This window comes from Urocitellus parryii, chromosome 9, assembly GCF_045843805.1.
Source record: "Urocitellus parryii isolate mUroPar1 chromosome 9, mUroPar1.hap1, whole genome shotgun sequence".
NCBI lineage: Eukaryota > Metazoa > Chordata > Mammalia > Rodentia > Sciuridae > Urocitellus > Urocitellus parryii.
Window position 1 is genome coordinate 139,676,625 of NC_135539.1, and position 72,089 is coordinate 139,748,713.

The 72,089-nt window shown below is 43.8% G+C and overlaps 1 protein-coding gene across 1 annotated transcript; it reads left to right on the top strand.

Moving 5' to 3' along the window:
* Positions 1–39,130: 39,130 nt before the first annotated feature.
* Tnfsf4 (TNF superfamily member 4) lies at positions 39,131–54,962 on the top strand. The gene is made up of 3 exons (XM_077802957.1): positions 39,131–39,283; positions 53,836–53,968; positions 54,459–54,962. The coding sequence occupies exons 1-3, from the start codon at positions 39,131–39,133 to the stop codon at positions 54,809–54,811; spliced, it is 639 nt and encodes a 212-aa protein (XP_077659083.1). The 3' UTR covers positions 54,812–54,962.
* The last annotated feature ends 17,127 nt before the right edge of the window (positions 54,963–72,089 follow it).

Consider the following 72,089-nt stretch of genomic DNA (forward strand, 5'->3'; position numbering starts at 1 on the left):
CATGCCTTTGACAACACAAGTTCTCCCCCATGTGGGACACAACTCTCCACCCCGTCCTGCCAAGAGGCACACCACCTGTGAGGAGGCATGGTGGCCATGTGTACCTGTGCCAAAGAACTCTGGCCCTCTCCTTCTCACCGCCCCATCAACAAGCAACTTCTCCTTCTCCTTTTCTATAAATTCCCTGCTGCCACCAGCTGATCAGGGTGGCACAATTGAGCTCCCTTTAAGCTCTTGGACCAAGGACCATGCAATAAAGCTTCTCCTTTTTGCAAAAATATTGGATTCTATGCAGGTAGAAGAGCAAGCTCTTGCTTGAGCTCAGCCTTGTCCAAAGAAACATTGTGTCCATATTCAATGACAATGGGGTGGCCTTTATCACTGACTGCCAAGTGGCACTGTTAGTAATGTGCCAGTATCTTTTGGGTCTTATTGTACAGGTATCTATCATACTACAATGTGAAGTAACACAGTTTGGGTAAGATTTTAATGCTATATTGATAGTCAAATATATTAGAACATTGAGTCAAAAGCCTCCTATCCCTAGCCCAAGTATTAGGTATATGAAAAGAACCATGGAAAAGACCGGGGGGTGTACTGTGTAGTAAAGGATTTGTCTGATCTTTACTGGGAAGTAGTCTCTAAGCCCTTGGAATTTCCCAAGGAGTGTAATTTTGTTATTCTTGGTGGGCCCTGATAGATAACAGGCTGACTCACGATGGGGCATTTGATAATTTCTACTAGTGAAATGACTTGGATATGGGGCTGATCACATCAGAAAGATACACCATGTGATTAGAGGATTGGGCTTTGAGCCACGGTGATAGCAGCCAGACCTCTGGAGGGTGGTGCTAGAAATGGAGTCCATCCATGGGGGTAGTGACTTCATCATGATGCCTGTTTACTGAAATCCCAGCACAACTCAGACACCAGGCATGAGTAGGCTAATTGGGCTAATGGGTAACTTTCAGCAAACTGTCACGCACGACGTGGCAGGAGGTGTCCTGACTCCATGGGGACAGAGTAACAGAATCGTCAAGTCTGGAACTCTCCCAGACCTTGCCCTCTGCATCTCTCCCTTTGGCTGGTTCTGATTTCTATTTTTTTTTTTTTTGCTGAAATAAACTGTAATAACTAATAGAGTACTTTTCTGAGTTCTGTGAATTAGTCCAGTAAATGATCAAATCTGAAAGGATAATAGGAACCTCCAAAGTTTTGGTGAGGGCCAGCAGTGGGGAGAGCCAACTCCTGCCCTTGCAGCTGTTGCCTGAGGTGAAGGATTGTGCCTCTGGCTCACGAAGTTTGGCCCAAGTCTGGGTGGCTGGGGTCAGAGATCATTGCTATGCTCACTCTCCTCCGATTAAATCTGTTTAAGCATGTGAATAAAGTGCTATCTAATTTTTTTTTTAACTCCTTTCTGTGCCAATGTTGTATCTCTAAAGCCACAAAGAAGGAGTAGTTAACATCAGAATCCTCACCGTGCGGCATTTGGAGTTTTGTGAAATTGATTTGGCTGAAGGTAAAGCGCATGATTTGAAGGAGTCAGACTGGATGAACCCTTGAGAGATGGAAAGTTTCTTCCTGAGGTTTTTAAAAGTGGGGTGTTGGATGGCATCTCCTCCCAGGTAAGAGGAAGATTTGAGTTCCTCTGCTTACATCAGCCACATAGACAATGAGTTTAACAGTGGAGAGTGACTTAAAGAGTATCAGACATTCAAGAATAGTTTAATTTCTGTGCTCATCCACTGAGAACCTCAGTGTGACCCATATTTTTATTTGGATTCCGTTTATATATAAACCACACTGAAATGCTTCTTTGGAGGGTGATAAACTAAAGACTGAGTGGTTCATTCAAATATCTGAGTGACCTTTAAGAGTAAGTGTGGGACTAAAGACAGAGCAGGAGGAGTGGCCTGGCCACCCCAAAAGGCCCTCCAGAACAGTCAGTTAAGGAAGTCTCTGCGCGTTTTGGTTGTTGCAAGTCATGCTTACAAAGTAGAGAAATGGGGTCATACAGCAAGAGATGGTGGAGTCCGATTCTGTCTTCCGTTAGCCAAGATCACTCTTGTTTCCAGTGTTAAAATTTGGATCAAGCTATGAGAGTTTCTCAAATTTGACTCTCTGTGGATGGCGTGGATAGAATTGGGTCTCCCTACTCCTCTGCTAAATCGATACGTCGACCCCTAACCCCAGTGTGATGGGGACTTCAGGTATTTTGAGATGGGGCTTTAGGAGGTGATTTGACTTATAAGTCATGAGGATGTGGTCCGAGTGATGGGATTAGTGTCCTTGTAAGAGACATCAGAACTTTTCTCGGCCGTATTAGGACACAGCAAGAAGGCCCAGGAACCAAACTGATTGGCCCCTTAATCTTGCTCTTTCCAGTCTCCTGAGCTACGAGAAAAATTTCTGTTGTTTACGCTACCTAGTTCATGATATTTCATTATAGAAACTCAAGCCAATTAAGGCAATTATCAGGTCATTTTGTTCAGGATCCGATGACTATATATTAATGTTTTGCTATTTTGGTTTGTGATGTTGGGGTCCAGAAAATGATACCCCAAAGCGAAGACCTCAAAAACAGCCTCAGAAGCAAAGTTTCTCTTATCTTCTTCTGCCCTTCTGTCTTTTTCCTCTCATTCTCCTGCTAGGAAAGCCATAGAAACTAGGATTATTGTTCTCCAAGGCAGGATGTAGAACCTAGAACCCCTTTTCCTCAAAGTCAGCACAAAACCTAACAATAGTACTCTGATTTCTCCCCCCTTTCTGCCTAGGAGCTGTCATAGAGACATTCTCTGACCTCTCTTATTGGACGTAGGTTGTAAGACACCCATTCCACAGAGGGTCTCCCCACAGCTGACTGCTGCAGAGAGGACAAGAGTCTGGCAGCCGGGTGGGGCCGGGCTCCCCGCTTCATCTGTGACTGTTAGGTCCTATTTCTCCACGGCCGCCCAGGCTTCACTGAACCTAAGCACAAAAATGGGTAGTTTTTTGGGTCTTCAAACTGAAGGACGCTGTGTCAAATAAAACTATGGTAAACATTGGTTATGCTTTCCTTATTAACTTGATGGGATGTCAGTCATGACTTCTCAAGACTGGCGGGAAATGGGTCACCCTCTTCCTGTCCCCAGTGAGTCACCACTTTGGTCTTCACAGGTGTGTTGAGGGACCCCTGGGGCAAAATCACGCCCTGTTATCTTTCTACTGTTCAAACTAAGTTTGGCTGTGGTACTTGTTGTTCAACTTCTTTTATCTTTTTGAGGCTGAATTATAAAAAGTACCCTCCTTTCCCACTCCACCTTTCTCTCTCTTTTTTGTGACCACAAGTGAAAATAATGATGTTATTACAACCACATTTTGTTGACACGACCTATATCAATCCCACAGATCGATGGGCCCTCTTTTCTTCTCACTTTCTTTTTTATGATACCGGGAATAGTACCCAGGGGGCATTTTATCCCTAATCTGCATCCTCAACCCTTTTTAGTTTGAGACCGGGTCTTGCTAAATGCTGAGGGTCTTACTAAATCTCCAAGGGTGTTCTTGAACTTGGGATCCTCTTGCCTCAGCCTCCTGAGTTGCAGGGATTACACATATGCACTATTGAGCCTGGCCCATTCTTCTTCTTATGAAGAAGGGAATCCCAAAGAGGCCACATCCACATGATTACGACTGTTAAATCGGCAATGTGGTGCCGTCTAGTGTGAAGTAACCAATAAAACCCTAAACTTAAACATGAACTCTGCTTCTCCAAGGTGTACTGGAAAGAGGGGAGGCAGAGAGAAGCCTTGAGCTCCCCTTAGAGGTCAGCCATCACATTTCCCTAAATAGTTTTATAAATTGACTTTTTTGTTTACTTACATAAAATTTCCTGCACTAATTATTCTGCTGAAGTTTATTCACAACTTTGGGGACCATTAAAGTAATAATACAAAAGAAACTATAAGTAAATAGAATGTAAATAAAGCACAGGGCTTAAAGCACAGTGCATAAAAGCACACTCATTATCTGGACTCTTACTGAGAGCGTCCTGGTATGGACCCAAGTGTCCAGGTCCTGCTGATCTCGGTCAGCAACTTCATTCGGGCATGACCACACGGGTTGCATAAAAAGGGAAAAACTATTCTCATGCACTTTTTCCTGACTGGTATGAGATAAAATCTCCATGTAGTTTTGATTTGTATTTCCCTAATTGCTAATGATATTGAATATCTTTTTCATGTATTTTGTTGGCCATTTGTATCTATTCTCTTGAGAAGTGTCAGTTTAATTTATTTGCCCATTTATTAATTGGGTTATTTGGGTTTTTGGTGTAAAGTTTTCTGAGCTCTTTGTATATTCTAGACATTAATCCTCACTCTCCCCTTCTGTGGGTCCTCTCTTCACATTCCTAATTGTTTCCTTTGCTGTGCAGAAGCTTTTTGTTTGATTATGTCCAACTATTAACTCTTGGCATTATTTCCTGAACTTTAAGGGACCTATTGAGAAAGTTGTTGCCTGTGCTTAAAGGCTGCAGTGTTGACCCTACATTTTCTTCTAGAAATTGCATAGTTTCTGATCTAACTCTGAGGTCTTTGATCATTTTGAGTTGATTTTTGTGCAGGGTGAGGGATAAGGGTCTAGTTTCCTTTTTCCATGTACAGATAACCCGTTGTCCCAGCACCGTTTGTTAAGAAGGCTATCTTTTCTCCAATGTAAATTTTTGGCACATACAAGATCAGGTGACTCTAGATGCATGGGTCTGTCTCTGTGTCTTCCATTCTGTACCTTTGGTCTGTTTTTATGCCAGTACCATGTAGTTCTTGCTACTGTAGCTCTGTAGTATTGTTTGAACTAAGGTATTGTGCAGCCATGAGTATTATTGAAAACGTCTCAGTAACTTAAATCTGTAGCAAACTTCAAAATCAGTGCAGTAGGGCAAAAATGTGTTTTTCAAACCTAGTGGTTTTTTGTATGTTTTTTTAAAAAAATTCTGAGTTCCATGATTTTCCATTAATATTTTATGATTTTCTATTGTTCTGTCTTATTTTACAGGCAGTTCCTCTTTGCTCTTTGTTCTCTTTTGCATTTTAATTTATTTTATTTCAGTCTTCACTACTTCCTTTCAACCTCTGTTCAAAGGATGCTCTAGGCTGCATTTAGTAAATCTGAATATTCTGGGCCTGCCCATCACTCTTGGTCTGGTAACTCCTCGTCCTCTAGTAGTCTGGCTTTGTTTATTAGAAATAAGAAATGAGACAAAATTCTGGAGAGACCACTGTGTGAGCTCCTACCCTGTCCAACAGACCAAGCAAATGGAGTGACCTGGGCCAAATGTCCTAGAAGCAAACAGGGGCCTCCGAGGGAGCAGGTAGATCCCCAAACAGACTCATCTTTCCTGAAAGCGGAAGATTCTATTTTACCTGAGTCAGTTTAATAAGGAAGTCACCGCTACTTAAACCTTACTGAATTTTAAAAAAAGCCAATAAACACCCCCAGAGCCTGAAGCAAACTGATCCTAACTAATCAGCTTACTTTTTATTTTAGTTTCCTCATTTCCACCTCATGAAGCTCTGCCATCGCTTAGGGAAGCTCTCATTCTACTCTGTAGACTGGAGTCTGTCCCGCTGGTTCACGGATTACACGTAAGAGCCATTCCATCTCCACCTCCACTTGCTGTACTCTGGTCTTTTGACAAGGAGAAGCTCTCTATCCAGCCTCCAGACACAGCCTCCTGGGAAGAGTTGAGTCTCACTGACTTTCCTGCATTCGCCGCTTTGTCCCAGGGCTGCATTCGTTTGTTAAAACGGGTTCTTTTAGAATCCACTCTTCAATACGCATCAGAACATCTAAGATCCTAAGCAGACAGTCAAACAACCATGGCCCTGATCCCCGTGCAGGCCTGCCGCCCCACTGTGTGGCAGGGATGCCTCTCAGGAGAGCTGGGGCCGCACCCACCTTCTCCTACGAGGTTCTCTGGCTCTGGAGAGTCACAGAGTAGCTCAGTCTTTTGGTGGGAAAAACGCGGCTGGCTTTCATTTGTATCTTGGTTCAGTTTCAGCAGAAATTCTCCCTGCTGCCAGAGGAGCTCTCCCACCGCCTTCCCATCATTACACGGTGTCCCCAGGCAGAGCAGCTGCGCGTCTTGGCTGGAGCCCTCTTACCCCAGCTCAGTTCTTCTTTCTTACCAGGCAGCCCTCAGCGGGCACAGCACCGGCAAAGTCCTTGTGTTTTTGCCACATTTGTGCTGTCAAGGCCCAACTGCAAGGGCCTCTCTGTCCTTCTTCCTCTTCTTCTACCCTCCTTCTTGGAATACTCAGTAAGTTCCAACAAGAACCCTGCCGGGGGACAAAGTGCAGAGTCATGGTTCTGCCCTGGACCCTGTTCTCCTGGCTTCCGCTGCTCTCTTCTTTGACACAGGCCTTGCCAACTCCATTCTTTCTGAGTGAACTCACTTGCTTGTATTTCAGAGTCTTTGCTCTTGACCTCCCTCTTAACAACAGGGGATTCCAGCGCTGAGTGCTGGGTTTGGAATGGATGTGACTGGCACGGTCAGGACTATGGGTAGGGCCTGGGGGGAAGCCGCCAGCTGATCCAGCTGTGAGGGAAGATCTCATGATCTCATCAAGTCCACATGAACAGGGAAGAATAAGACACGCACCAAAGTGGAGGGGTCATTAAAAATGACAAGTAGCCAAGAGACAAAACCCCCATACCTGGCAAGACAGGGTAAATGGGTTCAAGAAAAAAAAATTGGAAATATTCCTAAATGCAAGGAAGCATGGGGAATGGGGGTCTCTTGTAGTTGCCCATGGAAAGAAGGAATAAAGATTTTGAGGAGGTTCTGGAACGGATCCTGCTGGACATTTGTAGTCATTTCATTCACAACTTCTGAAACACATGGTAAGAAGAAACTTGGTCAGCAATTTCCCTGGGGGTTTGCTACCTGCAGGAGGCTCTGTGAAATGCCCCCACCCCCCCTGCAGTGCTGGGATCAAGCCCCAGGCCGGAGCATTGCTTTCCCGAGAGTGGCACTCCCAGCCACAACCTGCTGTGGTTCTGTGTTAAAGCTGTGAAATCTTTCTTGGTCTCACTACTGGTCAGCTCTCCCCTGGGTGACGGAGCTGCCCCCTCTGTGGTGTTGGGGTGGCTGGCCTGCAGTGACACAGTGTGCCTTCTCCCTGGTCAGAAGAACCACTTCCTAATGGAGTCCAAGCCATCTCTCAGCAGATAGAAAGAGAAGCAAAGCCAGCAACCATTCCTCCCACCTCGACTCAGGACAGAGGGCAGTGAACCTCTGACCACTTAATGCCACTATCGCATGGATAACTGTCCCGAGGAAGAGAAAAAGGGGAAGCTCCCCAGTGGAAGGGCTCCTTCAGAAATCACCTACATTTATTTTTAATGAATAATTAGGTATTTAAATATTACAAACAATCACAACTTTAAATTTCTGATTAGATTTTCCTAAAGATCATATGAAGATTTACCAGGAGATCAAAGTTAAGCTGTTAAAATCTTCGTTTAACATAATCATTAAAAATTAGACTTGAATCTTTTAAGATAGAATTTCAGGAAGGTTTTACTTTTTCCCTTCTTCCTTCCTGTTCTCCTTTCTATGAGGAGAGTTAAGGACTGGCATTTCGACAAGGCGTAGAAGAACCTGTGTCTTGGCAGAGCCATCTCTAGAAATGTAAGAAGTCTGACCTCGTGGGCCAACTAGATTCTGCCTAATCCAGAGATTCAGCGACAGGAGGGCTTACGTCGTTCTCTGATCACGATCCTCTGCCTCCAGAAAGAACTTCAGAAAAGGGCAGCTCCTCTCTTTCTTTTTAGGGTGGGTTTAAGTCCTTATGCTCTAAGTGGAACAACACAGGGTCCTCATTCCTGATCTCCAAAGGACTGACAACAAGATGCCCTGCCGCAGGCTCTCTGCTACGTCGTATACGAAGATTCTCTCTCCTGATTCTCAGAGTGATTCTGTGGGATAGTAACTGTTATCATCTCCCCTGTATATTTAAGGAAAATAAAAGGGGCTGGGGATGTGGCTCAAGCTGTAGCGCGCTCGCCTGGCATGCGTGCGGCCCGGGTTCGATCCTCAGCACCACATACAAACAAAGATGTTGTGTCCGCCGAGAACTAGAAAATAAATATTAAAAAATTCTCTCTCTGTCTCTTTCTCCCTCTCTCACTCTCTCTTAAAAAAAAAAAGAAAAAAGAAAATAAAATACGGAGAGATTAATTAGTGCAGGGTCACATCCTGCAGGGCTGGAAGTGGGACTCCAACCAGGTCTTTCATCAGCCCCACTCAGACCATCCTGAAGGACCAGCTGGGAGAGCCCTTCCCATGAGTGGAATGTGTCAGCCTTTTATCCTTGAGACAAAATGTCTGAGGAAAACCACTTAAAGAAGGAAAGACTTATTTTGGCTCCTGGTTTCAGAGGGTTCAGCCCATGGCTGCTTGGCCCCATCCCTGTGGGTCTCTGGTGACCGGAGCATCAGAGCAGGGAGGGTGTGGTGGAGCAGAGCTGTTCTCCTCCCTGTGGCCAGAAAGGAGAGAGGAGAGGAAAGGACCAGGACAAAATAAGCCTTTCGGAAGCACACCCCAGTGACCTGCCTCCTCCATCCAGTCCTTCCCTCCAGAGCCCACCCCTCTCTGTAGACCCTCAGGCTGATGACCAAGCCTTTAGCATATGGCCTCAGGGGAACAGTTTAGATCCAAACCCTGGAATATCCCCAATCATTCAATAAGCAGGTATTGAGTGCCATCTGTATGCCAGGCACTAATGGAAAATGGGGGTTCAACAGGAATAGGGTCAGTCTCTGCCCTCAAGGAATTCATAGATTAATTCCATTTCTTCCTACTTTGTTCCATAACAAAACTCCTCTTCAGATCTCTTTGTTGGGCAGTTACTGAGACCCACTAGGGAAGCTGCAGTTAACTTAAATGACAGGGAAGCTGGGGCCGGTGAGTGTGGAGTTCTAGGAGCAAAGCTGCTTGTATGTTGGCCATTTCCGCATGCCTGCCCACTTTTCGCCATTTGAAACGCCCAATGGTGCTATGAAAGCTGTGGATCCATATGGGGAGATGGCCAGCCCCCTATTGGGGGGTTCTTCCTGCTGAGGAGGGTGAAAGCCACTTGAGAAATTAAAGTCTAGAATAATTAGTGAAGAACAAAAGACAGAGTCAGAAATATGTTTTCAAAAGTGGAGCCCCTGATAGATCCAGTCTACATGAGTGCTGGAGCTGGACAAAAGAAAATGGGTCCTGGTGGTTTATTTAAGGGCTGCATCCAAGGCAGGGGTAAGATCTCCAGGGTGGAGTCTTGCTTCATGATGTCTTGCAGTCAGCAGGTTGATTGCATCTTGGCAGGTCACACCTATCAGGTGCTGTGTGGGACATGGTGGAGCGGAATAGGAATTCCCAATGTCTCTGGGCAGTCTGACCCAGAGGAAATGTCCACTGGAAGTTCCCAGACACCAGATGTTCCTATTCACTAGGCTGCACCAAAGTCCACACACAGCCCACGGGTGGCTCTCAGCCCACTTACTTTGTGCTTTCCTCTTAAAAGGCTTTCAGACTCTAGGGAGCATCGGAGTCATCTGTGGAACTTCAGGCTAGCCCAGCCCCAGCCCCAGAATTCCCAGTTCAGTGTCTTAGGTGGAGCCTCAGAATTCACAAATCTAACAAGTTCCCCATGATCTGGACGGTGCTGGTGCAGGGACCACACTTCCAGAACCCTGTCAGACCATCTGTGAGTCTTATTTGTCTTCTCAGGATACTCAAGTGACCAAGACTCGGTGCCCAAGAGTTTTGTGTACATAAAATACATAGTAATCTCTATTTAATCTCTATGTCATATTAACTATCAGTATAATCTGTTATTTTTTTTACTGATTCTTTTTAGTTAAATATGACTTTAGGATACATTTTGACATAATCACAAAAGCATGGAATATAATTTGCTCTAATTCAGTCCCCAGCACTTCCTTCCCCACTCTCTACTCCTACCCCGCTCCCTCTACTCTACTGATCTTTCTGCAATTTATTTATAGTTTTGTTTAAATTAATGTCTTGTGGATGTACTTGATGATGGGATTCTTAAATGGGCATATTCTGTCGAATGCTGTAAATTTGTCTCAAGATGATGAGCTCGGTTATAATTTAAATTGAAAATTCATCTAATTTTACTAATATGCCCAAATGATCAAACTTAGTTAAATCCTTTGAAAGTTTTCATAAGAGCAAAGAAATGAAAAAAAAAATCCAGCAAACTGAAGTAAAATCTCAGTTCAGCCCCTAGATGCCATATATGTAACATGTTGAGTGGCTTACCAGCCATGCTAATGAATCAGGAGTTGCCATGTATGGATAAATGGATAATCAAATTTTAAGTGTTCAGAAAATGATGCAGTATGCTCAGTATTAAAGTTTATTTATTTATTTATTTTTGTGAAAAATACAGGAGCATTCGATGATTCAAAGGTTTCAGGCTCTTGGATCATGAGCTATCAGGGTGACCTTAGCTATCCCCATCACCCACTATTTGTTGAGCGCCTGCTATGTGCAGGCCCTGAGACCAGTGCTAAGCATCATCTTAGACCTTACAAAGTCTCATCGACATTTTACTAAGGCTTTAGAAGGGGTGAACCCTGTGTGTTGGCAGTCAGTAGTGGGTTGTTGCTCAGGGCGGGAAGCTTCCCTGTCCAGGTGCGTGAACTTCTGCTTTGGGGGAAGTGGTGCACCCTAAAAGGAGTGGGTAGACTCAGGCTGCTGCATCCTAGCAGTTACTGCTCTGCCCAAGTCCTCCCACTGACTTTAAAGCCCAGATGAACTTTGCCCCTTCCTTGTATCCTCCTACTGGTAGTGTGCTGGATGTGGCAGACCACAGGAGTGTCATCAAAGACACCAGAGTACAGACCCCTTCGCTAGGATATTTCCAAAATATTCAATGAACAATTTTAGCTTTGGCTATTTCCCTCAACCTTGCCTGGGTCACGTGAGGGATGTTCTCGGAGATTAACAAAGACCTTTTTCTTGATATCTAGATCAACTTGGCAGCATTCACAAATTCAAGTTCTCATGCTTCTTTAAAGTGCATCTCAGTTTTAAAACGCCCCCAACTGAACCTACCATTTTCCTGCCCCTGCAGACACCATCATCCTCCAGCTCTCTCCTCCCTATCCTTCAGCCATCTATTTAACCATTTTGTTAACTCTCCTTCCTAAGAGATCCACTCTTTCCCTGTTGGCTGTCTCTTCCTCTCTGCCTCTTTCCTCCTTGTTTTTTACTCTCTCATCTTTTATTTATCATGTGAAGGTGATCCTTCTAATACTTAAGTTATCTTGACAGCTCTTACTTAAAAACCTTCCAACAGCTTTCCATTGCCAACAGCACGAGCTCCAATTTTGTAACGCAGCTCACGAGACACTCCAAGACTGGCCCACACCTTCCTCTCTTGTCTCATCCCTGACCTCTCCCACTCTCACCACTATGAATTTGGTTTTGATTCTTAAAATGGCCTCGTTCTCTTTTTTTTTGTCTGAACATTTTTATATGCTGTTCTGTTTACTGGAACACCCTTTCCTCAATTCCTCCTCCTCAGCTTAAATATTCCTTTCTCCAGGAAACTTTCAATTTTTCTGAATTAACTAAGTTATTGACCTTCTGTAATGTAATGCCTATCCACTTTATTATAATTTTTTAAAAAAATTTTTTGGGTGTTGATGGACTTTTATTTTATTCATTTATTTATATGCAGTGCTGAGAATCGAATCCCGCGCCTTACACATGCTAGGCAAGTGCTCTACCACTGAGCCACCATCCCCAGCCCCCACTTTATTATAAATTCTTAATAGTCTATCTTGTTTGATGACCTGTAAGCTGAGATGTCAGAGGCCCTATGTAGGTGCTTTGAATACCATATGGAAGGAGCAAAATAAATAGCTATTTATTAGTCATTTTAGTGAATAACGTGACCAGTGTTGCATTTTGGAATGGTTTGGTTCAGTGCTGAATTGACAGAAATTTTGTTTTGCAAGATACATTGTTGTCATAGTCTGTGTGAGCTTTATAATTCAAATATTTAGTCTTTATTCCCTAGTATGTAGACATTTACAAGATCAGGGGAAAGAGAAGAGGCTTTTGCAGGCCTGGGAAAGACAAACCATGCTCTCCAGCACCCCACCCCACGTTATGTGAGTGCACTAAGGTCATTTGGAAATTGCAAGTGGAGACTCCCTGTTTGGGACAACTCCTCAAGACTCCCTTTGCTGAGCCTATTCTGGGGACCCAGCGACATGGTTAGAAGGATTGTGGAGCAGAAGGGGACAAAACCAAGAGTAGAGACACAACGGAGAGACCGCACAATGACCTCCGCACGAGCTAGTGGAGCCGTGAGGAAGGCCTGTGGGAAGAACAGGCAGGTGGGCTGGGGAGGTGGCTCAAGCAGCAATGCGCTCGCCTGGCATGCGCAGGGCGCTGGGTTCCATCCTCAGCACCACATACAAGTAAAATAAAGATGTTGTGTCCACCGAAAACTAAAAATAAATATTAAAAATATTCTCTCTCTCTCTCTAAAAAAAAAAAAAAAAAAAAAAAAAAAAAGAACAGGCAGGTCCTGGAACCGGAGGTCAGGGAGGGAAGAGACTGGCACCACCTCCAGGTGGAGGGTGAGGAGTGAGAGACGGTGGGGAGGGCGGCTGGCAGGGTGGTGGGAAAGGGGGAGTCCTGGGGGCGGAAAGATATTTGTCAGGAGGAGGCTGTGACGGCTTTTCCGTGTTTTGCTTTGGGGATGGTTTTTAGATACCCGTTTATTTTCAGAACTGCCCAAATTAGGGATGTGTGTTCGTTTTCTGTGTGACCACAAACCCAGGGGCTTAAAACAATCCAAATTTATTAAAGTCCTTTTGGACGGGACTTTGACATAAGTCTCCTCACTGAGCTAAAACCAAGGTGTCATGGAATGGTTTGGTTCAGTGCTGAATTGACAGAAATTTTGTTTTGCAAGATACATTGTTGTCATAGTCTATGTGAGCTTTATAATTCAAATATTTAGTCTTTATTCCCTAGTATGTAGACATTTACAAGATCAGGGGAAAGAGAAGAGGCTTTTGCAGGCCTGGGAAAGACAAACCATGCTCCCCAGCACCCCACCCCACGTTATGTGAGTGCACTAAGGTCATTTGGAAATTGTAAGTGGAGACTCCCTGTTTGGGACAACTCCTCAAGACTCCCTTTGCTGAGCCTATTCTGGGGACCCAGCGACATGGTTAGAATGATTGTGTCATGGGGTGTGCACCTCCAGAGACCCTGGAGGAGCAGGCTCCCTTGCCCTTTCCTGAGGCTGCCAGGCTCAGGCTCCTGGGCCTTCCCCCCCTGGTCACCTCTCCCTCTGCAGGTGCTCTCTGCTTCCAGGGACTCACGTGGCCAGGACCTCAAGTTTCTTTCCTTCATCATGTCTCCAAGATCCCTTTACAATGTAAGGTGCTCCTACAAGCCATTATTCTGCCCCCACAGGGTGATGCCTTGTCTGGCTTCAGTGCTACTCTAATTCTTTTTTTAAAAAATTAATTAATTATTTTTAATTGATTTTTAAAAATTAATCAATTAATTAATCAATTTTTAATTGATTTTTAAATTAATTTTTTATTTGTTTTAGTTAGTTATAAATGACAGTAGAATGCATTCCTATACTTTGATATACATAGATGGAATATAATTTCTCATTTTTCTGAATATACATATTATAGGATCACATTGTTCATACAGTCACATACATACATAAAGTAAAAATGTCTGTTTCATTCTACTATCTTTCTAATCCCCACATCCCCTACCTTCCCCTCATTTCACTTCCCTCTACCTAATCTAAGGTAACGCTATTTTTTTTGCCTTTATACATGTACTTTGTTTTTTTTTTTTGCATTACAATTCTTAATACATATAAATACCACAATTTTTGTATCTCCGTTTGTATATACAGTATGTTGACACCCAATTCAAGTCTTCATACATGTACTTTGTATAATGATATCCATCCCATTTCACCACCCTTGCCAATCCTCTGCCCCCTCCCTTTCCCTCCCACCCCTCTGCCCTATCTAGAATTCATCTATTCCTCCCATGCTCCCCCTCCCTACCCCACTATGAGTCAGCCTCCTTATATCAGAGAAAACATTCGCCATTTGTTTTTTTTGGATTGGCTAACTTCACTTAGCATTATCTTCTCCAACTCCATCCATTTACCTGTGAATGCCATGATTTTATTCTCTTTTATTGCTGAGTAAAATTCCATTGTGTATATATGCAACATTTTTTTTTATCCCTCCATGTGTCCCTGTAGTATACTGTTTTTAAGTCCTTTGGGTATAGTCCAAGGAGAGGGATAGTTGGGTCAAATGGTGGTTCCATTCCCAGATTTCCAAGGAATCTCCATACTGCTTTCTATATTGGCTGCACCAATTTGCAGTCCCACTAGCAATGTGTGAGTGTGCCTTTTTCTCTCCATCCTCACCAACACTTATTATTGTTTGTCTTCATAATAGCTCCCATTCTGACTGGAGTGAGATGGTATCTTAGAGTAGTTTTGATTTGTATTTCTCTAATTGCTAGAGATGATGAGCATTTTTTCATATATTTGTGATTGATTGTATATCCTCTTCTAAGAAGTGTCTGTTCAGGTCCTTGGCCCATTTATTGATTGGGTTATTTGTTTTTTTTTTTTTTTTTTTTGGTGTTTAGCTTTTTGAGTTCTTTATATACCCTAGAGATTAGTGCTGTATCTGGTGTGTGAGGGGTAAAAATTTTCTCCCAGGATGTAGGCTCTCTGTTCACCTCACAGATTGTTTCTTTTGCTGAGAAGAGTGAAGTAGGTGGCATCTTTATATCAGACCTTAAACTATACTACAGAGCAATGTATTGTCACCAAAACAGACTGGTAGAACAATGGTACAGAATAGAGGACACAGAGACTAACCCACAAAATTACGATTATATTAGACAAAATTGCCAAAAACATGCGCTGGGAAACATGGTGCTGGGAAAACTGGAAATCCATATGCAACACAATGAAATTAAGCCCCTATCTCTCACCATGCACAAAACTTAACTCAAAATGGTTCAAGGACCTAGGAATTAAACCAGAGACTCTGTGTCTAATAGGAGAAAAAATAGGCCCAATCCTAATCTTCATCATGTGAGATTAGGTCCCAACTTCCTTAATAAGACTCCTATAGTGCAAGAATTAAAATCAAAGATCAATAAATGGGATGGAATCTAATTCTTTTAATCTCAACAAAATTGAGGTCACTGTTACTAGCCAGCTCTCTATTGCCTATGGAATTCATTGTCAAAAGAGAGGTCCTGCTATTATCTACACCTCTTCTGCCCTATCTAAAGCACAAAGTCTCTAAATATCTGAGTGGTCCTGGCTCAGTTTCTTGGTGCTTGGAGGGTGGATCACAAAGCAGGCTGCCCATGAGAGGAGATGAGTATCTTGACCACTCTCATTTTTTTTCATCTGGGGAAACCCTGTGCTCTGCAGAGCTATCCAATCCAAACACTCTTAAGTTCATCTCAGACTTTGAGGGGTCCATTTTTCTTTTCTTACATAGTCATGCAAATGCAGAATGATGTTTTGGTCACTGACAGACTGAAAGATGGCGGTCCCAGAGTGTGTTGCTTGGTGACGTTATAGCCAGCTTAGTCTGTGATGGCCACACAATGACGAAATCGCCTCACCACATTTCTCAGGAACGTGAGCAATGCTTGGCTGTATTTAAAGTCAGACAAGTGTGATTCATAGGGAAAGGGACTAATTGTGAGACTCTGAGCATCATATATTGTAAAACCTAGAATTCTGAATACAACTTTGACTCCTTTGAGCTTCATGAGATCCCAAAGGCTTGGCTTTGAGGCCTCTTGTCCTTGCCGGGCATGCTCTCCACCCAAAGAGAAAGGCTCTGTACCTGGTGATTCCTCTGTTGGCCAGACAAGTTGCATCCCACCCGTCTGCAGCCTTGGGAGCCAGCCCATGAATTACTCAAAGAAGCAACACCCCTGCCCCTTGTTACTACTCAGCCTGCCTCCCACAGCCCTGCTGCTTCTCTCTGCTCCTGAGCACCTCCTGTGTGCACAACATACTTTCCTGGGCTTGAGCCTATGTCAGATGTCGTATGTGCAGCATTTGGTGCTATTCATGGGGCTGGGAGTCCCTCCTCTGCCACGTGGGCGAATAGGAGGGGATCAGGGCCCATGTCTGCTGCTCTGGTTGCCAAAGTCTCTAGCACATCCTTTGGAAAAAGAAACATTACACTCCTGGTCCCTTCCTATGAGCCTCAGGCACAGTCTTCCTATGCAAAAGGAAAAAATGAATACACAATTAGATCAGAGGCTCTCAGGATTTTTCTAGAGGGTTCCAGGAACACTGCTGAAATGTGGCAGGGGACAGAACATTAGGATATTGGTTTTACAGGAAATTCGTGAACTTCCTGGGTATAACATGACCTTCTGACACTAAGTGAATAAACTTAGAATGTGTGGGGAGGGAGAGGAACTTGGCTAGACAAAGCCCCATTCCATCTCACTTTGCAATGGTTTCTTGTCTTGAATTAAAAAAAAAAATAGGAAGAGATTGATATCTAGAATGTCAAAGGAATTTGTAAGGATCTGCTAGGAAAAGAGAGGAAATTTGATAACAGAACACAAAGGGTATGACTAGGCAATTGGCAGAAATCCAATGAGAGAATCCTGATGGCTAATAAATGTTTGAAGAGGTGCTAAATCTCACTAGTAGTCAAGAGAACGCAGGTCAAAATAATGATGCTGCCTTACGCTCATTATTTGGCAGTCACAAGAAAATCAGAATATCACATACTGGCAAGATGTGTGGCAACTGGGACTCCACGCACTGTGGGGACAGTGTGGGTGGCTGCAGTTACCCAGGGTGCAGTCCCACCTAAGGAGTGACTGGAGCGTCCTGTGCTTTGTGACTAGCACTGTCGTTCCTGGGGGACAATCCCAGAGAAATCCTCGAGGAGGGGTTCATGAGGGAGTTTAGTCCAGTGGTATTTTTGTTTTTGCTTTTCGTGGTGCAGAGGATTGAACCAGGGGTCTTTCGAATGCTAGGCAAGTGCTCTCTCTACCACTGAGTTACACCCCCAGCTCCAAGTGGCATTTGTGGTAGCAATGAATCGGAAGCAAACTACATGATCATTGATTGCCAAGGCAGTGGATAGAATGGGATGAGATGATTGGATTGTCGGCTTAGTCAGAAAATGTGATTTAGATGTCTATTTATCAACATGGCTAAATCTCACATAATATTGAATAAAAACTAAGAGACAAGGTAACACTTAGAGATGATCCCCTTTATTTAAATGGAAATACAAACACAAAACATGCCACATTTAAAATGCACTTATCTCTAAGGAAATTATGAAAGGTGAAACGGAAAGAGAGTATTTGCCTATGAAAGGGGAAGAGACTTTGAGTGGAGATGGAGATTAAAAAATAATAAAGGAAGTATAACCATGGTCCTCCCTCGACAGGGAGTGAGAGTGTGCCTCCAGATGGGGGTCGTGAGGAACTCAATTCTGTGTACCGATTTCAAAGGGGTGAAGAAGGAAGGGAGGGAGAGAGGGAGGAAGGGAAAGAAGGAGAGAGGGAGGAGTGGAATGTGGGGGCCAGGTTACAGAAATCTGACTTCAGGAGGGTGAACTCCAAACACTGAGCCGAGTCTCTGGCAGCCACTTTGGGCCCCTTTCCCAGTGAGGACAGAGCCTTGACACTGGCGGCCTCTTGACCTAGCAGAAAGGAACGTGGAGTGGAAGAGACACGCACCCTCCTTTGAGTTCGGCTCTAAGCAGGCTGAGTAATCTTGGTTAGCTGGCGGGACGTGTCCTCTCTGAGGGACAACAACAGCTGCTCTGCCTGCCCTGCAGGGTCTTCTGAGAAGAAGAACACGGGATGGAAGAAGTTGAAGGCTTTTGTGAAAGTCAGATGACTGATCTATTGTGACACCGAGGGTGGATGTACCAGACGATTCTGGTGCAGCCGAGGCTGGAGCCAAGTTTCCTGTGCCCTGAACGGATCTGGTCTTGGTTCCCTAAAGGACTGAGAGAACAAAACCCAGGTCCATGGAGTTCCCGTTTCCTGCCCTCCCCCCAGGGCTTATTTGCTTCCTTCTGAAGTTCAAACCAGATGCTGTTAGTGTGGTCCACAGCGAGATCCTTGGGTGAGTACCTTTCTGATCTGGGAGGAGGGCAGACGGCTCCTGGGCAGCTGGGCCTGGTAGGTACTGGGAGTGAACCCTGAAGGACGGAGGAGGGGGAGTTCCCTTCTGGAGTGCCAGGAGTAGATGGGAGGCCTTGAGTAACTAAGCAACCGTCCAGCTCAGTTGCGAGCACTGTCCCCATCTCAGAGACAGGTGAAAGACCCCGGGAGACTTCAGGTGTTCTTGGTGACCATCAGTGTCGCGCACACACAATGGCAGCGTTGAGGTGCGAATCTGATTGAGGCCAGAGCCTGTCATTCTGCCCTGCACCTCCAGGGACCATGGAGGTCACCCCGCCACTGTCTCCTCCTCCAGGGCTCACCCTGCATTTCAGATGAGAAAACTGAGGCCTTCAGAGTTGACGACGGCCCTTTGCTGTCACAGACTTAGGTGAAGGCACAAGTGGGCTTGGAGCTGGAGAGCGGTGACTCCCATCTTCTGTTATTGTTTGATGCTTCCGTAGTTGCAAAATTAGATCATTTATCTTTTTTTTTCTTTTTTCTTTTTTCTTTTTTTTTTTTTTTTACCCTAAGTCATTTCTTAAAATCTTTATCCCCCTTTCATTGTGACAGGCTGCTCCATAGCCTCTTTGGAAACATCTGTGGCTGCTCAGCACCCATGGCGGGGAATTCTGAGGCACTCAGCCCGTGAACATCAGCAGGGCCCTGAGTCTGGATTGGAGGCAGTGTAAGAAGGCTTCTCCAGGGTGATCCACAGGTGGGATTGGTTCTCTAGAAAGACGATGAGCCCTGACCACAGGCCTGTTGAGGCTGAGGCTGGGAGGCCGCCTGCCGAAGGGGCCTGAAATGTAAGAAGGGGCAGGGGGGAAGGCCGGTCGGCCTCTCTATATGACTTATATTGAGTTTCTAATCAAAATAGAAATTACAGGAAAGATGGAGCTCTTCGGCAGAAATATCAATGTGTCAGCCGTGCCTACAGGTCCCTCCAGGCCATCCTGTGTTTCCTGTAGATCTTGTTTCCTTTGAGGTCTGTCAGATGCTTGTTCTGGGTCTCTGTAGCCTGTCGGTCAGCGGTGCTGCTGGGGAGGTCGGAAGCTCCCCGTCTGTCCTCCCTTTCCCTTGATCCAGGCTCTTCAGGATTCCGTGCCATTCCAGTTACTGCGTAGAAGTCTGCTGGCCTCCATCAGGAGAAATAAATGGGATCAGATTCCTGGGGAGAAGAAGTGGCTCTTGACCAGGGGACAATGTGAGAGGAGTCTGGGGAAGAAGAAGTGGGCGTGAGATGATCTGTCCATTCTCGGGAAGGGCAGGTGACCCTGTAGACCAGGAGGGCCAAATGGGGGGTTGCAGAGGGATCAACATGGAACCTTCCATGCCTGGTCCCTGGTGGGGAAGGCCTAGGACGGGAAACTTGGGGTGGAGGTGGTGGTGGGTGTTGTTCACTGTCACGCCCGGGGACTTGCCAGCAGGTCTGCAGACTCTGAGAAGTGCACTGGGTGTCTGCAGATTGCCTTGGAGTCGCTGAACAGGAGTCTGAGTGGCCTTTGTGGAGGACAGTTGGTGGGACCAATGAGTGGTGGGTGGATTCTAGTGAACTATATTACACCAAAGCTCTCTCCAGCCTGCACTGACATGATCCTCTGGAAATAAAAGCAGAAGTTGAAAAGGGAGACTGAGTCATGAGGCCCCTGGAACCCGGTTCCCATGACAGGGATAGGAAACACCTCACCCCCTGCATTCTTTTCAATAAAAAGCTTTCTGAGAATGATGGGTTTGCCTCTAAACCGTGAGTCTCTGAGCCACAAGGGCTAGAGCCTGTTCCCACTCACACCACCGGTGGACCCCGAAATGCCCTCAAGAGAAGGCTCTTCGACCAGCTTTCTCTGCGGCCCATTCTGGAAAGCTTTTCATCCCTTCTGACCAGAAGCCCCCGAAACCTGTTCTCTGGACCACCATCTCCAGTGAAGAGGGAGTAAAAATTTGTCTTTTGTTGAAAATGCTTTGAGATTTTTATCCTTATAACCTGTTCCACAAAAATAAACGCAGTGCACCGCTGTTTTGGGTCTGGCATGACCCGAGCCTGCACGTCCCAGACCTGTCTCTAATCCAGCTCCACGGCTTGCTGGCTGTGTTCTCTCAGGACTGCTGGGCTTGCTCTTTCTTCTCTCAGGTCTTTGCCGGAATCTTCCTTCATGTGGCACAGGTCCATTTACTCCCTGGCTTTCTACCCGTCTCGGTGTTCTTCATAGCACTTAGAATCACCTGTTCCAGGATTTGGTTGTTTTTTGAATACTCTCTTTCTGTCTGTCCCCCCATTAGAATGATACCTGGCAGGGAGCAGGTACCTAATAAATATCTAATAAATTGGTGAGGAAATGAATGAAATAGCAACTTTGGGCATCTTAGTCAATTTTACCAAGGTTGTTTATTTTTTATTTAAAAAGATAATTGAACTTCCCTCAAAGGGTTTCAGTAAAGATTAAATGACTTACTATCTATACACAGCAAGCCCAGTACCCACCACATTAAATGTATCAGGGACTTCTGGATTTCCTTTTCCTGCTGAGAAATGATTCCTTTACACTGCATCTAACGAATACTTCGGGATCTGTACTGCTAAATGATAAATAGGTGCCTCATGATAACCATCTCAACAAAATCAATAAAAAACAACTCAATAAAATCTCAAGGCTTTTATGTGGCAATAGGAAAAAATACTCAATGAAAAATTGATTTGGGGGCCAAAATTATATTGCAGAAAAAAGCTTAAAAAGAAGACATAGAATATAAGAACAACATGCAAAATAAAATAATAGAAGAAACATGCTAGAAACACAGTAGGTTCTTGCCAAACTTGGTATCAAGTTGGAGAATATTTTGTAAGACAGCGCGAATGGAAGAACACTCAGAGGTCTCTGGCTTTCCGATCACCTCCTATCAGGGACAGGGTGAGAGACATGCGGGAAGGTGTCACTTTCCAGGTAACCAGCCGCAGAGCTGGGGCTGGACCCCAGATGTGGGAGCCTCCTCTGCTTGCGCTCTGACCTCCCACACACCACTTGCTCCAAACACAAGTTGGTTCAAACCAGTCTCAGAATTTAGAGGCTGAAGAGGTGGAAAATATTAATCATTCTGGTTTCGGGTTCTTGGCTGCGTTCTGGAGGTTAAGCAGCTTTCTAACACTTGAGTTATAAACATCTCAGCTTCTGTCATAATAGCACTTCATTAAAAGCAAAGACAAATTTGTTTCTAGGCCCAAACTTATATTGTAGAGAATTAAAAAAAAAAAAGAGGGAAAATAACAGAACAAAATGCTGGAAACTCCGTAGGATCCCCATCAAACATAGCATCAAATCAGAGAGTCATGGTCTGAAGGTGTCTGCACCAATCAGTGAATGTGAAAGACGAGGGAAAGTCACGGACGTGACTTGAAAGTGTGGTAGAAAACAAGTTCAGCAATTTAAAAAACATGATTTAAAGTCTCACTTTCAATTGTTAGATATGGGTAATCTAAGAAATTTGGTATTTCTTCTACAATAAAGGCTTTATAAGGTTTAAAATCAGACATGTTTTCTACCGTCAGCTTAATAGAAAAATGGAAAGTGTTCATTGAGCTGTAGTTCCCATCTGGCCCATTCTACGTAGAATCATCGTAACATTTTTAAATATATGCTTTTTAGTTGTAGGTGGACACAATACCTCCATTTTCCATTTTTTTGAAACGTGGTGCTGAGGATGGAACCCAGCGCCCCATGCGTGCCAGGCCAGCGCCCCCGCTCTGAGCCCCAGCCCCAGCCCCTCGTGAACATTTTTAAAAAAACTAGTTTCTAAGAATGAGCTAATTTTTTGTCAAATGGGCTCCTAGTCATTCTGCTGGCTCAGGTTTTCTTAACAAACAAGCTCAACCGTTGATTCTCCCCTCCCTCCCTTTCCTTTCCCCGTGAGGTCCCCTTGCTTCCCGTCCCTTCTCTCAGCATCTCCTTCTGTCTTCCTCGGTGCCTCCTCCCCCCGTGCCACTCTTCCTTCCGATTCCCACATTTTCCCCATTGCCTCTCCCTGCCCCTCTTTCCTTTTGTTGGCTCAAGTGAATTTGAAAAAATCATATGAATAAATAAGGCTACCAATGTCTTAGAAAGCCATAGAGTGATCTTTTTAAATTTAAAATATGCTATTGTTCTGATTAATTAGAAATGGAAGTGATCTTAGGTATAATTTGTCGCACAGATGGCCCTAAACTTAGGACAGGGATACATCCCAACAAACCCATCATAAATAGAAAATATTATAAGTAAAAAATCCACTTAACACACAGAGCCCACGGAACACCATAGCTTGGTGACACAGGACATTGACCTCGGGGATCTGGTGGCTGACTGGGACCTGAGCTCACTGACAGACACTGTCCAGCATCTCCAGAGTATCCTACCACATATCAGAAGTCCAGGAAAAGGTCAGATTTGAAATCGGAAGAACAGTTTCTACTGAATCCGTACAGCCTCTGCACCACCATAAAGCTGAGAATTTTAAACTGAACTATTTTAAGTCCAGGGACTCTTTACATATGGTGTTCACAGACCTGTGTCTTCCCTGCAACCCACGTTTTTTTTTGCCAAGCGACTGTGAAGTTCTCCTCCCTGAAAAGGTACAACTGTTTTGGCCAACAGAATGGGGTGAGTAAATGCCAGTCATAAGCCTGGGGACCTGTGTGTGCTCTGGTCTGAATGTGGACCCGGCACGTTCATGTGCTGTTCCTGATAGCTTGGGGGGGGGGTGCTGTTAAGAGGTGGTTGAATCATGCGGGAGCCTTCTGGGTGGTTAAAGAGGGCGTGAGTGAACTAGCAAGCCCATTCCATCCCTTCTGCCTGTGAAGACAGTGCTCATTCCCTCTGGAAGGAGCGGGGTTCAAGGAAACTTCTGGGAAGCCGAGACTTGGCCTTTGTTGGCCACCACGTCTGGCAGCACCTTGATCTGAGCTCCCCAGTATCCAGAACCACGAGAAATAGATTTTGCTGCTTGTCCACTACCCGCTAAGGTAATGCCAATAGCAGCAGAAACAGGCTGAGGCAGAGGCTTGGCATGTTTCTGCTTTGCCCTCTTGCACCTCTGTCATTACCAAGAGAAGAAGGAAGAGGGAGGAACAGGGAGGAGGAAGGCAAACAAACAAACAAACAAACAAACTTTCTTCCCTTGCCAGGATCATCCCCCACATCTCCTCCAAGAGCAATCATTCACCTTTTCCCAACCACCATGGGTCCGAAGGGAGGAGGCGGATACTGAAATGCGGGGCCCTGGACTTCTACCTTTTCCCATTGCTGATGAGTCCTGGAAGGAGAACAGCAAACACCGAAGGTCTGGGTAACAATGGGGCCCAGAGGACGAAGATAAGCAGTGAACATGAGGTTCTGAGCTTTTCCCAGTGAGAAGGAGCTTTAGGCTCCCCTCACCCTTTTAAAATTTGTTCTAATTAGTTGTACATGACAGCAGAATGCATTTTGATTCATTGTGCACAGCTGCAGCACAACTTTTCATTTCTCTGATTATACACAATGTAGTGTCACACCAGTCATACATGTACCTACAGCCATGGTGTCCACATTCCACCACTTTTCCTACCCTCTGCCCCTCTCCTCCCTCCCCTTTGCCCAATCAATGTTCTCCCATTCTCTCCCGCCAATTATGGATCAACATCCACTTATCAGAGGGAACATTCAGCCTTTGGTTTTTTGGGATTAGCTTACTTTACTTAACAAGGTATTCTCCAACTCCATCCACGTACTTGCAAGTGCCATGATTTTATTTCCTTTTAATGCTGTGTAATATTCCATTGTTATATATACCACAGTTTCTTTATCCATTCATCTATTGAATGGCATCTAAGTGGGTTCCACAGTTTAGCTAATGTGAATTGAGCTGCTATAAACATTGATGTGGCTGCGTCACTATAGTATGCTGATTTTAAATCCTTTGGGTATAGACCAAGGAGAGGGATAGCTGGGTCAAATGGTGGTTCCATTCCAAGTTTTCTAAGAAATCTCTGTACTGCTTTCCACTGTGGTTGCACCAATTTGCAGTCCTACCAGCAATGTATGAGTGTGCCTTTTTCCCATACCCTCACCAACATTTATTGTTGTTTGTATTCTTAATAGCTGCCATTGTAACTGGAGTGAGATGGAATCTTAGAGTTTTAGCCTTTTACAACTTTTCCCCTTATTTCCCAAACTGACACATTCTGCTGCCTCAGTCTCCAATGATGAATTCACCCTCATTGTAAACTATAAAACTCAGACTCCTTCTGTAACTGACAGCCATTTTTCTACCCAGAAAATGAGCCTCCCCAGTGCCTGATTAGATTGACTCTGCGGAGGAATGAAGGAGAACTTGCAGATCTATTTGAGGTCTGCTTCTGTCCCAGTTGTTTGTGTTTTCATAATAAACGTGTGGGTTATTTTTGTTTACAAGCTGATCCAAATTAACATGCAAATTCATGAGCTAATAAATGCCTGTCAGCATGCATGATTGAGATTGGTGGTTGTCACATATTATGTAAGCCATAGGAAATTGATACACTGTTGTAAACCCATGTCTATTGGGAATGTGAGAACAGTCTCAGAGAAGTCTCAGGATGCAAGTTAGTTTTTGCCAGACCTGGACCTGAGATTCAGAACTTCAGGCGGCTGCACCTATGCTTTGAATAAGTCATGCTTTTTTGTGTGTGTGTGAAGTGCATTTGTATACTCCTATAACTCACCATTTAACATCTTTTAACTTCTCATTATTTATTTAACTAATTTCAATTTACCATTTTAGTAGTCAGATTGAATAATATGATAAAAAGCAAGAAAAAGTAGGTGTTGTTGTATTAACAAGATTTATCAGTCTTGCAGTGGTGAATGTATGTGTGTGTGTGTGCGTGCGTGTGTGTTTATGGTAGAGAGCTAAGAAAACTTGTATTAATGGCTACTGTTAGTTGAGCAATTACTCTATGTCAGATACTGTGATAAGTGGGTTTTATTCATTATCTCATCTGGTTTACACCAGGTGTTAGGGTTTTAAATGTTTGTGTTCCCTCCAGTATCCCCAAGACTTAATCCTCATGGCAGTCATATCAGAGGGGTGACCTTCTGAAGATGATGAGGTCATGAGGGCTCTGCCCTTGGGTATGGAGTAGAGCTTGAGGGAACAAGCCCCCTCTTTTGCCTTTGCATCCCCTTTGCCATGTGAGAACACAATGATCATGTCCCTCCCCACCAGGGTGCAGCAATGGGTGCCATCTTGGAAGCAGAAAGCTGCCCTCACCAGACACCAAACCCTGTTGGCACTTTGGACTTCTCAACTTCTACCCCTGGAGACCTAAATTTCCGTTTCTTGTAAATCACCTGGTCTTTGGCATCCAGTTACAGCAGTACAAAATGGACTAAAGTGCCAGGAGTCGCTGTCACTTGGCCTGAGTCAAGGGGTGGTGCCACACTGTAGGCGGCACTGTGTTCTTCAAGCACCACATTCAGTAAACAGAAAAGTTATTTCTACTGAAGGATGTCTTCATGAAGTACCGGAAATCAATTTTATTATATTTTGACTCTTTTGAGTTTGCATCTTTTAAATATACCCCTGTGGGCCATTTCTGTCTTCTTTAGAAGAAATGTTCATTCAGTCCTTTGCCCATTTTAAAATTGGGTTACTGTTTCCTTGCTATTGAGTTGTTTGAGCTCCTTACACCCTCGGGATATTAACTGCTTGTCAGACGTATAGTTTGCAAATATGTCCTCCCGTTCTCCAGGTCACCTCTTCACTGTGGAAACATTGTATGGAAATTTGAGGATAGTTTATGATTTTCTATTTTCGATGAGATTTCCATTCCACCATAAGCTATAAAAACTGAGAGTTGGTGATGTTTGGAAGTCAGATGAGACTTAGAGAAGGAGATGAGTGTGTGTGAGAAAGGCTGGCTTCTGTTTCTCTGGTGAATTCCTTCTCCATGCACTGGCAGGAGGCGGAGGGTCACTGTAGACTTCCAACACAACCAGTGGCCATCCAGCCTCTTACCACAGAGCCTTCCCTTCCAGGTTGCCATGGATACCAAAGGGAGAAAGTCCAGCAGTTCAGAGAGCTGCCTAGAGTTCCCCCGGGAAGCACAACTCTGCTGATCAAACACTGTGGCAGAAAAAAGCCAGGCCACCAAGAGAGCTAAGGTAGGCAGTGGGGAGGGAGGTGGCAGGGCGGGAGAGTATGCTCCATTAGCTGCAGAGGTGTGGCAAGGGACCTGGTGGACAGAAGGTGCAGGGGGCAGGAAGGACAGTGTGGCTGGACCCAAGGGTTGGGTGGGAAGCTGTGCTCTGGCCAGGCTCCTGCTCCTCCACATGGCGGGGGGCTCCCACACGCCTGGTCACGTCACTTTCACTGCAGCCTCGAGGGGGAGAACCCCAGCTTTGTAGCTGGACACCCGAGTTTGAATTTTGGCCCCCAGTGCTTATTAGTGTGTGACCCCAGGAAAGTTACTTAACCTCTCTGAACCTCAGATTCCTTGCCTTGCAGGTTCTTGATGATTTAATAAGCTACCCCCTGCAAGATATACAGCACCATTTTCAACTCAATTAGAATAGCTATTGTCATTATGGCCTACCCTGACGGGCTCAGTGCTGGGACCAGGGTGACGGCCCTGGGCCTATAAGGAAAATGGGATCTATCTAACTCGGGCAGCGTTGAGTTCATGGTCTAGGCACCAGTTCCCCTCTGACTCCCACTCTGCAGGGATTAAACGAGAGGCCGGGGACACAGGACTGATGTCACTGCCTTCCCGCTCCTCCAGGCCCATCTTCTGTTGGCCCCTCAGCCTGTGTCAGTTTTCCAGTCTTGAGTTTGTGCCCACAGAGGGCAAGCGACGGGCGGCCTGCCCATCTCGCAGCACTGAGTGCTCCCAGGCTCCTGTTCCGAGGAAGAAGTCTCACGGGTGCTGTGGGCCGGGGCTGAGCGGACAGGCACCCCCATGCAGCTCTGCCGCCGGCCTTCTTCCCTGGCTGGGCCCAGGACCCACTGGCCGGCCACTCTGTGCTGGCTGCACCTAGTCCCCGCTACTCTTCTTGTCTGGAGCTCTGTTCTCCTCCGCTCCTCCTCTACTTGCTTTCAGCCAATGTACTGTTTTCAGCCAAGTTTTCAGGATACATCTTGGAAAAGGAAGACGGGGGAACTGTGACATGTTAGAAATTATCCTAAACTTCAGAGGCGTTTCAGTAGGATTAGGTTGGTCTTTGGTCTTTTTCACCCTCTTTACTGATCATTTTTTTCCAGTGAATCTCTGTAATCCACTCTGTAATCTTCCTCTCTGTCTCTTTATTCTTGTGTTTTATGCATTGACTTTTTTCATCATTTTCTTTCTTTTCGGTACTGGGGATTGAACCCAGGGGCACTAGACCCCTGAGCCCCATCCCCAGCCCTGTTTTGTATTTTATTTAGAGACAGGGTCTCACTGAGTTGCTTAGTGCCTCACCATTGCTGAGGCTGGCTCTGAACTTGCAATCCTCCTACCTCAGCCTCCCGAGCTGCTGAGATTACTGGCATGTGCCACCGTGGCACCCGGCTTAGTTTTTCTTTTTAAGTCGAGTGCTCAATATTCGGTAACTATTCTTTTCTAGAGTGGTAGCAGAAATGCATTGGGAGAGTTGGGATGGGACAGAGTTCAGCATTCTAAGAGGTTTCTTTCTTTCTTTCTTTCTTTCTTTTTTAAATGTTCATTCTCACTAAGAAAGAAACCCTGGTCCAGCCAGAATGAAACTCTAGATAATAATATAACAAGTGTAATACTTTTCAAGAGTGGTTGCCAGGTACTTTACATGCATTACCTCATTGTCCTCTAGTAGCAACTCTGAGGTTGGGTACGAGGTAGTCATTAGATTCACTCTCTCAGCTTAACCAATGGAAATCCATTATCCCACATTATCTGGGTGGCAGGTCCCAGAGCAAGGTGCTGGCGTGGCCAGTTCCTGGTGGGGCCTCTCTGCCTGCCTTGTGGGTGCCCTCCTGCTGTGTCTTCACGAAGCTTCTCCTCCGTAGGTGCAGAGAGACCGCGAGTGTGAGCGGTGACCCTGGACTTTCTTCCACATTCACTAATGAGGAAACAGGCTAAGAAAAGTTAAGGACTTTGCCTCTTCCTTCATTATCCCTCAATTATGGTTGAGAGACTTAGGATGACCTTCAAGCCCGCCAACCCACACAGTCTGTCTCCAGAGGTCTTGTCTGGGCAGTTTCCCCAGAGTGCAGAAACTGGAGTCTTAACCAGAGGGGACACAGCCGCTCGGGATGGCACTGACTCTGGGTAGGTGGACCCCTAGTTCTGAAAGGAGGCATGGCAATGTGACTCGCCATCTCTAGGTGCCTTACCGTGGTCTTGCCTTTAGGCTGCTTCCCCTAGCCTTTCATACCAGTTTTGATGATTATATTCTCATTTTACCTTTAGAAATCACTCTGCTGACTGGTGAGAAGGCTCGCCCTCCCCACAGTCTCGCTTGGCATTGATTTTTCCCTCTTGTCCATTCTTGCAAAGAACCTGCCATAACAGAGCAGTGATGAGGTCTGCACAGCATTCTCACCAAGGGTGGCCTGGGGCACGATGGAGAAGGCGCTGCATCCCGTGCTCAGGGAGGAGACTGCCAGGCATTTGGCTGAGGCCTCTCAGCCTCCCTGCTTGGACCAGTTCTTCCCCTGAGGCCGGTCAGGGGGACAGGCTCCTGAGCGCTCCTCACCTTGGGCTGTCCCTTATCAAGGTTTCTGCTGCCTGGCTGTGGTGTGTGTGGCTATTTATTTATTTATTTTTACTAATGCAACTAACTTTCCCTGATTGAGGTTGGGGCTTTTCTGCTTTGGTCATTTCAGACCCTGCTGGTGGAATTTTCATATCTTGTCTTTTTTTTTTTCTGCCTTGCATTTCCTTTTCTTAGGCTCATTTCAGGTTTCAATTAGTAGCCTCTGTCCACCCCCCCCCCCATGGAGAGTACCCCAGAGACCATCGGGTTCTCACTTGGTGAAGTAAACCTAAGACCTCATGCCCTTCTAGTCCTGGCTTTGGAGATGACACAATCCCTTTCATTGAACATTTACATACACTGTGTCAGGCACATTGCCCACCTACTTACTTAACCCTCACCAAACTCTAAACCAGAAACTTCAGTTTCAAGAGGAGAGAAATCAGGGCTTAGAGAGATTAAGTACTTTGCCAAAGGGTCCTGCAGCTAGTCACTGGTGGCCCTGGGATTAGAATTAAGCAATCTCAGCCTCTGTTCTGTTGTGTAAAGGAAAACACTTAGAGTGAGCTAGCCAAGTGACCTCAGTTAAGTTACATAAACTCTCGGTGCCTTCAGTAACTCCTCAATTACGGTTGAGAGACTTAAGATGAGCTTAAACTCTCTGAGCCTGGAAAACAATTTGGTGCTCAAACAAGGAGCACGGCATCACAGAGCTCTCGATTTGCAAGCTACTTCTCTGCTCCCAGGAGCTTGGTTAGTGGCACCCCCTCAGCCCAGTGGCCCAGAGCTGCCCTGGATTCCATCACTTACTGTATCTAACCGGGTAAGTCTCATTACTCTATCTCCATGGAACTTCTTGAATCTGATACTTTGTCTCCATCTCTACTGCCACACCGTGCACTCTTCCTGGACTGAAATAGACTCCCAAGTCACCTTCCTGCCTTTACTCCTAGCCCACGGAAGTCATTTTGCCCAACATAAACCAGAATCAGCTGGCTTTTCAAAAAGCAAACCTGTTATCACTTCTCTTTAAAATCTCTCCCTATTTGAAGCCTTCCTATAGCTTCCCATAAAGTCCATGGACCAGCTCCACTCAGTGGAGGGCCTGGCTACCTGCCGATGCTGTGTGGTCCACTCACTTGCCCCTCACTGTGGGCACTGAGTCAGCCCTTCCCATTGTACCAGAGTCACCTTCTTTTCTTCAAGAATCCAAACTTATTTTTACTTTAGGGCTCTTGGACTCACTGGTGCTGTAACCTAGAAGGTAGTTCCTCCAGTTCTATCCATGGCTGACCCCCATGAAGCTTTGCTTAGCAACTCCCACCTCAGCAAGGCCTGGGATGACAGAATCACCAACGGAGGCTCCTTTTCCCTGTCCATAGTGTACACACCCTGTAGGAGTGTGTGTGTGTGTGTGTGTGTGTGTGTGTCAGGGTGGGGGGAGAATATTACCACCTAAAAACTCTTAGCTTGGACTGCTACCGGAGAATCCTATATACTGGTGGCTTAAACAAGTAGCACTTACATGTCACAGTTCTGGAGACTGGGAAGCACAAGATCAAGTGGTCAGCAGATTTGGTGTCTGGCCAGGGCCCTCTTCCTGGTTTACAGATGGACACCTTCTTGCTGTATCCTTCCATGGCTGAGAGATTCTCATCCTTGTTTCTCTTCTTATAAGGACACTAATCTCACGTGTGGGTCTATCCTGGTGATCCAATCACCCACCAAAGGTCCCCTCTCAAAGTACCATCACATTGGAGATTAGGGCTTCAACATATGAAAAATTTGGAGCAACACAAAGATTTAGACCAAACATTCAGCACTAAAATTATTTGTCTGTGTACAAGTTTATTGTATGTTTTCTCCAACAGAAATATGAACTCTAAGAGACCAGAAACCATACCTAGTCTTTAGTAGGGATTAAATAAATAGGTTTTAAGAATGAGTCTTGGCTATTCCCAGCAGTACGCCCTTTGGAACTTCTAGGTCATTAATGAGGCAGGGAGTGTAGATCTGTTTCAGGTTTAACCAGGACACCTGGGGAAATCTGTCAATATAGGAACTGCAGGAAGCAGGTCGCAGCAGAGAGTATGGAGAGAAGGCCCAGAGCAACTCTATGAGCCGAGTTGCATATAGTGGCAGAGAGTTTGCCTGTGTGTGTATGTGTGTGTGTGTGTGTGTGTGTGTGTGAGAGAGAGAGAGAGAGAGAGAGAGAGAGAGAGAGAGAGAGAGAGAGAGAGAGAGAGATTTTTGCAGAAAATACATGCCTCCAAAGACTTCCAAGCATAGCTTAGGATGGTGGGAAGGAGAGACCCACAGTGCCTAGTGGTACTGAATGGGAAGACAGGAAATACTACCTTCAGAGAGAGAGAGAGAGAGAGAGAGAGAGAGAGAAAGAGAGAGAGAGAGAGAGAGAGAGAAGCAGGCAAGGCTCATGGTCTTTTTCTCAGTTTCTGATCATTAGGACAACTTTGTGTAGTTCTTTCTGTGGGGGGACAGTGTTTTGGAAGTGATAATGTGTTTCTCCCCAGCTATTCCCTGTTATTTTTTCCCAGGCCTCATTTAATCCACTTGTCTGTGCTCATTATTTTGGGGGAAGGAAAGGACGAAGGCTAAACAGATAAAAGGATTGTCCTGACTTGAGTTTCCAAAGCTCAGGCCCCAGAGGAAAGCAGGAAACACTGATGAGTAAGTGGAAGGCTTTCTTGCCACCCAAATAAAGCAAAGATCCCCTGGCCTGGGGGAAGGGGACCAAGGGGTGGGCTGGGTGCATAAATACAGGTCATCTGAGCACCAGGAGCCCTGACCCTGCTGGAGCCTGGGGCAGAGGAGGGGTTCGGCCATACCCCAGGTGTGTGTTAAGATGTCAGGTGCTGTTCTGAAAGGAAGCTTCTAGGGTGTCAGGGATCTGCCCTCAGTCTTCATCAACCACTCGGCCCTTCTGTCGATGCTTTTGCTCAGTGCTTTTCAAATGTCATGTGGACACAAATTTTTTAAAAATATGAATTCCAATTTGGTAGGCCTGGAGGGGGGCCTTGGATTTTTTTCTTTTTAAATTTGTTTTAGTTATACATGACAGCAGAATGCATTTATGCACTTTTATGTATCATACATAGATGGGATCTAATTTCTCATTTCTATGTTAGTTTGCTTTTCAAACAGCAAATCTGTTTAGCAGCATCCCCAGCCTCTACCTACCAGAAACTAGTAGCACCCACCTTCAGTCCAGATAGCCAAAAATGTCCCTAGATATTGTCAGATGACCCCTTGGGGGGATCGACTCTTGGATGACAACCATCAATGTAACTGATTCTAGCTTGTACTCAATTTAATATATTTTGGAAATCAAGGAAGATGACTGTGTGCTCAGTGTAGATCTGCTGTTACAATTACTAATATTTAAACTAACTGCCCTTTGAAGATGCATAAAGTTTCATCATATTAGTGTCTCATCAGTTATACAAATGTTAAAACTCATCTTTTGTGCACTTTAAATAGATGCAGTTTATTGGACATAATTATATTTCATTATGATAAAGTTTCCTTTTTAAAAAAGAAAATTCTCTATATTTGATTATGAGTTGAAAATTGTACTTACATATTTTTATTTTTATGTGTGTGGCCTGAAATTCCATGTGGGCTAAAAGTCTCTGCGAATATGCACTCTGTCGGGCAGCTTCTTGCCACTGTGATCTAAAGACCTGATGAGAGCAACTTAGAGGAGGGAACGTTTGTTTTGGCCCCCGGTTTCAGAGGGTCAGTCTGTGGTCAGCTGGCTCCATTGCTGTGGGGCTGCGGTGAGGCAGGGCATCTCGATGAAAGCTGCTCCGTTATGGCAGCCAGGAAGCAGAGAGAAAGCTGGAAGAGCCAGGGACAACGTGTGTGACTTCCCAAGACCCCCCACCCCACCCCGACAGGCACTTCCCCCCCCATGCCCTGCTGGGGCCAGAACTGGACAGGCAGTCAGTGTAGATAGGTAAATCCGGCCAGGGCGGATCAAGGAGGCCAATTTTGAGTGAGTCCCTCAATAGAAACTGCCCCTGAGGGACTGAATGTGAATTCCTTCAGAGCCCTTCCTCCCCCCTTACCAATCCAGAACCACCCCCTGCTCCAACCTGCTGCTGAGGCAACCTGTCCAGGAATGGCCCTCCCTACAGGGAGTCTGAGGTTGTTCCTGTGTCCCGGGCTGCTCCATCCTGCCCTTCCCCCTCAGCCCACCTGGTTCCCACCTCTGGCCATCCCACCAGCACCCCTGGGCCTAGTCACGGACACCTGAAGGAGAGAGACAAGGGGAGAGGACAGGAGGACAAAGGCAGCCTAGGAGATATAAAAGGGCAGAACCCCTCGCTTCTGGGGACACCAGGACACCAGCTATGGCCCCCTTCTCCCTCCCGGGAGAAGTCTATGTTGCCCCTTTTTGAATGAACCCTGCCTTATATGCTTGCCTCGGCGAGCTTCTCTAGTGTTCAAACTTCAGCATGTGGGGAAGCAGAACTCATCACCAATAACCGGTGGTATCACCGCCTGCCTACAGTTACCACCCAGTAATTCACATTAATTCTTCTATCCTGTGGATTAAACCACCGATTAGGTTACAGCTCTCGGAATCTAGTCATTTCCATCCTGCATGAACACAGGAGCACTTGGGGGACACCTCATATCCTAACCACCATGCTTGCTGATGGTAGGGTACTTCATGGGCACAGTTCCATACAGAAAAAAATATGTGTGGCTGTTTTGTCCCACTGAGTTTTAGAATCTATCATCATGCCCTAAAATAACTGCTTGTGGTCAATTCAGCTATTTTAAAAAGTACCAAGCAACATAAAGAGTGAAAGGGAAAACCAGCACTGGAGGAAAAGGAGCTGACAAGTGGGGGCTAATGATTCTGAAACCCAAGTGGAATATTGTTATAGGGTTCACATTTGCATTTGAACTAATAGGATATGCCTGGTTTCAATGAAAAGCACACATTTCAGATTCACTAATCTTTCAAATCTAAGATCAAAGTCCAGCAACCCAGAAACCTCTGTGTTTAATAGTGCCATTCTCAGTATCGTTTAGTGTCTTATTCTTTTCTCATCCTGTAGATTGTGCACTTCAACTTAACATGGCAAATCACGATAAAAAGCTTCTGGTCCTGTGAGAATACAGTATAGCCCTCCTCGCCTCAGAACCATACAGCACCCAGTGGGAGTCTGAAATAGATTCAAAGAGTTATAAAAGATGAAACTTAGTTTAACAAATGTTTTCAACTTGGGTGACAACAGTCCTTCTTCTCTGGCCCTGGGAAGGCTTCCCATCATAGAAGTGTAGCAATGAGGGAGACCTTCAGTGGTCACTTGGGGAGATTCACAAATTTGGTTCTTAATGGAATCTTTTAGAAATACAGCTTCCAAGACCCCACTTCAAACCTAAAGAATTAGATTGTCTAGAGTGGAGGGATTAGGAATGTGAATCTTTCCAAAGCCTTCAGAGTGATCTGAAGATGAACTAGACTTTGGGAACCATGATGCCATCAACCGTGTACCCAAAGGCAGAGTCACCTGATGGTGTTCTTGTGCAAACTCACTAGCTCACAGGCAGCCCTTCATGGAGAAGAGCATGGGTTGAAGGGATCTGGTGGGCAGAGAGAGAGGGTAAGGGTGTCTGTGGCTGCATTAGTAGCAGAAAGAAGCCGGAATGGAAGGAGATGAGTTGGGAGGGGACACCTGGGGCTTCATCATGGAGTGATCAAAGTGTGACGCTCGGGAGTCTCCACGTTGCCCCTTGTGTGATGGAAGCCCTTGACAGGACCATGACCTCATAAGTGGAAGAAGCCTGCCCAAGCAGAATGGATTGGAGACCAGGGAGGACCATGCTGGGGGAATGGTGGGCAGCTTCATTTGAGAGTCAAGTGAGGAGTAATAAGAACTCGGAGGAGAGGCAGTAGGGATGACAAAGAGGAGGAAAGCGTGGCTGCATCCCAGGGCTGGCTCTTCAAAACGCCACTGACTGGGGGCAGAGAAAAGTCAGGTGGATTCTGGGGTTCCGAGGCCCCCGAGTGGCAAAACATTAACCAGAACAGTGACATTAAGATCAAGAGCAGACTGAGGAGGCAGAGGGCAGAGGAGGTTTCTGACATTTGATAATGTGTTTGTTTCTGTGACTTCCCACATCAGCCCCTCACCTGTCCCATGGCAGAGCCAAGACGTAACTCTCTGTTATGCTCAGAGGTGGCACAAAGACCAAAGGAACGTTGGCTGAATGAAAAGCCGCTGTCCATGTCTTCACCCGTCACCCTCCCTGCCGTTTAGAGCCTCATTATTTCTCACTCACTGCCAGCCCAAGGACAGCCCTAGCTCATGCTGGGGTTTTGTGTGAATTGGAGCAAAGTGCCTCCTCCGGGCCTATGAATCAGGAAAGCCGTGGTCACCTGCAAAGATGCAGCCTTTTCTTCAGGGCTTGGGAGGCAGAGCGCACCTGTGGGAAGAGAAAGGTGCTGCTTCCTGTAGGGGACACCTCTCCTGCGGGACCAAGGGCTGGGAGGGCTCAGCGGTGGGATTTTAGGTGCTCATTCCCTCGGCTGGCACGGAGAGCCCTGGGAGTCTCTCCCAGCTGGCTGCCTGGAACCAACCCTGCCATTTCCATGGCACTTAGAGGATTTCCCCTCGGAAATGCAATCCTACTGGACTCCACTTCAAACCTTCTGTGTTTCCCCAGCTCCTCAGATCAAGTCCGAAGTTCTTCACTGAGAACAAAAGTCCCTTCAGGACAGCTTCTCAGGGCCACGGCTCTCCTTGACATCCTGCTCTCTGTCCATCTGCAGTTCCTGACGCCTCCGTACACAGCAAGGTTTGCCCAGACTGCATCTCCTGCCCCTGCCCGCTCCCTCCCAACCCCTCCCTCCCAGACTGGGCCTGGTTTTTCCAAGATTTACCTGGTTCACCTCAAGGGAGCTGCCCTGCCTTAATTCTAGTCTAGACTAGCACCTGCCCCTGTGCCCTGTCCCTCCTGTGGTGACACCTGGAACTCAGCACTTTCCGGGCTGTGGATCCTGCCTTCCTGTCTGTGACCTCAAGGATGGAGGATGTGTTTTCTTTACACCTTTCCCCCCAACATTGGGATGTGGGCACCAGGCTTAGTCTTGTTCAGTGGACAAATGACGCCTGGTGCAGATTTTACCAACCAATCAACAAACAAACAAAAACCCCCCAAATATCAAACAGAACAAAACAAGAAAAAGCAAAATGACAAAATCCCCCAAAGCAAAAAAGCCCCCCAAAAAGTTTTTGCTGTCTTTTGAACATGTGGTATTCTGTCTGTTGTCAAAGTTGTTTTTTAAAAAATAATTTTATTTTCCATACTTTTTTTAGAGGCTTGAAATTATTATTCCCTTAAAAAGTCAATGATTAAATTATCACTTGGCTTATTTGACCTCCTGGGGCTTCATCCCAAGGCTAGTTTGTTCTGGTATATGTATTTGATCTCTTGGAGATGCTTTGAAATATTTGCCCAGAGATTCAGTAACACAGTTGGCCTCTGGGGTTGGAGTTGTGGCTCAGTGGTAGAGCGCTTGCCTCGCATGTGTGAGGAACTGGGTTTGATCCTGAGTACCACATAGCAATAAATAAATAAAATAAAGGTAGTGTGTCCATCTACAACTAAATCATTATTATTATTATTTTAAATTTCAACTTTGTTTAAAAAAATAAAGAAAAGAAAATACCATTTTTAAGGTAGAAGGCTCTGCCCATCTGCCCCAGACTCAAACCCATCAACAATATCTCTGGTGGTGGTTTCATGAGTGTGCTCAAATGCTAGAACAGCTCCACGATGAATTCTGGAGTCTTTCCTGGAATTTCCAGCCCTGTTTCTAGTTTTTAAAATGTTTGTATTTTCTCTCTCCTTTCTCACAAGAATGTAAAAAAGTGGAGAGAATATGATTAAAGAAGAGGAGGAGGAGGAGGAGGAGGAGGAGGAGGAGGAGGAGGAGGAGGAGATAAAGAAGCAGCTAAATGTACAGTATCACATATTCAATAGCACTCACTCCAGGTGAGCCACCAGGAGAGGCCCCGGTGGAGAGGCTCACCTGGCTTCGCTGGTCCAGCTGTTGCTCCAGTTGACTGCTTTCTTGAGAGAAGGAAATTCACTGTGCAACACAGCTGTTATTGTCTCTAAAGAAAAATGGCATTTGTCAGTTCTTCTTTGAGAAGGGACGATTGTGACAGTGAGAAGGGCCGCTCGGGCGGGGCACAGCTTTGGGTCCTGTACTGTTTGTTGGTTCATCATTTTGGCAGTCACTGGAAGACATTTTCTCTGCCCTTCATCTCAAATAGTTTTTACTACTTCTTTTGCATATGGTCTCTAGTTTCTATTGGTATTTCAGGCTTTGTGGGGGGCGGTTGTTTTAATCATTTTTTGAAAAATAAATGAGTCAATAGTTACTGATTCTAATCCTTGTTTGTAACTTAGCTATGATGCAAGAAGTGGGCTTTGCACACTGATTTTCCTTTCGACTTTGGTCTTTGTACCCTGTATTTTGCACATACTTTATTCATGGAATAACTATTACAAAGCAGCTTAGATGGAAGTTGGTTTCTAGTTTGGGCCTGGCGTCTTGATATAGTGACTTAGTTACCTCTCTTTCAGCTAAAACCTTGAATTTCTGAAGACTGAAATGTTCTCCAAATAAATGCAAGGTATGATTATTGTAGTGAAGGTATTTAGTCATTTTAATTGATTCATATTGCAATAAATTACTTTGCATTTCTTTTAAAAATTATTTGTTTTTTAGTTATAGTTGGACCCAATATCTTTGTTTTATGTATTTATTTTTATGTGTTGCTGAGGATAGAACCCAGGGCCTCGCACATACTAGGTGAGTGCTCTACCACTGTGCCACAAGCTCAGCCCCTACTTTAAATTTCTTGCAAACTGTCTCTCTTTTTAATATGCCTCATATCCATTTTTGGTAAAAATCAGTTACATATAACATATTTCCAATATCCAAAAATTACTCTCTCCCTTCTTTCTATAAATATCTGCTGGATACTCCATAGGGAGCTCAGAGGAACATATTTTTCTATGGAAGGAAGTCAGAATTTGGTCTAAAATAGGTCCTGCCCAATATCCCTGAGTTGTCCAGTACAGCATTGGGCCCAAATTACATACTCAGCAAATATTTACCAATATGACATAATTTTACTGCTTATTTCATTTCACTGTTTATTTTAGCGATAAAGGCTAAGAGGAGTCTATTGCTAGGATATTTTTACTTTCCAAGTTCTGAGTCTAGCCATAGCCTAAAAAAATGAAATAAGCTTGAAGAGTAATTTGAATCTATACTTTTGTTCCCTCCTGCAAAAATGACATATGGGAAATACAAAGTGGAGGGAGGGAAAAAACCCAGGATATGCTTCTGCTTCTTTTCTGGTATGCAAAAAATTAACTGTGTCTATTGAATTTGCCTGAAAGGACATAGTAAGAAAAAAATGACACCACATAGATGCTCAATAAATACTGACTTCTTTATTTTAATGTATTGGCCTACTTAACTGAAGGGTTTTACTCCTTTATTTCTATATGATCTACCTTCCTATTTTCTTTGTTGTCTTTTTCATTTCAAGAATGTTCTGTGGGTGCTTTTTCTCTGAATCCCTAAAATGGGCTCCTTGTTCTGTTACATAATAGAGAGAAGTATCTTAGCCTGACATTTTCCTTGAGTCTTTCATATGATTTAAGGCACCTTGAGGAAGGGATCTGTGAGCTCCTGTATCAACGGACGATGATCTTGATCTTTATCAAGTGACCCACACATTGGTAACTAGTGCAATGAGAAATTAAGAAAATAGCACACTTCTGTGACTGTCATCTCACAGTCACTCAAATCAGAACTGGAATGCCACAAAAACAACTCCCTGTTAGCCCTGAGGAAAAAAAAAAAAAAGAAAGAAAGTAAAGGGGAAATTCAGATTAGTCACAAAGAAGTTCCCCCGCCTGCTTGCAAAGTTGCAAAGTTAAAACTGAGTGAGTCCGCTCTGCTCTTTCAATCGCCTTTCCTCTCTGGCCCCGGGACCGGGGTCTCCTTCTGGGTGAGAGCTTTCTGTGGCCTTCTTCTCCTCCCTTGTGGGGAAGGTTCCCGTCTTCCCCCAGTTCCTCTGGGCCACGTCTGCATCCTCCCTGCTTCCAGATTGTGGAGATGGAAGGGGTTCAACCCCTGGATGAGAGTGTAGGAAACACACTCCGGTCAAGATGCCAGAGGAACAAGCTCTTGCTGGTGGCCTTGGTGGCCCAGGGGCTGGGGCTGTTCCTGTGCCTCACCCTCATCTGCCTGTACCGCTCTGCTCCTCAGGTAAGATGCACCACCTGGCGTTTCCCCCTTGGGCTCTGCTGGTGGCGGCTGCAGTGGCAGCGGTTACTGATGCCAAAACTGTTGTGTCCCCTCACCACCAAGTGGTCGTCAGGTGTGGTCAGACACCCCCGTCTCTCCTTTCCTTCCTTCCTTCCTTTTAGCGGTGGCAGGGCTAGGGCACAGTGGAGATGGGGCAGAGGCACCACTTCTAGGTTTTTTCCTTTCTCTGCAGGGCAAGGATCCTAGTCTTCCTGCATGAGCTGTCACTTTGAAGCTGAGTCACTGATCTCCACACTTGGTTTATCCATCCTGATAAAAATGTGTCTGATGAGGGAATTGATGTAAAAAGAAAGAAGAAAGAGACCAGTTCTACTTTTCTATCATAGTCATAGATTCTGCAGGCACTCAAACGGTTTGCTTTTTAAAACAGGCTGAAGGTTTCCAGATTAAGTTCTTTCAAACAGCTGACCTTGCATTTTAAGGGCAGCAATGCATGCATGCATGTGTGTTTGCCTGTATGCCCACACATTCATCCCAAAGATTGGATCCAGTGTTGTTCCTCCCAGTCTGTCTCTGCCCGTCTACCTACGCTATGCAGAGACATGGCTTCTCTTTTCCCACTTGGTGGAGCACATCATGCAGTGGGGGTCCTCAGCATCCTCCTCACTTGACACCTTCTTCCATTTCCCCCGCTCTTTACTCTCCTTCCATGCTCCCCTTGGGTCACATCATTTTTTTTCTTACTTATTTATTCAGATATACAAATATTATTAGGTCTTTAAGAGTGTTCTTCATGGCAGGTGTGAAGCCTAGAGTCTCCCCAGCTTCCTCTCTGGGGCTGGTCTGACAATTCTTATTTCCCTGGATAGTTGCTTTGGGTGGTGAAAGTCTTCCCGGTGAAGGGCAGGCAATAGGAATCTTTTCTTATTTATTTGGCTTATTAGTGCATTATAGTCATATGTGACAGTGAGGGACCTGCATATTGATGGCCATGTCAGAGAATGGCTGCCACATTAAAGCAGGACGAGCAGTCCCAGTAAATGCCCGGGCTTGTCTCTGCCCACAGGAAACGGGGATTTTCAGTGGTCGGTGGGAGCATGTGAGTTGATGACTGCTGAACCTCGGAGAGGGCTCGTGACTTCAAATTCTAGAACTGTGGCTGGTGTGACAGAGCCAGCACACCTGTTCTCCCCCCACCCCCACCCCACATTCACTTCTCCCTCTGTGCACAGCCCTCGGGGTGAAATTAAAGTAGGTGCTTTGGGGAGAGAGTGTGTCCATGGCAGGGCACCCAAGACACAGACCGGAATTGGGCTCTTCAGAGAAGAAAGCAAACAGGGTAGCTAAAAATAGAACCGCTGAGTGCATTCACCAGGTCTGGGAGCCCCGAGTGCTTTTTAAACCACCGCAGAGCTGTGTGTTTCCTTACTCTGTGGCATGGTGAAGACAGAACGTGTGGCCCAGGCAAGGCTGGCCAGTTGTACCAGGGCTCTGGGCAGGGGACATCAAGGTGAAGCACACATGTCTAGCCTGCTGGGTCTGGGGCCACCTGGAACTGTCAGCACCCTGGGAACCCTGAGAAGAAGGGAGGCCCTTTTTACAAGCCACTCAGCAGCTCTGGGTCAGAACTGGGAAGCAGACTGACAGCTGGTTTCCAGGCCACTGGGTCTCAGGTGAGCAGCTCTGTGAGAGAAGTAGCTCCCGTAGTTCTGGGGTAGAAATGGAAGCAACTACGTAGGTGGTATGAGTGGTTTGCTCAAGAAACAGGATCCCATATATATTTTGGATAGAGATTTTTTTTTTACCCTTTTTTTTCGCTCAGATATTTGAAATTCTTCAGGTAACATTGACTTAAATTTCTTTTTCCATTTTTCTAGCTAGACTGTTTTAGTTAATGTGATTTATTTTTATTTTATTTTTTTAAAACTGTTAAAGGACCTGGAACAGCACATGGGTTCTTACATTTAATCTCATATACGTCAGCATGGGGAGGAGAGCGTAGACAGGTTGTGTGGGTTTTGCCTGGAACTTGTTGGAATAGTATTGGTGGCAGCAGCAATGGCTGCTGTGGGGGGGGGGGGGAAGGGGGAGGGGAGAGAGAGAGAGAGAGAGAGAGAGAGAGAGAGAGAGAGAGAGAGAGAGAGAGAGAGTTGTAGAGTAGCCCTAAGAAAAGTGTTACAGACTGATAACCTTTTAAAACCCCACATGGATGTCTGGCCTTCTGGCTGGGAGCCGGGTAGGTGGTGGTGGGATGCAGACCACACCTCTCTTTCCTGAGACACACTGCTCCAGGGGTGTGCCGTGTGTATTGGAGGCCAACTGAGGCTGCAATGCTCCTCATTCACCCAGTTAAACTGAATCTCTTCTTCAATTGCAGGAGAAAAATATTTGGAAAACAATTGTACTTTCCCCCTGATTTCTTATATTTGATTTTTAGCCTTAGAAAATCATTGCCTACATGCATGGCTCTGTAGAAATACAGACACAGCTTCTAACTCCACTTGGCAGTCACCCTCCCCTTCAATCAACTTTATTTATCGATCTGTTTCTCATCTCTGGGTTAAATTTTATTACACACATGAAAAGCAGAACTTGTTGTTTTTGAGATGCCGGAACAAAGATCCCTCTTGCCTTACCCACTCCTCACAGCTCACTTCCCTTTTGGGGCCTTGATCTTCTCACCTGTAGCAGAGGAAGTAGGGCTGGAAGATCAGTAAGACCTCTGTCAGCTCAATATCCTGGGTATGTTGATGACATTCATAGAATGGGCCTGAGAATTTGAGAAATACAAAGCCTGAATTAACAGATTTTTGTGTCTGAGCTTAGAGATTTCCTAGCTCTTAGGAAGGGACTGGGGAAAATAAAATCACACTTTTCTACACTTAATTTATATTCCCTGTACTTATCTAAATAGTCTATTCTGAGTTAGCTAAATACCTGGTTTAGAAAGAAGAAATAAGGGAAGGCCCTAGAGGAAGACCCACAAGTTATAAAACTGAATGCTCTGTCACCAAAACAAGCACACGTCGGCGACCACACTGGGGCTGCCACTTAACGGTCAGGCTTCTGGTCTTACCTGGAACTTCAGCTGGGGTCCGGGCAGACAAAAAGCTGGCCTATGAGAAGCTTTGGAAATTTTGTCTGAGTGTTCCAGGGATGATGTAGCTTGCCTCTTCAAATATTTGCCACTTTTCAAAGTTCATTTCAAGTGCAGGTACATTTAGTTATAATTCCTTAGCAAATTCCACTGTCAAAGGTTGGCAGTCTTATCATTTGTTTCTGCTGGAGAAACAGAAGCAGAGGTTCTTGAACGTAAGTCAGACAGTTCTGAATCAGTCAGAGTCAGAATTAAAATTCACAGTTTCTTAATGAAGTTTCAGGCTATAACTTCCACCTTTCTTTGTATCATTTAAGAAGAGAAAGAAGAATTTCCCTTAAAAACCGTGTCTCAGATTAGCTCAGTTTAAATAGCTGCATGTAATCTAACATTTTTTTTTTTTAGAAATCCTTTTTTTTAGGACAGACATGTAAATGAAATAATTTTGAATGTAAATTTAATTTGCTCTTCATAAGCAGCTCTTTGAGAATTAAAAAAAAAAAACAAAAAACAAAAAACAAAACCAGAAGTGGTAAGCTGATTCATCTTAAAGTATTTTGAGATTCCTAAGGGAGGTATTAATGAAAAGGCACAAAATCATTAGCTATTTGAGCAGGTATTAGACATAGTCTATTTACAGATAAAACAAACAAACAGAAACAAACAAAAAACCCCAGAAACCCAGAGAGGGTAGGTGAATTGCTCATGATCACTAAACTAGTTAATTAACCCAAACTCCTCACTCCTGTGCTAGGTTCCTCCTATTATTATTTAAGGTACCTTTTCTCACACTCATCCCACCAACTGTTCACTTGCACCAGGTGCTGTTTGAGGCTTTGGAGACAAACTCATCGGAGAAGGTTTTTGAACTCTTTGACCGGATAGTTAAGATTCAAGTTGGGGTCAAGAGTGTCAGACATCTGGAGACATACTCAAGGGACAACAGGAAGAATAGAGGAGGGAGGAGGGACCCACCCAGGAACACTGTGGGTGGAGGATGCTTCCGCTGATGTTGGAAGGAGGAGCAGAAGTCCGCAGGTGAGAGGCACAGGGTGGGCAGGCAGGAGGCTGCAGGCTTTCTAGGCAGGAGCAGCAAGTTGCTGAGAATGGCCTACCCATTCGGAATCTCGTGAATCGCCCTAAGTGAATGCACTTTATTCTCTTTTATGCCAAAGAAAATGTAGGAACAATTAGGAAAATCCTTGCTTCTCCAAATTTTGCTTCTTTCATGTGGTCCACTTACTGGCAAATATAGAAAGTGAGTCTGATGTCTTCTGGCACTAGGGGGCACCCCAGTAAAACGAACCATCCTGCGCATTGGGGCCGGCCTGCCTTCTCCTAGAATTGAGACGAAAGCTGTTTTCTCAGGAAGTCAGGTGCTCATCTGTGTCGAGGAGGGTGAACAGCTCCAGGGGGACTAGGAGTGTTCACTGTTTACAAGGTGATGGTATTTTCTAAAATTTAGATGTTCTGACCCAGTACTCAAAACAGGATGGAATCATCTGGATGGGGATTATGCTGGGGAGTGTCACAGGGGGACACACCACAGAGGAGAATTGGGAAGTGAGCAAAGAGGCTCCTGGTTCTGATCTAGGGATGTCATCTTCCTCTTCTCTGCTTTGACCTCACCCCTGGCTACTGGTACCGAGCAGACCCACCCTGCCACGGGGCGGCCCCTGTCCTTCCAGTTCTGTTTCTGTTCACTGCCTTGTGCCCTTCGCTGTCAGAGGGCCTGCAGCTTCCCCCCATTCGGGGACTCTTCATTTATGGAAAATGACCATTCATCCTTTGGAGTGTGTGGTTACAGTGTTGTTATTACTGTTCCATGAGAGACAGAAAAACAAGAGGACCCAAACCTGAGTTGGGAAGGGGCAAGGTTATTTCCCCACAGTCACAGATGAAGCTCAGGGTAGAGCTGGACTGAAACTGAACTCTCCGCCATCCCTTGCCTTCTATTCTGTTTGTAGTTCCCCGTGCTTTTGAGAGCCACATCTTTTCAAATGAAGAGACTAAAACACTGTCTTATGTAAAAATACAAAACACCTCAGATTTTAGGGAGAGTCATGGAGTGTAACAGAGTACACTGGACCAGGAACCAGAAGACTCTGGTTCATTCCAGACTTTTAGCTTTGAGTCCCTGGGTAAAGTCCCTAACACCAACCAGTTTAATGATTTCCAGCCCTGGAATGTGGCTGCTGTGAGCTTTGGGAATGCCAAGGTGGTCATCACGGTCCTCATGCTGGGGTTATGAGGTTCAGTGACTGGTTGAAAGTGGTCCAGAGATCTAAAATCACATACTTGGAGCACCCGGGCCTGGCAGATTCCGTTACCCTTCACTTTAATATTTCCTGCAATTCTCCAAGGACTTGGCTGCCAAATCCAGCAGAAAATTGTATTTACAAGAGACATGTGATCTGGTTCACAGTACTAGAAACACTAAGGATATGGTTGGCATAACTAAAAAATTTTTTTTTCAGTAGAAGTTTCATTCGGAAATGCACGGTAGGTGTGTTGAGTTGTACAGATTTATCTAGCTCTGGTGACATACAAGCACTATTTAAGAAAACATGCTGGCTAACAGAAAGAGTCCCTCTTTAATTCTTCCCTTGCTGATTTAATAAGAACCTGAGGATGGGAAACCTTTGGTCCTTAAATACTGTATCTTATAGGTGCCAACTGAGGGCTGCTGGGAGCTTAAGTGACGTGTGCTTGGCACTGGGCTTCCCTGCAGGCAGCCGGAGTCAGAGCCTAGAAAGCCAATGAAGCCGGTGAAGATCAGGAGGGCCTGACAATGATGTTACAAAAGGTTGTAAAGAGACACTTAAAAAGTCACCAAATAAATCTTAAAACCCTTGTTGAGTTATAAATTGTAAAATGTCTTTTATTATTTAGTAATAATGAATTATGTGCGTTGAGTGCTTAACGATCTTAGTTTCCAAGCCCCTACTGGCATTAATCTGGCCCTTGTTCTGGCCTAAAGAGGGCTGGCTCTCACAGCTCTTCTGGGGTGGGGCCTGGAGGCTGAGCACTCCTTGCAGTGACAGCTACTCATGTTGGCAGAGCTTTTCCTACTTCTGTCCTCACTTCTTTATTTTGACGGTGGAGGAAGAGAGGACAGATGTTTGTTTGCTGTCTTATGCTGGGGAAGCTTGAGGCATAGAGACTTGACTAGGTTTACACAGACAGGGTCAGGGTTAGAAATGAAGGCCAGGTCTAAACTCCTTGATCATGACTCCATAACTCTGACCTTTAAGGATGTTGGTTGGCTCTTTTAAAGATTCATTTTCTTTAAATAAATAAACAAATAAATAAATTCTTTTTTTTTCCTGACATTGTAGCTTTTGAAGAAAAATAGAGGATTTATGCAATATCACAAAAGGAAAAAAGACTCTTTTTAAATAGGGATTTAAAAGTACTTACACAAATGTCAGTAACATGATTAATGAAGCTTCAACAATTCCATAAACCTTATAGCATATTTTTATAAAATGATTGAAGTGTGCCCAGGTTTGCTTTCATCTTTTTCTTTCTTAAAAACAGTAAGGGGATTGTATTATGCGGTCTCTACTTACTTAACGGGGTAGAATGATTATTACATTGTATCCAAATACCTACTCAACCATGCAGTGATTTCCTATGGCTTCTGTAAGAATCATCACAGTGTGTGGGACTTCACACAGTAGCTCTCTCATAGCATGGGAGGGTAGAAATCTAAATCCAAGTGTCGGAAGGGCCATGCCCCCTCACTGCCCTGGGGAAGAACCTTCCTTGCTTTGTCCCAGCCTCTGTTCTTTGACTTGCAGCTGCCGCACCCTAAGCTCTACTCCGTCCTCCATGTATTTCTCCCCTGTGTGGACCCTGTGTGTCCGCTCCTCTTCTCTTAGCGGTACTAGTCAGGTTGGACTTAGGATCCACCCTGACTCCCAACCTCATGTTTCAATCAGCTTTTTTTGCTGCTGTAACCAAAAGACCTGACAAGAACAATTAGCAGAGGAAGAGGTTTTGGGGGGACTTATGATTTTAAAGGTCTCAGTCCATAGATGGCCAACTCCATTGCTCTTGGCCTGCCTGAGGTGAGGCAGAACATCATGGCAGAAGAGTGTGGTGAAGGAAAGAAGCTCGGGACTTGATAATGAGGAAGCAGAGAGGCTGTTCCACTCACCAGAGACCAAATACGTACCCCAAAGTCATGCTCCCAATGACCTGCCTCCTCCAGCAAACCCCACCTGCCCGCAGTTACCGCTCAGTCAATCCTCCTCAGGGGACTCAGGTTACGGCTTTCATGTCCCGATCATTTCACCTCCACACCTTCTTGCATTGTCTCACACATGAGCTTTGGGGATATATCTAATTCCTAAACCATAACATTGACTAATTACATTCATAAATATTCTATTTTCAAATAAGGTCACATTCTGAATTCTAGGTGGACCTGAATTCTGGGGACACTAGCCCACTGAAAGTCATTCATTCATGTACTTCTTCAACAAAGTTTGGATCATCAGGCACTGAGAACACAGAGGGGACGCTAGATGGGGTCATCTTGTCCTGCCAGAGTTTGTACCTTTGGGGGAAAAGAAGGCAGTTAAATAAGCAGGAGGAGGAGTGGGGATAAGCGCTGGCAGGCAAGTAGGGTAGAGTTCTTCAGTGACAAGTCTCATCCAAGCTCCTGCCAGCTCCAACACCCAGTTTCTCCACTGCAGGTCTGTGAGCACCCTTCCTCTGGCCCTCGGCCTTGGGCTTCTCTTCCCTTAATTACTGGAGAGCTTTAGCTTGAAATGCCGTGGCCATCCTTGCCACCACCCTCTCATCCCGCAGCTCTGCTGTGATAACTCTGCTAGCCACCGTCTTGATCTATGTCAGAGCCTGCCTGGGGGCCACGTGCTTCACTGCACACACCCCTAGGCATGACCTCCATGTTCTGCAGCTGTCCCAGGAGCCACCTGGGAGGAGGGCCTGCGGTGCGTGTCATGCAGAGGTCGGTTGTGTTGAAGAGATCTTCTGTTCAGTCTCTTGAGATTTATCTTTTTAATATGGGATTTGCCTAATTTCTGAGTTGGAAATGTCCTTGGGTACTTTATTCAACTGGAGAGTGGACACTGGATGGGGATGTTGGAACTGAGCAGGGAAGGTACTAGTTCTAGGTCACCAACAGAACGCAGGACTCCCTCCTGTCAGCCCAATGCCCCGTCCGCCCTCAGAACTTGCCTTCTTCTTTTTTTTTTTTTTTAAGAGAGAGAGAGAGAGAGAGAGAGAGAGAGAGAGAGAGAGAGAGAGAGAGAATTTTTTAATATTTATTTTTTAGTTTTCGGTGGACACATCTTTATTTTATTTTATGTGTTACTGAGATTCGAACCTAGAGCCTCACACATGCTAGGCGAGCACGCAACCGCTTGAGCCACATCCCCAGCCCAAGCTTGCCTTCTTAAGGTGATAATTTCTCCTTTCATAGTGCAATGAGATGGGGAATGAGTGATCTCAAGTAGAAAGGTATTGACTATAATAACTCTGCTCCCCCCACTTGTACTTGAAGATAAATAGGACAGTTTCAAAAACCCTGCCAGACATTATGTGACCCTGCAGTCCCTGGCTAAATTCCCCTGTGGTCAGCAGATGCTTATTTCCCGAGTGTCATCACTTCTGAAGTGTGGTAGGAGGTGTGCTGATACAGTGGGCACACTGGAAACCTGCCCTTCATTTCCTAGACACTAAGCTGGTGTGAGCCTTGGTCCATGAGGTGAGGAAGGGAGGCTCAGGAATGTTTTGGTGAACTTCAGGGCTTCCCTGGTCAAGGTGGAGTGGGAAACTCAGGTATAAGAAAATCTCCCCTTGGAGGACATAAAGAGGTAATGTATTAGGTCAATCACATAATTTTGCAGAGATTTATGTTCCAAGGATGTCTTTGAATGATTTTGATATTTATCAGAATATCTGCTCTCACTCTTGGGAACTATCATTTGCCAAGTATCAGGGATAATGAAACCATGGTTCATGTTCCCTGAGAGAGGAGGAATGTCTCTCTGAGGGGAGACACATGCAGCTATTACTCAAGACTTGACAGAAAGAGGGAAATGGTGGGAGCAGGTTATGAGTATGTCACCCAACCTGTCTGTGTGCGTGGGGGGGGGGCAAAGGTGGAGGTTAAAGGTGAAGCTGCAGGGAAAGGTGCCAGCAGTGATGGTCAGGGGTAGGCGTGGAGACAGGTGGCTTTGGATGGCCATTAACATGGCTTCTCTCTGGGCTTATTACATCCCAGTAAACTGTTGGTTCAGCAAGGTTTTCAAAGCCACATATCTTTGTCTCTAAAAGTGTAACTTTGGGGATAGTTTTACTTGAATATGGAAGACTCCTTGATCAAAGAACTTCTATTCCTTTCTCTGGGTGGGGTTCTGAACTTCCTCCATCCAAAGTGGGAGCCGTCCTTTGTTACAGGCTGTTTTGTGGAGTGTCCACTACATCCACCAGGATGGGAGTCTATGCTCTCATCCTGGTGAGAGTGGAAAGTTCTACTTTCCTCTTTGGAGGGACCTTGAGACATATCTGCAAGCCTGTGGGGTAGTGTTTTTATGACCTCTCAGGTCTCTTCTGATTAAACACAAAGCCCAAGGAGAGGGTAGGAACTGGTCCATCCCAGGGGAGGTGGTGGGGTGGGGTGAGGAGCCACTGTTTCCTCCACTGTCCTCTGCTGACTCACACCTCAACCCCTCTCCCCCAGGATATTGACTTGGTGGCCTGGTAACAGGGTGAAGCAGAGCCCACTTCCTGGTTTCATATTTGATGGCATCCCTCTACCAGACAAATGACAAATGAGTATAAGATCGACAGCCCCAAGCCACATCCTAGTGAGTCAGACTTGGAGGCTCACACTCTCAAAGATGAGCTCTTTAAACAAATTATCACTTTCTTGTGAATAGAGTAGAGGCTGCTAGATAAATACCGACACCAGACTCTTCCATCTAGCTTCTCGGACAGCCCAGCACTCACAGGATGAAGAGCCAGGAAGGGTCTACTTGTGACTCTTCTCTCACCAGCTTACAGTCGTTTACACTTTTCATGAGCTTGCTGCCCCTTGCCAGGACAGTAATGCCTAATCAGAGCCCAAGTCATGATTTTGCTAACCTCAACTATACAGAGAAAGCTGGGATTGGTTGAGGAACACTTCTGGGTATTCTGAAATAACAGGTGACATTTCTTAACTCCTTACAATATTCCATGCCAGGTGCTGGGCATTCACATATTTGAAGCTCATTTAATCTTCATGACAATCTTCTGAGACAGTGGATCTTTACTGTTTCTATTTGCAGATGAAGAAAGTAAATATCGGCAAGGTAAATGCAGTTTTCCCCAGGTCACACAGCTAAATATGTTCAGAAGGAGAGATGAAACTTTTACTGGGTAGTGATACTATAAGTCAATAGAGTGATTTTTTTTCTTTAACATTAGGGTCCACTCTTGGGGTTGTGCGTATTCTGGGAGTTTGGGTATATGACATATACCCATCATTATAGTTTCATACAGAATGAAATCTGCCCTAAAAAATCTCTATGCTCTATCCATTTGTGCCTCCCTAGCTCCTAACCCTGGGAAACCAGGGATCTTTTAGTTTCCATAGTTTTGTGTTTTCCAGAATGGCACATCCTTGGAATCATACAGTATACAGCCTTCTCAGATTGGCTTCTTTCACACAGTGATACAGATTTAAGATTCCTCCATGTCTTTCATGGCCTGAAAGCTCATTTCTTTCTAGTGCTGAAAATAACATTTCTTTCTCTGACTGTTCCAGTTTATCCATTCACTTATTTTTTAAAAAAATTTTTAAAGCTGTAGATGGACACAATGATTTTATTTTGTTTATTTATTTTTATGTGGTGCTGAGGATCCAACCCAGTGCCTCATGGATACTAGGCAAGCACTCTACCACTGAGCTACAACGTCAGCCCTATCCATTCACTTCCTGAAGGATATCTGGCTATATCCAAGTTTTGACAGTTATGAACAAAGCTTCTATAAACATCTGTATGAATAAGGTGATTTTAAATACTTGGTATGGGAGTACAGATACCAAAAAACAAGGATTTGATGTAGGTCTGCAGGTGTTAGATTTTGATGAGCAGAGATAGGTGAAAGGATTGTTTTGGAAGAGGGAACAACATAGCAAGTATTTTTTCAATGTTTATCATGAGCCAGGAAATCTGCTGGATATAAGTTATTCTATTTAAACCTAACAGTGATCTCCTAGAACATTCCCGTAATGGCATGATGACTTCTTTTCCCATACGTGAAAGCCAATGCTAAGAAATGGTGTATATCTTTTCCAAATTTCAAAGCTAGAGAAGTCATAATTGAAGTGAATTTGACTCTACTGCATACACTCTTTGTCCTACTCCACTGGGCTCTCTATCCAAGGGCAAGGAGATCAGAGTGACTCAGTGGCTTGATCATAAGACACAGAAAGCTCATAAGACAAGGAGACTGGAGCCAGGCTGCAGAGGGCGCCGACTCGGGCAGTGTGTGGTGACTATGGGTAGTGGGACCACCAGTGTGTGCAGGTCACAGAGGGAGATGGAGGATGTGCAGGGAGGAAGGGGAGGGGGCTCCTTTTTCTACCTTACAACTTGTCTGAACTGTTGGTTTTGATGCTTGCTAGAGACTTCTGAGAATATGCAAATGGCTACCCCTTGGTGACCTCAGGAGAGGGAACAGGATGTCTGAGTCTGGAGTTCCAGTAGATCAACCCAAGGGGGGCAGTCACATGCGCTTCCCTCGCGGCCTCTTCAGCTTCTCAGTCCCCGAGGATGCCCTCTTGGTCACTAGCACCGAGTAACATCAGGGCACTTCAAACAGTTGGGAAATTTCTTTGGTTTTCGAGAACCTTTAGGAGACTTTTGCAATGTCCATTTAAAAAAAAATCACAAGGGCTTTGAGATTAGACAGCTTGGAGTAAATTTGTGAATGAGGAAGTTTTATGTTTTTTAAAATTCAAATTGACATAGAATTGCAACTTTTAAAATCATGGGAACTGAGTGGTGCCCACAATCTTCTAGTGATCTTTAAAGATGACAAACTGACACCTATAAGCCTTATAAAACTAGCCTAGAATGACCCAGAACCTGCTCTGAACCCAGGTGCTGCACGCTGAGCCTCATGTTCCTTGTGTCACAGGCCACTTCTGACCCTAACACATGGCCATGCAGCTGGCACACACTAGGCAGAGAGCAGCGGGGACGTTTATTTACCCAGGGAGCACTGTGTGGGCACAAGGGAGTCACAACAGCACACAGAGGGGAGGGAGCCAAAGACTCCCACTTCCACCAGGTCAGCCGCTCTCTCCACAGCTCAGTATTGAACGAAAACTGGTGCCGAGGCCCAGCCCCTCCTCCCTGTGTGCCTGTTGGTCTCAGCTGGGGGAGGCTTGTGATGGTACTTACAGGGAAGTTCCTCATCTGTTCGGGGAGTCCCCACTGGAGTCCTCTTAGTCTGCCAGGAGAGTGGGGAGCAGGGATTCCACTGCCCAGGGCATGAGAGCAAATGTCTCTCACACCTTCCATCAGGACACCCTGCCAGAAACAACCTTGTGGGAAGAGCTGCTGTCTTGGCAGGACAACAGGCCTTCTTTTTCCTCTTCTAGTAGGAAATACAACCATACGCTACGAAATTTAGGAAGGAAAATAAAGTAGACCAGGAAGAGCAAGGGTCCCTACTACCCCTGGCCTCAGGCCTCCAGCTCCCTTCTCCAGAGGGAACATTGGCCACCAGTTTCTCCTACATTTTTCCAGATTCCTTCAATGCCCATAGAAGTGATATTCCTTTTCCGTCGCACATGGCACTATACTTCCTGTATGATTCTGTCCTTTGACAATTTCACTTAATAGACTTTTGATTTGCTCCCTATTGAGCTTTTGCTTTTTAACCACCAAATGACTGTGGATGTTCACTCCATCTACCAAGCTTCCTCTTCTCATGGTTCCGCTTGTTTTCTTGCTACTGAGGGTGGTTATGGTTCACATTAGGTTTTTCACTCTGTTGAAGAAAAGGAAAAGATGCAATGTTTAAAAAAATAAAAGCTATATTTAATTCTATTGAACTCTAAAGGATTAAAATAGATTTTATTGCCTGTGTCCCCTGCAAACATGATGTGCTGATTCCTGTGTTATAGTGGAAGAAAAGCACACAAGAAGTTTCCAGAACTTGCTCCCAGCAGGTTCTGGGAATCTGTGGTCATGGTGGACTGATTGGTCACAGACTTCTCCATGAGGGCTCTCTATGAATGGGTTTCTTAACAAGAGAACTAGTAAGTGTACTGTCATCTAAAAGGGGAAGTTGGGGCCCCAGTGAGCCAAAACAGTGCACCAAAGAGGAGCTTGGCAGAAAGGAGAACAGACCTCAAATGCTGGCATGAAAGCGCAGAGTAATCCTGACTTGTCTTAAGAAATGCTATAGAAAAGCAAGAGACAGGCAGAAAATCCAACTCTAACCCTCACAGAAAAAACCGAGTCTTTGTTAAGCCTTTCCCTCCACAGGCTCCTGGGTTTCTATTTCGTTGGCTCTGATGCCTTTTTCATCCCCCTAAAATATATCCTTTTTCATCCCTTAGGTGCAGTATCCTTCAATTCAAAGTATTAGAATACAATTTAATGGTAAGTATTGTCAAAAGTTTAACTGATCCATATTTTTGAAAGGATCTTCTCTTTAGCCTCTTAATTTCCTCACAAGATCTATCCTTTTCCTTGGGGAAGTGTGACATCCCAGGATTGTTGGGACCTGAATATGATTTTCATTAGGGACACAGAGGTGCATAAGAAGCAGGGAGGAGTGGTTGGCCACCACATCCGTACTTGTCTCTGTACTTCACCGGCCTCACTTTATCCTCCAGGGACCCTTGAGGGTGAATAATTCTCATGCTTCAGCTAAGGACACAAAGGCTTTACCTTTTACAAGTCTGTCTGACCTTAGGACACATCACTTGCTGGCTCTATTCTGGGACAAGATTTTACCTTAATGAGAGTTGGGGAAGGCCCTGATATGAAGAAAAGGTGATATTTTGACTATCAGGAGAGCACCATGATTACAGTCAACCCCCACTGGTTTCTATATTAATTCATTGGCTTGTCAAGCTCTCTGAGGCTGAAGGGAAGTACCTTTTGCTCTCTATAAGTGGTGTTTATTTCAATTCAAAGTATGCCCCTTGGGACTGATATAAGGCAAGAATTACCAAATTGTGGCCAGCAGTGGAGACGTTTTTTCCCATCTCTAAAGAACATCCTCCAGAATAGGTGTCCACGATGTAGTTGCCTGGCCATTCATCATGCTGTTGGGCTGACGGGGAATAAAACAAATTTAGGCTTTTTAGTTTCCACTTAGAATTGCCCCATACACAAACTACCAAAGCTTCTCCTGCTCCTATTCCTTCTCCTTCTCCTCCTTTTCTTTCTTGTATGGCAACAACTCTTCCCAGGTCACCTTCCAGGAAGAATTAGCAATAGGAGGGGGCAGGGAGAAGCAAGTCGGAGTCCTGGAGCTCTTCAACCTGCACTGGCTTCCTGTGCTTAGCTGCAGACTAGCCTCACTGGCTGCTGGCAAAGCCAGGGGTAAATGCTGTCAGTAAGTCTGATGCCCACAGGCAGTGGGGAGAGGCTAGGGAACTATTAAAGCAATTGCTTTGAGTGAAGCTAGGAAGAGGTGTGCAGGACCAAGGCAAGGGGCACCACTGCCACTCTGTGCTATAGTCTGTCCCCTGAGCAAGCAAGGAAGGACTGAAGCTGCCAACTCCATGCAGTTTTGAAAAATCTGGGAAACCTCAAAGCCACCTTTTCTGCAGTAGGTCAGCCACGACAATTTCTATAATCCTCAACTCAGGAATCCCAGCCCCATCTGAGACTCTCTCTGCAACTGGGATTAGCTCTGCCTCTACTTGCATTCCACAGGGGAAGGGGATTCCAACCCATGGGTAGAAACACAGTGCTTGCTTCCACTCTTTAAAAATATCTGTCCTCCTTCACTTTCTCTTCACTTGATATTAGTTGTATTGGAAGGTTGTTGCCTAATGTAGTGCTTCAGTAACTCTATTTTTTATTCTAGCCCTGCCCTTTTCAGGGTGTGAGAAGAAATTTTTCCGCATTATACCGGAAAAGGCTGAGACCATGAAGGTGGAAAACAGCTCAATCATCATCAACTGTGACGGGTTTTATCTCATCTCCCTGAAGGGCTACTTCTCCCAGGAGGTCAACGTCAGCCTTTACTTTCGGAAGGGTCACAATCCAATCTCCATCCAGAGCACCAACAAGAAGGTCAACTTCATCACGGTGGTCTCTTTGGCTTTCAAAGACAAAGTGTACCTGGACCTGAGTGCTCACAATACCTCCTGCCTCCCAGTGAATGGTGGGGAATTGATTCTCATCCACCAAAATCCGGGTGGGTTCTGTGCCCACTGAGGATCTGATGGCCATACCCCAAACCAGGCACCAGCACGAACACCAAGCTGGGGGTGGCAGGACACTGATTCTTCCTTGTGAGTGGAGTTCTTCATGCTCGGCCACACGGGATGTGAGCAGAAGCAGATCCTGCCCTACCCCCTCACTCAGGGATATTTAAAATGTACTGTGTGTACCCCATTCACCTTATTTATCCCTCATCTTCAAATCACCCAACTCATCCCCCACAATTGCCTTCAGCCCACTAGGAACTTTTGTGAAAATGAAAAACCAAATGCTTCTTACAGACAGATCAGTCAGGCAACTGTTTAAATAAACTTTAGTCACTGAAAAAAAGCACTTGGCTACAATTTGCTGGAAATTTGAGATGTGTATGGCATTGTCAAAATGAAGAGGAGCCAAGAGAGGGTTATGATCTGCAAAAAGTGGTGTTCACCAATCCCTGGGAATCAAAATGAACTCTCCAGCGCTCAACTGACGGCCGTTTGCATACTACTTACATCCCTCTTCCTTGGAGGAGTTCAAGAGGGACTTGAAGACAACTGTCTAAGAATCACCATGTGCTCTGGGGCTTTTTCCATTACCTCCTAGCCTTTCCAGCTTCCAAACATATGTAATAGAAATCTCCCTTCCCAAGATCCATCTTGGGAATATTATGCTGTGAAAAATCTAATCAATGGTTAAGAGAAACCAAGAGAGATTTTGCCCTGGAGGGAGTGTGTAATAATGTGAGAGTTATCTTTATCTCATAGGAGAGCAATAAACTGGACCTCAGGGTAAAAGTCAGTAAGGATGGGGACGGTCTGGGGAAGAAACCCCTCTCTTTGCCATAGACAAGCAAAGCAGCGCACCCTTACCTTCCTGCCATGCTGAGATCCCTCCTCAGCACCACGCTGTATACACAGAGGCCACATTGTTAGGTCTCCCCCACACCCCCCAAAATGAAGTAATACTACAATCAAATGCAGTTTTATGTCAAACAGCACTAAGAAGCAATTATACCTTATGAAAAACAACCATCTCTGTCCAGAAGTACTAAGTGCTACATATGATCTCACAATGAAACCAGAAGGACCTATAATCGGTCATTACCAAATCTTCATATCCCCGTTGAACTTGAAATAATGAACCATGAATATGGCATTGTGATTTTTATGTCAAATTTCTAGATTATTCACAAGTTCTCTGTGCCAAAATTTTTATTAATGTAATTTTCGGCAATTTTTAAAAATGTAGTGAAGGTTTCCCTGCTGTTTTAAATAGGGGATACAGTGTACCCTAAAGTCTTTCTGGATTATTCTGTGTCATTGCAGGAACTGTACTGTGTGAAGTACGTGGTTACCTCTAGGACCTCTAGGAAGGCAAAAGGCTGTCATCCTGACACTAAGTGGTCTCAGTTCCATTTGGGCTTTTTCCTGTCTGATGCTTTTCTATTTCTTCATAAGTGCCTATCTCCAACTATATTCCCATCCCTCTACTTCAAGCTATTAAGAAAGAAGCTAAATAAAAATTCTATACCACTTGTGTGTAAGGTAAGAATAATCAAGTTCTGAGTGGTCACCAAGGTATCATGGAGTCACGGTCATGGCTAAACACTTAGGGAGGGTCCACTCTAGCCCAGGAACTGGGTTAATTGCTACATGAATTATTCTGAGCAAGATATTCTGTGCAGGTATTTGCCTACTCAGAAGACTTATGTGTGTGTGTTTTGTGTATATTTTACTTTTTGTCATTGACTATATTATGCAAAATTAAGTGATATTTTAAAAAGCAATGTTTATGACTACAGGTAGTATTTAAAAAAATATATGTCCACTTTTTAAAGTTTGGAATTTTTGTCTGTGTTTCTCAGAAATGTGCGGTGCCTAGGCCAGGCCGAGCACTGTTGTCCTGTGGCTGGTTGTCCTGGACACCAGGGCCTCTCCCTGTGGGGACCCCTGCTTGGCTCTTTCCATGCTGGCCTCCTTCAGCCACACAGGGATACTGCTGCTGGGCACCAGCTTCACCCCCAACTGCCACCCATCGAAATCTGTTCTGTGTGCCAGGCCCTCCGAGTCATATCCTTCAAAGAGATAATTAACCCTGAACTCACGATGTGGAAGAGATCTGTGGAAGGAGAATTAAGTGACAAGTCAGGAGGCAGGACTTCTAAATTTGACTTAGTTACTAACTAGCTAAGTGACCTTGGACAAATAGTTCCTCATTTCTGCATCCTGCTTTCCTCTTGTTAAGTGACAGGAAAGGTAATGTCTAACAGTTTAGAATGTTATGCTCATGTAGCTGAGAATGCAGATATTAAATGTGCTCGTTATATAGTTGCTGTATTCAAGAGGCTTAACTTTCTCTTTTACTGTATGGAGTATATTCCTGCTCCCACTCTGCCCCGCCCTGGCCAAACCAAACATCTTCCATTTGCCTTCTTGGTAATCCCAGTTGTTGTCTAGCTAGTGACTTTCTATCTAATCCTAGGGAAGGCAATACTTTCTTCTTGAGCACACTGGGCAGGTCCCCTATTCAGTCATAACTTTGTATTTGTGCATTCTTGGTTCTCAAAGAATATAAATATTGATATTAATAATATAGATAATAAAAGTATTGATATTTACATACAAACAAATAAAGGATCTCAGAATCCAGTACTGGTTAGAGTGTTGGAGTTATTATTTTTCCTTCTCTTCTCCAAGTTCTGGTTAACTAGTCTCCTGGTGCGGGGAGGATAGGTTTCCTATCTGCCTCCAATTTTACCCGTCAGAAGTATGTCCAGGGGATGGCTGAGCTGGTGGAGTCCGTTTTTGCTTTTGAAAAGATGATCTCTGGAAGTCCCCAGAGTCACAGTCCAAGAGAGTGACGAGGAAGAGTTCCCCCATGCACAGCCCCCTTCCCTTGGGACCCCTCACCTCATTTCTAACCTTGGGGTCGTCGCTTTGAGCATCATGTCCCCTCTTCCTAGTAGTAGGTATATCTGCTGTCTCAGGAAGAGGTCACCCTGCAGTGGGCCGTGGGGCACAGTCTGGCCATGCTGACCCCTGTGCTGCCTTGGATGGTGTTGGTGACCCCCTAAAGCTCCCCTCTGCCTCGGCTTGGTTGACCTCACTTCCTCCCCCTTCCTCTCTGTCCTCTGCCTGTCCTGGTCTTCATTGCCCTTCCTTTTTCTCTGTTCACCCCTTTGGTGCTGGAGTTCCTCAGAACTCTCAGTCCTCCTTCTCTACAGCAGTGATCATAGTCTGGCAACAAATAAGCCACAGTTTGACCCTGTATGCCTTTTATTTGTTAAGCTGAATTTAGTTGCCAACATTTAAACATTGAGAAATTTTTGGCTTCTTTGGAGAGCAAAACCCAAAACAAAACAGGCCCCAATTTTGGCACGAGAGTAACCATCTAAAGCTTCCATCTTCAGGGATATTCAGCATTTCCAGTTTCCAGGGTCCCCACCATTCACAAGATGTATAAATGTGCTCATATCTACTCACTCCACTTGTTGCCTGGCTTGAGGCATGTGAGTTGTCACCTCTGCTCTGAACACTTACCAATGTCATCAAGTATTATGCCTAAACCATAGTGCGTGCACTGAAGAAATCTAAAACCACTTTTCTGCCAAGTATCTTCCATTCTTGTGTCATGTTTATTGTCACCACTTGTATTAATCATAACATACCACTTACTGAATATTCACTCTATGGAAGGATCAGATTAGCCATTTATAAGCATTATTTAATTCTATCCCCCCAACAACTCTTTGGGGTAGAAATTATTATGATTCCTAATTTGCATATGAGAACTTGACTCTGAGAGGTAAACTTGCCCAAAGGCCTGCAGCTACTAAGTGGTGGGACTCAGATTCAAGACCAGACAGTTGACACCAGAGACCATGATCTTAACCACTGCTACTGTCTCTGGGCAGTTCACATGAATGCAGTCGGTACTTATACTCACATGTCAACAATGAGCATGCCGTCTTCCTCGCCCAGCCCCTCCTCCTGAACCATGATTTTGGTTAAAGGCATTGCAATCACTCCTGAATCCAGAAGCCCAGGATCTGCCTACTTTCCTCCATCCAGTCTTTACCCACTAACTACTCACACACGTCCTATTTATCATTGCAGGCCCATCAGGAACTCTCAGGTTGCCCCCAACTCCCAGGCTCCCCAAACCACAACTTGAAGGAAAAAAGAAAAAAAAATATATATATATGAATGTCTTTGCTAGTCACACACACATCCTTATGAAACGGTTTGACAATTTCTTTGGAAAATATATGCAGGAGGGGTATTTGTAAGTAACCGTTTTTGCCAATATCCAAAAGCCTACAAGCCTGTGGCTATGGCTTCCCCTCATACTTCATACTTTTATAAGGAACTCCCATGGGGCCTCCTTGCCTCGGTTAGTTCTGTCTGATGAAGAAGGGGATACAATGGATCAATGGATGAATGAAATGAACAAACAGAATGAGGCAAGGAGGGGGTTCAAGATGGTGAATTAGGGGAAGGCTACATCCAGTGGCTCTGCGGCTCAGGATTCAGGATGAATACTTCTCAGCAAGGTGGGTGAAAGGGAGAGTTCACTAAAATTCAGTATTGGGCAGAGTGTCTTAGAGACTCAGGACTTTGGGTGCATTAAACAAACAACAAGAAAGAATATCTTAGAGCTCAGCTGGTTCACTACAGAGGGGAGGGATAAAAAGAGAGAGAAACAAAATGGGGAGATTTGGCATGGAAAAACCCTGTAGATTAGAAAAGCAGTTGAACTCAGATGATCCAGAGGCTGCACAGCAAACTAGGACTCTGTGCCTCTCAACTGGCAAGCTGAGGGCTGAGGAGGGAGCCATCATGAGGTGGCCATGCTGCAGTTGCTGCTGCAGGAGCTGGGAGGTCATAGTGCGAGTTGCCATACTGTCCTGGCAAGTGCCTAACCTGTGACCTCGGGTGTGCCTAGCTGAATGTGATTGTAACATGCACAAAGAAGATTGTACTCAAGGGGATTCAAGAAAAATGTAGGGGCATTCAGATTGCTTTCCCTTTGAGTCTGGCAGCTCCTGTGACCAGCTGAAGGAGGTCAAGAATCTGAACAGGTAGGTGTGAAAACACTCAGGGACTTAGTTTGGGAAGGCTGTGTTCCGAGGCAGCGGATGTGTGGCAGATCGGCTTCCCTGTCCCACAAGTCAAATTCTTGAGAGTCTCCTGAGATTCAGACTCCCAGCAGGGATCAGCATTTGCTAGGCCCTAGGAGCGTGTTGATCGAATTTTTCCAGAGCAGATATCACCCATCAAAGTCCCTAAGGCCTGACTGGACCTAAGCCACAGCCACTGGAATTTTCCTTTTACAACTCTGCCGCAGCCCCACCCTGGGATTGCGTCAATTTGGTCTATCCAGGCAAAATTCCAATCAATAGTACTCCCCATTCCCTCCTACCTTCTATGGTGAGAAAGGAAGTGGAGAGCTGTTTCAACCAGCTTCAGTTTTAGCCCACTCCAATATGCAGCTCAATGAGCAAAATAAAAAGATGAAGGCGTTAACAACCTCTAGACTATGCTCAATCCCTTTATCCCTCCCCGCTCAGAACATAGCCCAAGAAGAATGGAAAGGACAGTTGGGCATAGGAAGTGACCATCTATTCTTGTGGATTGTTTTGTGCACCACAGTTGAGATGATTCTTTCATTTTTTTTGTTAGGAATCTTTTCTTTTAGGGTTTTTGGTTTGTTTGTTTTCTTTTGTTTTTTTTTTTCTCTTTCTCTCTTTTTTCCTCCACTAATAGCCAAATTCTCTTGTTCTCTCTTTCTCTCTTCTATTGCTTTTTCCTATTTTTATCCTCTTTAAAACCATTACTGTTCTGTGTTCTCTGTTCACATTTTAAACATTCTGAACTCCCTTCTACCTTCCTATAACATTTTCTTTTCTCTTAATGTACTCTCTTTTTACCATCTTTTAGATTTGTTTGGTTTATGTATCTCCTAACCCCATGATTCATGTTGTTGCGATTATTACTGCTGTGGATGACATAGTTGACTCCTGCAGTTTACTTAATGCCTGATCTAGTTCACAGTGGTTTATTGGTTTTGGCAATCGTTGACCCCATCTTTCCTATTTTTGTGATAATTAGTGTCGTTGATGTCATAGTAGGCATCGACTATTTATTTCAATGCTGTATGTTGTTTACATTGGTTGTTGCTACTATTTGTGTCTCCCTTTTCTGTGAGGTACTGGGAACTAAAGGGACACATAGGTTCACAGGGTAGAGACTCTGCTGCTGAACTAAACTCAGCTAAAAGAAAACACATGTTGTTCCACACACAGATTAATAACACTCAAACTTCATCTATGCTTTAATACAAAGAATATAAGACACAAACCCCCAATTAATGGCCAGGCTCCCAATAGGAATGGCTAGGAGTTGGCCCTCAGTGCCCACTCACAGACATCCATTCCTACAGCAAAAACAGAGAAAATTAGCACAAAGACTGTGGATATCACACCTATGGAGGGGTGTCTTAATCTAGATTACTCTAGGACACTTTGGCAAGAGGAGGCTGTTCCATAAAATAGTCCACACATAAGAATAGAAGAGAAATCGATCTCAACAGGTGTATAAAACCCAGCACAGGAATACAAGAAATGTGAAAAAATAAGGTAACACAATGACTCCTAAAGTTTATAATTCACCAGCAACACACCCCAAAGATATCAAAGTGGATGAAATACCAGATAAAGATTTCAAAAGAGTGGTTATAAAATGGATCCATGAATTCTAAGAGGATGAAGAAAATAAATGAATGAATTAAGATAAAGTCAGCATAGAATATGAATGAGAAATTCAATAAAGAGATGGAGATATTGAGAATACCCAAACAGAAATCTTGGAAGTGAAAAACACAATAAATCAAATGAAATGTTCAGTTGAAAGTTATTCTAGTAAAGTAGACCTTGCTGAAGAGAGAAAACTCGGGAATGGAAGAGAAGTGGCTGCCTTGAACATTCAGAGAGTATCAAAGAAAAGAAAATAAGTGACTATGACCAGAATATACAAGAACTAGAACAACAACAAAAGACCAAATTTAAGAATCACTGGAATTGAAGAGGATTGTGAGATGCAGGCTAATGGGATGGCTAATCTTTTTAGAAAAATAATAACAGAAAAACTCCTAAACCTTGAGAATGAAATGGACATTCAAATAGAGGAGACAAGATCAAAAAAAGAATTTCTCCACAACACGATATAATTAAAATGCCTAACACAGAGATCAAGGATATAATTTTAAATGTCTGAAGAGAATAAATTCCAATTTCTCAAGACACTCTAAAATCTAGAAGAACTTGGAAGGATGTACTCCAAGTCCAGAAAGAAAATAACTATTAATCAAGATTTATATATCCAGCAAAGCCTTCTTCAAAAATCTAAGAAGAAATAAAACATTCCAAGATAAGCAGAAACTCAAAGACTTCTTCACTATTAAACTGGCACTACTGAATTTATTAGAAGAAATACTCCACACAGAAGAAATAAAAAAAACAACCCAAAGTTCACAAATGATCAAATCTCATTTGAGTAGCTAAGTGAATGAGAAACAGTTCAAAATTAAACATTAGAAATAAATCAAAATAACAGGAATTAATAAACTTCTCTCTATAACAACATTAAATGTAAATGGTCCCACCTCTTCAATTAAAAAACATCGGCTGGCAGAATGGATTAAAAAATAAGACCCAATTATATGTTATTTGCAAGAGACTCACCTTACAGACAAAACCAGGCATGGACTGAAAGTGAAAGGGTGGAAATACATATACCATGTGCATGGAACCATAAAACAAGCAGGAGTAGGGGCTCTGAGCAGATTTCAAGACAAAATTAATCAGAAGAGACAAAGAAGATCACTTCATACTGGCAAAGAGAACAATCCAATAATAACATATAATGATAATAAATATTAATGACTCAAATGTTGGTACATCTAATCATATAAAACAGACACTACTTGAATCAAAGGCTCAGATATACTCAAGTGCAATAATATTAGGTGATTCCAACATACTTCTGACACCAATAGATAGGTAGTCCAGATATAAATTTGGTAAAGACTGTTTGGATGTGAAAATATCATGAATAAAATGGACTTAACAGACATCTATAGAATAATTAATCCAACAACAGCTGAATACACTTTTTTTTTGTTTCAGTTGTTCATATAACTTTCTCCAAAATAGGCCACATTTTAGTCCATACAAAGCAATTCATAGAAAATACAAAAATATTTATATAATTCTTTGCATCTTATCAGATCATAATGGAATTATGGCCAGGCATTGTGCCATAATGGAATAAAATTAGAAACCAACACCCAAAACCCCTACAGAAAATATATAAACACATGGAAGTTGAAAGTACACTTCTGAATGATGAATGGGGAACAGAAGTTTTTAAAATCAAACACAATAGTGATGCAGTATACCAAAACCTCTGAGACAAAGCAGTTCTAAGAATGTTTATAGCTATGAGTGCCTACATAAGAAAACCAAAATGATCCCAAATAAAACCTAATGATGCATCTCAAGGCTCTTACAGAGGAATAAAACAATTCCAAAATCAGTAGAAGGAAGGAAATAATTATGGCCAGAGCCAAAAATCAATGGAATTGAGAAAGAAAATACAAAGGATCAATTGAAATTTGTTTCTTTGAAAAGAAAAACAAGATTGATAAGCTCTTAGCCAAACTAACCAAAGAAATAGAAGACCCATATTAATAAAATCAGAGATTTATTAATAATAAAATCAGAGAAAAAGGAGAAATCACTAAGATATCACAGAATTCCAGTGGATCATTAGGGACTTAATTGAAAAATTATATTTCAATAAATAGGGAAGCCTAGAAGAAATTAGTACATTTCTAGACACATACAATCTGCCAAAACACCTAACAATAACTAGCAATGAGGTAAAAGCAGTAATAAATAAAGAGCTTTCCAAAAAAGATAAGCCTAGGACCAGATGAATTCTCAACTGAATTCTACCAGACCTTTAAAGAAGAACTAATGCCAATGCTTCACAAGTTATTCCACAAAATAGAAAGGGATGGGACACTTCCAGATTCATTCTATGAAGCTAGCAAGTATCTTCCTGATACCAAAACCAGATAAGGACATACCAAGGAAAGAAAACTACAGACCAATATCCCTGATGAACTTGTATGCTAAAATACTTAATAAAATATTAGCAAATCATATTCAACAATATATTAAGAAGACTATACATCACTACCAAGTTGGTTTATCCCAGGGATGCAAAGATGGTTTAACATAGGCAAATTAATAAATTTAATTCATCACATAAATAGAATTAAGGACAAAATCACTTAGTATTCTCACTATATTCAGAGAAATTCTTTGACAAAATTCAGCACTCATTCATGATAAAACACCAAAGAAGCTAGGGATAGAAGAAATCTATCTCAACATCATAAATGTTATATATAAAAATCACAAAGCCAAACTCATAGTGAGTGGGAAAAAACTCAAAGGCATTTTTTTTAAAAAAAATATGAAATAAGAAAAGGATGTCTACTATCACCTCTCCTATTTAACATAGTACTAGAAATTTTAGCCAGAAAAATTAGGTAAGAGAAGGGAATAACAGATATATAATTTAATTTAGGAGCAGTCAGGGAGTTGCCTGAGGAGGAAGAGGCTGGGTATTCTACCTCTGATACCACAGCCCTGGAAAATCTGGAGCCACTCTCCCATGGGGTGTGGTTAAACCTGGGTCTGGATCAATGTTTTGGTTTATGGAACTGATTGACTTTGTTCATCTCCTGTGACCTGTCTGCAGGAGGGGACAGAGAGATGTTAGAAACCTGAACACTGACTCTTAGCATGTATGTTTTCCTAGAGTCCTGCCAAGACTGAGAAAATTCTTTTATTTTCATATATGGTGATGATTAGGCTAGAACTTTCATTTTCCTCCTGATTTAGACAGTATTTACCTTCTTGGGTTTTTGAGGTTGGAATAATAATGAAATTTAACAGTAATAAATAAAAATTGTAGAAATGTTAGCAAGAAATAATATCTAAAGAAATAATATCCTTTCAGGCCAGTACTCTATTAATAAATAGGATGAGCTATTTATTAATAAGTTACCATCTTAATTAATATCTTAGAAGCTTTTTATGATATAGCAATCTATATGTTACACTTACATAACATTCTACAATCTATAATTAAAGTAGATAGAACTTTCCAATTCATGAGAATCTCATTCACTATTTCAAGTTGATTTGGCACTAGGCAGTTGGCATAAGTTTGTTCTACTCCTGCTGTACGCCAGGCATTGTGCCAGGCACTTAGGGATACTTTATTTCCTGAGGGAAATGAAATTTTGCTGTTATTCTTGATCTTCTTTAACTCTCAAGGACAAGGACTTGCTATTGCCCATCACACCCAACCCACATGCATTATGCAGGTGCACTTTGATGATATTCCACTGAATTATTTTTATATTTTTCATGAACAGAAACAGTATTATTTTATCCCCTTAAGTCATGATCATTCTATTTTAAACTTTTGAACATTGATGCAAACACACTTCTAGATGAATAATAAACAATACCCATTTTATTTATAGTTAGATCTCATTTTATTAGTAGTCTAAGAGTATTTTTTGAGAAGACTAAAGTTTAAAAGTCCAAAATAATTTCATTTATGAATTTCCTGACTCAGGGTATTGAATTCATAAGATCAGGAAAACCTCATAAACCATAATTATCTACCCACAAAGAAAGCAATTACACCATTACTAATTACCTGCTCCAATTTCCTTGTGAACACAACAAGATACTTCAGAGGAGACACGGGAGGCAGAATACTCATTCTGAGTCTGCACACAAGTCGTGTGCTTATAATAAGGTGGTTGTAAGAGGAGATTTCAGCCAGCTGGTCTTAGTCCAGAAGAAGCATGAATTCCTGCTGACTTGGAAGGCTTCCCTGATAGTTTAGGGAAGTAAATCCACACATCACTCACCAGGAGTCTGTGCAGGAGAGAAGGCTAAGGAGCTGGAGAAAAAGCAGTATTTCTAGCTACATCAAGACATGGAGATTAGTAGGGTCTAAAGCCACATTTCACAAAAAGTTCTGGTCTGAATTAACTTTTCCCCATAAAAATAATTAAGACAGAGGCCTCTCTCAAATCACAATAAATTGTGCTCTTCTTAGGGCTTTCGCCAGAAGTTCTCGAGTGGCTGAGTGGCAGCCCAGTGTGCACTTTAACTTCCCAAGTAAAATCTTCCTTTTCAGGAGGACTGAGAAGGCCCTTGGCATCTTCAGGGAAAAAATGGGAGAGTGCATGTGGGGGAGAAGCAAAAGTCAAACAGACTTGGAGAAGAAAAGGGAACAAGCCTGGGGTAATATAGTGGACCTGAAGAAACAGAGATTCACACTAGAGACTTATTAAACTCCAGGGCACATGGCACAGTTTGGATCAGAAAGGTCCCCCAAAGGTCCAGGAGTTAAATACGCACCCTGGGTGGCACTGTTGGGAAGTGGTGGAGCCTTTAGGACGTGGGGGGGTCTTCAGTCACTGGGGACCTCAGCCACCTCTTCCTTTTCTCTTTTCTTCCCAATCATGAGGCAGATACATCTTCCACGTGCTTATGCTCTGCTGGGCTGCCTTACCACAGGCCTGAGGCCATACGGCCAATCAGAATCTGGTGGCCACTCTGTGAATGCCCAGACCTTACACATTGCTATCAGTGTGGCAGAGGAGAAACTTGCAACCTGGGGTGCCTCAGACCCACAGCCTATCCATGTGTAACTGTGCCCCAAACTCTGGTTCCATGACTTCTCCACAACTGCCATACATCAACCAGAGTTTCACAACCATCATTAGTGTTCCCATAAATAGGACCCAGTAGAAAAATCCTTAGCCATGACTTCCCTTGTTGGAGAAAATGAAATTGGGAGAACCCCAGAAGTTTTCGATGCCACTACAGAAACAGGTTCAGCTGTTGAGGACTCTTTGCTGATGCCATCCAGCCAATAGCACTGCATAGGGACTATACCATTTTGCACCCCAAAGAGCCACATCCCACCCAGCTAGTGCCCTCACATCCACCCAGCGGTGAAGGTCTTTCCCCACATATAGTAGTTTGTGAGTTCTGGAAGAGGTGACTCTGATTGCTCCATCAAATGCACAGACATCTGTGAAAACCAACAAGGAACATGAAGAATCAAGGAAATGTCAGAACCAAAGTGACTTCATACATTTCCTACTAACCAATGCCAAAGAAATGGAGATCTATAAATAATATGACAAAGAATTCAAAATAGGCGTCTTAAGGGAGCTCAGGGAACTACAAAAAGAACATAGATAATTTAGCCAAACCAGGAAAGCAACGAACAAAATTAGAAGTTCAAAGGAGAGAGAGAAATAATGAATAAAAGAATTAAACAAAAATTCTGGAAGTGAAAACTACAATGCATGAAATGAAAAATACAATAGGAAGCACCAACAGTAGACTTATTAAGTAGAAGGAAAAAAAATCTATATAATGGAAGACACAGCATTTGCAAATATACAGTTCAAGGAGAAAAAGGAAGAAAAAGCCTATGGGATTTATGAAACATCATCAAGAGAGCTAACTTTCATCTCAAGGAGATATTTATTCTTATTCTCTCTGTTCATTGCAATACTTTTCAAAATAGCTAAATAGCAAGCTCAGTGTTTGTTGGAAGAATGGAGAAAGAAATTTGTCATATAGGAGTAATAGAATATTATTCAGCTTTCAAAGCAGGAGAAAATCCTGTCATCTTAGACAATATGGTTGAACCTAGAAGAAATTATGTTAAGTAAAATAATTCAGACATAGAAAGTCAAATACTCTATGATCTCACTTATGTGTGGAATTTTAAAATGTCAAACTCATATGAATAGAGAATAGAAGGGTCACTAGAGATGGCAGTGGGGAGTAGTGGGGGAAATGCAAAGATTTTGGTTAAAGATATGAACTTTCATTTATAAGATGAATAAGATCTGGATACCAAATATACAACATAATGAGTATAGTCAAGAATAATGTGCTAATACTTGAAATTCACTATGAGAGTAGATGTGGAGTATTCTCATCATATACACACAAAGCTAACCATGTGAGGTGATGGATAAGTTGATCAACTTGATTTTTGAAATTATTTCACAATATATACATATGCCAAAATATCATACTGTACATCTTGAAGATGTTTGATTTTTATTTGTCGATTATATCTCAATAATCCTGAAAAACAGAAAAGAGAAATGTCTAGAGATAATCAAGTTCAATTAAAAAGGCAGAATTAACTGCTTCATGATGAGAAGAATAATTGAGTTAATACTACTAGCTACCAACTGTTTTCTTCTTTCTAGAAGTCCTGGCATTTCTTATAGTTAAGGGTGGTGGTGGGACTGACTTCTAACTTACCAACCACTGGTGAATCATGGCTCATCTCATTCCTACTCTATAAGCTCCTCTCCTCTCCACCGGCTGCAGGCTGACCTGCAGGGCAACTTTGATGTCTTCATCAACCCTGTTTCCTTCATCGATGGCTTGGAAGACTCTTTCCCAACCTCCCATCACCAATCAGAAATACCTGTTTGGTCTACATAAGCAAGACATTTTTAATATTTTAAGTCACTGAAATCCCGTGGGCTTTCTTTTTTATTGCTTAACTCACACACTTTGTAAGAATATGAGACTGGCCTTATGTATGAGGGAGATATACAAGGACTTAGCAGCCAGGGCATGATGACAAGTGAGGAGGTTGGGGGCAGGGCCAGAACAACAGAGCGTGGAGAGGGTCTCCTGATGAGGTCAACTTCCTGCTGGATGAAAGCGTGAAGACAGACATGGGGGACCCAATCAGACAGACACTTCCATACTCATGCCCCTAAGCGGGGGATCCAATAGAAAAACTAAAACAGATGTGTGGACAGAAAGGGCACCAGTCAGTAATAGTGAGGAAAGCATGGACAGTGGAGGAGATAAGGAAAGAAGGAAATTTCAGAGACCATAAAAAGAACAAGACAAAATTCCCCCCACTGGATTCCCAGCTCTGGGGTCCCTTCTCTTTGGAGAAGCCTATATCTCTGTCACTTTTGCAATAAACCTACTGCTTGTTTTCTATCTCTGTGTCCTATTCCTCAATTATTTGCTGAATGGAGACAACGAACACAGCACCTCTAGACAGTCACCTGTAGAGTCACTCATATAGCAAAGTTTATGATTTCAGTGCATCAAGGAATCAGACCACAGATCTATCATTTTCTTTTCTATAACTCCTTCATCTTTAGATGTAACTTAAAAATCAGACAATTTTTGGTCTGGTTCACATTTGTACAAATATCGATGCCTACCAATACTCATATTGAGAGTAAAAATATGATTGGTCATGTGAAGGCATCACCTCAAGGCTGTGATCTGTTATCAAACCCTCCTTCATTCTAATGCCATGGTACAGTTAAGTCAGGCAATACAGCAGCACTATAAACAGTGCTCTTCAGGACTCTAAATATTTGAAGAAATAATTGAAAATTGAAATAAGGTTTTATATTGAAACAGCAGTAGAATCTTCAAATAAATTATTTGGTCTTTTCTCTCCTCTAAAATCATAGCATGATGGTCATGATGACAATGACTAACTTTCAAGGACCTTATACAATGCCAGGCACTGTGATAGGTGACTAGAGTATAGTCTTATTTAACAACTACTTCAAGGGGTCTGGAACTCCACATCTCTCCTCAAGAGATCTAACATGACTTGCTGGAACTTTTACAAATATCAAGAACTTCATGTAGCAGTGATTCAGAAAAGAAATGAAAATTTTGCCACTGACTTATCTGGTAAAATTTATTGCATTTGCTTTCTTAGGAAGTTAGAAGTCAGGGTGTCTTTGGAGACCTAGCCCGACTGGTGGACTAGAATGAGCCATGCACTTAAGGCCAGACCTTTGGGTTCCACCATCAAATTTTTCACATACCTTACCACCCTTGACCTTAGAAGTATGATTTTTCATCCTAATTCTTTAAGTTCTAAATCAATGTAATGGGGAATATGTCCATGTAATCTCTAATATTTCTCCTAAGCCCCATGCTCTATGAGAGAAACAGCCATACTAAGGGACAAGCTTACCTCCACCACCACCATCACAATCTATGAATAATGGCACCATAGAGTGGCTAGAAACCAAAATATGGTACTAAATGACCTGCACTTGGATCTTGGTTCCACCATCACTAGCTGTATGACTTTAGGAGAGATACTAAGTCACTCCATGTATCAGTTTGTTCATCTGTAAAATAGGAATGAGGAAAATAATATTCACTTCATTCATATATGAACATGCATTTTGAAATGCTTGGAATCTAGTAAGCACTAATTTTGTCTTAATTATTCTTAATATGTTTTTAGGTAAGTCATGGCACTAGGGAAAACACAAAGCCATTGAGGTCTCAGTCCTCATCTTTCTGTGTCTATAAAAGTATAAAGAGCATGGTAATGGGTAACCAAAAAGAAAAGTATTTTGAATTTCTCTGGGTGATAGATCTTGTGTTAACAAAGAACTATGGTTACTACTCTGATTCTTAAGTTGGATAGTGGATAATGACTGTTAGTTTTACCACAACGCATAATGTACACACACATGGTATGTATTACTTTGCATGAATCAAGTATTTCATTAAAACAATTAACAGAATTTGTGAAATCCAATTTAGGAATCATATAAATGGATATTCATATGCAATGTGAATGGATTTTCAAGATTAAAGATAGTGGGTTGAGGGCTGGGGATGTGGCTCAAGCGGTAGCGAGCTCGCCTGGCATGCATGCGGCCCTGGTTCGATCCTCAGCACCACATACCAACAAAAATGTTGTGTCCATTGAGAACTAAAAAATAAATATTAAAAAAAATTCTCTCTCTCTCTCTCTTAAAAAAAAAAAGATCATGGGTTGAGCATCCTAAATACCCTGAGAGCAGAGTGACATTCAAAGAGCTGAATTCAATGCAGGGCAGGTAATCAGCCTAGAAGGGTGAGGTGAAGTGGGATGAGCCATGACAGAAGCAGTGGCAAGGTGGGTGAAGTTTGCTTTTGGGGTCAATAGGATTCTTTTCCTTTTTCCTTCCCTCTCCTGTTTTCCTCCTGGTCTCACTTCTTTCCTTATCAATCCACACTTTTTGGGCGCTATCATCTGTTGCCTAGATTTTTTAGCTTCCTCCTAACAGGTCCCTTTGTCACCAATCATATCCCCTCCAATTCTCTCTCTATCCCAAATCCAACAGGTGATTTTGAAAACACAAATATGACCATGTCCCTGCTGAGCTTGATACATGCAGATGTCTTTCTGCTGATCTCTTGGCAGAGTTAACATGGTGTGGAGATACTATCCAAAGTTTACAGTGGAGCATCTTGAAAAGATGAGAAAAGGGAAGCTGATTCAGGGAAACTGCCACCTGCTACTCTCTTTCTGTTCTCTGAACTCCACGTAGAATGGTGGCTGATATGGCCATCTTAAGTGGCATTAGGAAAAGAATACTGTACTAACAACAGAACTAGAAGCTAGAATTTGTTAGGAGTACTTGCCTGCATCATGGAGGTAGTTTGGACTGCCTCCTCCTGGAACCGTTTTACACAAGAGAAAAACAACTTTATCTTCCCTACACCATTGTTGTGGTGATCTCAATTTCCCACAGTCATGCCGACTTCCACACTGCACCCATGGCTTTATGGCTGGGTTCTGCCTATCTCTTTGCCCCCAACTCCTACACATTTTGCCCTCAAGACCCACATCTCAAGCTGCATAAAAGATTTTCAGTTCCTCAAACTTCTTAGTCTGTTCTCTCTGCTTGAAATACTCTTCTCTTTCTAAATGCTTACTCTTCTTTCTAGTTTTGCTTGTCTCTTCTTCCAGGAAGGCTTCCTTTTCACTCCAAGTCTGGACAGCTCTGTTCTGTGTATTCCCAGAAAGCATTTTGCATCTTTTATATTATCTGGTATTGACTGTAATTTCTAAGTCACTGTCTGTTTCCTTCATTAGGTCATAGGTCATGGGTCCAAAGGGAGTGCGTCATGTGTAAAGTCTTATCCATGATGCTTAGCAGGAACTCTGGTACTTGGAGCTAATCCGTATGCATGTGGTGACTGGAGAATGAAGGAATAAGTGAAGGGATGGATACATTCTCACCAAAGTGCAAATGATGGGTTTGTTTTGTAACTGGACTGTTTTCCTGTCAAAAGAGGTCAGAGCACTGCTCCAGTGAA

Bases quoted from the DNA above. Each gene is read 5' to 3' on its own strand.
- Tnfsf4 (XM_077802957.1), top strand. From the start codon at position 39,131: ATGGAAGGGGTTCAACCCCTGGATGAGAGTGTAGGAAACACACTCCGG. The intron at 39,284-53,835 runs GTAAGATGCACC...AACTCTTCCCAG, and splicing joins TGTACCGCTCTGCTCCTCAG to GTCACCTTCCAGGAAGAATT. The intron at 53,969-54,458 runs GTAAATGCTGTC...TTTTTATTCTAG, and splicing joins GGCTGCTGGCAAAGCCAGGG to CCCTGCCCTTTTCAGGGTGT.